The sequence below is a fragment of the Lipophrys pholis genome, assembly GCF_963383615.2.
Source record: "Lipophrys pholis genome assembly, chromosome: 7".
Lineage (NCBI taxonomy): Eukaryota > Metazoa > Chordata > Actinopteri > Blenniiformes > Blenniidae > Lipophrys > Lipophrys pholis.
Genome location: NC_137638.1, coordinates 1985081 through 2056895, shown reverse-complemented (window position 1 = coordinate 2056895; position 71815 = coordinate 1985081). Strand labels below are relative to the sequence as shown.

Below are 71815 nucleotides of genomic sequence, written 5' to 3'. Positions count from 1 at the left end.
TTTCTCAGTTTCACTGACTTGTTTTACAAAGATAATAGTCCCGTACAAACTATTTGTTCCTATTAGACACAAAAAGGTGATCCTGTTGAGGCTCACTTGGAGGATATTTTGTATTTCATGTGTTAAAGCGGTGGATAAACAACTTAAGGTTCCGGTGTCTCCAGTTGAATTACACTAAATAAATGCTGCATGAAGCTCAGCGGAGGTTTGGATTAAGAAAGTCTGTAAATTATGTTCTGCCAAAATATCAAGAGGAGGAGGAAGATATTTCCTACAACACCAGCAACTTCATCACCAGCAACTTCATCACCAGAGACATTTGGACCAACAGAGTTGGCCCGATGTCGCTCAGTAGTTAAACTGCTCACTAGTTGCTAGCATGTAGCTCAGCACATAACTCTGAGCTGTGCTACATGCTACATGCTACATGCTAAAGAGTCCTTGTGTGCCTCCGTCTGCGTGTATTTATTTGTTTGTTTGTTTGTTTATTTATCCATGGTTTGAATGTATGTATTTTAACAACTTTTCACAAAAACTCCTCCCACGAATTGCATGAAATTTTCAGGAATAATTTGTCATCATCCGAGGACCAGTCGTTTAGATTTTAGGACGTGAGCAGCTAATGATTTCTGAATGACTCCCAAAAAAACTGCGTATGTAGTGTGTATTATAGTAAATTTCACACAGTGATGACTACCTAACAGGCTAATTAGCATCGATATGAGCTAACGGCTATCATGCGAGCAATGCTAACTCGGTTCCGCAAATAAATGTGGCGTTGGCGATGTTCTGCGCTCTACCGAGTGTAGCTCTAGTTTATTTATTGAATTCAACTTTATGTCTATAGCGCCAAACACAACACAGTCCTTTCAAGGCAACTTCAGAGAAAACCCAAATTATTGCTGTAATACACACACACACACACACACACACACACACACACACACACGCACACACACGACCTTTAACACACTTCACAGTCATGGGTTTACTTCTGCTCATTTCCCAGAATTCAGTTTGTTTTGTGGAGAAGATGGTTAAACAGTGTTGGTGAATCATGAATCCACCAGAAGGAAATCAGAAATATATTCTGAAGACGTCCCAGCAGGTAGTGGTGGGCGGCCGACAGTAACCCAGTGTTTGTTTTAAAAAAGCTTCCTACAGATAAGCTGCGAGCGACTCCAGGTCGTTTGATGAATGTAAATAGAATCATTTTGGCACCGAGTTTCCACTCCTCCAGGAAAGATATGACGGCCCGGCTGAATTTATGATCTGAAACCAGGCTAAATTTAACCCAAAGCGAAGCCTTTTGTTAATGCGAGACGGGCCAAAGTGTCCACCTCCACAGTTTCATCAGACGAGACTCGAGTCGTTGGTCTTTTTTTTTTTTCTTTTACGACAGGATCTTAAAGCCAAACGCTGAGTAATCCTAAGCCCGTGTACAGCTCATGCTTAGTTCCTCAATCGCAGACCTCGGTTTGAACCGGTCTGCGCTGGAACTGAGCGGACTGCCACTCCCTGCACTGTAATCACTAATCAACCCCCTCCTCCTCCTCCCCCTCGTCCTCCTCCTCCTCCTCCTCCTCGCTCTTCTTTATCTGAGGCACACCGGCCGTGTTTATTGGAAAAAGAGAAAAAACCTGATATTCAGCCCCGAGCAGCAGGGAAATGGTTTGTTTTGGCTTCTGAGAACCAGAAGGAGCCGGTTCCTCGTGAACTGGATCCTTTTGTTGACGCTCGTCCTCGCGTGAATGTCTCCGGGAGGACGAGCAGCCGAGAGACTGAAGATTCACACAAACATTCAGCCAGGAGGAAACCAGGCTTCACTGCTGCGTATGAGCAGCTCCTCCTGTAAATTCAAAACTAACAAAGAGCTTCTTAATATTTGTGGGGAATATGTATAGTTTGTGAAGGAATTTTAAGGTATTACACTAATTGTAATGTGTTTTTCCCCTTTAACGCTATGTTAGATCAAACAAAGAATAAAACATTTCATTATAGAACCTATTAAACAACCCTCTGTGGAGATCTGGTTTGCAGTTCTTTTACAGTTAATTCTTCTTTTTTTTTGCCCTCCCTCCTTTTTTTCCCCGTCTTTTTTAAATAATTTATTTCCACACTCAAAAACATTAATATGGACTATGTATACAACTACAAAGAAGCTCACTGGTAAAATCCAACTGCAAGAAAATCCAACACATTATATTTTAGATAAAACAAATCTAGATAAAAAAGATAAAGCAGATAGATTTGGCAATCAATCAATAATTAAACATCTCTTTATATTTGAATTAAGAAAAATCAGGCTTTATAGGTTTAACTGACTCGTACAAATTTTCAGATTTTTCTATTCTATTCTATTCTAGATCTTCCTCCCTCCGCCCTGCCCGCTGTCCTCCGGGCTCCCAGTCTGTCTGCCACACTGTCTGTTGACTTCAAAGCCCTGCGAGGTCGACAAAAGGCAGGAAGAGGGGGGGGAAGACCTGGCCCGGTCCGACCCGGCCCGGGTCCAAAGCAGACGGCCAAGACAGCTGCCTCGAATATCCAGCTTCTTCTCTCCCCCCCCCAGCAATTGGATGGCTCTAAAAAGGGAAAAGGGCGGCTATTAAAGAGAATTAAAGAAAGTAAGAACACCTGCCTGCTGTTTGATACACGACCAGAACAAAAGGGCAGAAATTGGCAGGAGATCTGATGAACATTGTTAGAAGCTGTATTGTATTAAAGCCTTTCAGTCTGAAGACGTCAGTCAGCTTAGCGTTGCATGAAAACACTGCAGTGGGTGGGCCGGTCCAACAGTTTCAGTGAGGGACGCACCGATTCCACTTTTTTTTTTTAAAGTACTATTATTGACCTTTTGCTACTTGCCGATGGAGCGCGGCTCGGAGTTCCGTGTTGAGCAGCTAAACTACTGAGCGACTTTGGTCTAACTCTGCCGGTCCAAGTGTCTCTGCTGATTAATGCCACATTTACTCGTACCCAGGTTTTTACAAAGACAGATACTTACCCCTCTACGCTTTAAAAAGAAACTTAATTGAAACGGATATACACCTGGTTCAGGGCTACTATGAGCATGCCAGACCTGTAGGGGGCAGCATAGTGAGAAGCATGAAGCCACGATAATCTCTGCCTACCCCTCTTTGGACGCAAACGAGTTTCCGCTGTGGCCGGAGTTTTCAGGAATCATCGTTTGTGGCGACTCGTAGCTGCATTTTGGTGTGAACGCAAGAAACGCAGGGAAATATCACAGTTTTTAAAATACCTGGGTATGTGTAAACCTGGCCTCCGTTGCTGGTATTGTACGAACTATCTTTACATTTTAGTTCGGGGGCCACACACTAAATAGTCCAGTTTCATATTGAGCGTGCCGAATCGGTTTAAATAGTCCCACAATGACCTTTAAACTTAAACTATAACATTTTGTTTTTGTTTTTTTTCTTCGTCATGGGGCGTCGTGAAAATAACTACTGAAAATAGCAATCTCAATATAAAGTCAATTTTAATGAAACCTGGTGGAAAATAATATCAAGAACACCTCTATCCCCGTTGCATTATGGGTATTTTTACAAACTCCCTGACAGCGTGGCTTTGAGGCTAATGCTAGTCTGCTAGCGTTAATGCTAGTCAGCATCGTGTCGCGTCGCTACTTCTTGGCAGAAACTCTCCGTCCGGTCGCCTCCGACCGGATTCGCTCTGTTTACTTCTCATCACCGTCACTGCTAATTGGAGCTTTGCCACACCGGTGGCCTCCAGGACTTGTGCAGTACGGCGGAGATAAGATTCACCAGAGTCACTCGACTTCTGTCACACGGAGGCTCAACAACATCGGAGAAACGCTAAAGAGCCACTGAACGCAGGACTTTTCTCACAAAGTGTGTCAAAAGCTCCGTTACCGCTCAGTTCTGCTCGCTTGTGTTTGCCTGCCGCACAGTGAATGTTTTCACGGCGTTATCAGTGAATACAGCTGCTCCACGTGTAAACAAATGACACTCGAAGCCACGAGGGTGAGACGAGGCTAAACGTGGACGGGAGAGAAGTTCAGATTCTTCGTCTTGTTTCATGAAGCAGAAAGCCACATCAGAACGGCGGCGTCAGGCTGCTTTCAAACAGCTTGAAATGTGGGCGGCAACAACAAAACATCTGTCATCTTCTCATTGTTGTCTTGTTAAAATGCGTCCAGAATATCTTCTGTCTTCTGTTTTCTACTCAAGAGGATGACGGGACGCGTTTCAGTGACGTCTGCGTCGCCTCGTTTCACAACAAGTCCAATGATATAAGTGACGTGGGTCAGACGGAATATTATTATCATATTATATTATTATAATATTTTAAAGTCTTTTCATTTGACCACATTTTTCTGCGACCCAAGTATGAATCTTCTTTTTTTTTAGACTTGTAAAGTTGCCATCAAACACTTGTTGAAAGTTTCATGCATCTATAATGGACGCTTCAAATCAGCAGAGTCAAACACGTTTTGGTTCAGGAGCCACAGTTTCATCTGGAATACTGACATAGTTACTTTTAAATTGAAATATTACAGTTTTTCTTTGTTGTGGTGTAGAGTATGCGTGATGGAAATGTTTAGATTTACACAAAAAAAAAAACAACAACATCACAACAAAAAACACTAGAGCTACACTCGGTAGAGCGCAGTAGGGTTAGCATCGCTGGCATGATAGCCGTTAGCTCATATCGATGCTAACTAGCCTGTCAGGTAGCTACATCACTGTGAAACACTGAGCAGGGAGCGTCTCCATGGCAACAGACGCTGAGCTCCTTTGATCTCCATGAGGTGCCTCTCTCATCCACTTTGATGGGAAATTTTTTCACAGTTTCTTGGGGATTTATTCAGAAACAGTTTGTTGTTAACGTCCCAAAATCTAATCGACTGGTCCTTGGATGATTACAAATCATCCCTGAGGATTTCATGCGATTTGGGTGAGTAGTTTTTGCAAAACGTTGGTCAAATACATACATATAAACATATAAATAAATGCACGCAGACACAAACATAAACATTGGTCATCCACTGTTGGTTGGCGAAGGAAATAACCAACAACTGGCTTTGGTCTCTTTGTTGGACTTGTCTGCATCTCATACATGCTGATGACCTTCTATTTATAATGTACATGAGATCCAAGAACATTTTGTCTGTATTCTATGTTTGTTTTCTTTATTTCATATGAGTCAAGTCAAGAACTAGTATTAACATGTTTTGCGGCTCTACATAGATCTTATCTGGTGTAAAATGTTGAAAATGGCTCTTTAGGTGGTAACGGTTGCAGACCCGCGGCCTTTAAAGGTCACCTGACCGTCTGCAGTGAGGAATTTGCTCCTGGCTCGTGAGCACGCTGGCGGTCTGTCACCCAGGCGATGGTTCACCTGAGAGGCTGATCCCCGAGCTCTACGTCTTTTCCCGGCACATGCGAGAAGCGCCTGCAGTCAGATGTCGTCATGCAAAACAACAAGCCAGGGAACCGGTTTGAGCCGGCAGAGGGAGTATCAAAGCAAGCAGATTATCAGGCCAGCGCGTGTGTGTGTGCGTGTGTGTGTGCGTGTGTGTGTGTGTGTGTGTGTGTGTGTGTGTGTGTGTGTGTGTGTGTGTGTGTGTGTGTGTGTGTGTGTGTGTGTGTGTGTGTGTGTGTGTGTGTGTGTGTGTGTGTGTGTGTGTCTCAGCTCAGCCTTCACACACACACCACCAACAAGATAAAGTACTGTACACTCTCATCCAAAAGAACACGCTTTAGGACGGGGTGTGAGCGCAGCGGGTCGCAGTAATGGACGGTCACTTCTGCTTTTGGGTGAAATCAGAGAGTGAAGGAGTGAAAAGCCGCCACACGCCTAAAACCCCGTAATGCTACTTAGCCGGGCTCTTATCTGAAGAGCAGGGATGATTAAATAGACTCCCAACGCAAACACGTTGAGCAGAGAAAGCCATTCCCCCCCCTCCCCCTCCCTTCACCCTCCCTTCACCCTCCCTGTCAACTCAACCTGAGCCAAACTGGATCTGGCCGGTCTGCTGTGAGGCGCTCGGCGCTGTGTGATAGGGGAAACCCGATGATGAAGGTTAACCACATCCCTCCTCCTCCTCCTCCTCCTCCTCCTCCTCCTCACCATGAGTAACTCTATTCCCATTTCACTGAGTGAAGGAGTGACTGCGCCCACAGCAGGAGCCGCTCCTTTGTTCCCCCCTTCACCAAGAAATGGACCTAATCCCAGATTACATGACTCAACAGTTACAAACAGTCGTAGTAAAAGTAGTGATGCAGCTGGAAGATATGAAGCTGAGACTCTGTGCAGCAGCAGCAGCTTCCTCCTGCCGGGGTGATTAGGACTGAACTGGAGGGTTTCCCTGACTGTGAGCAACACTGAGCTCATCCCGCTGGATTAATGTTCTCCTACATTATTACTTTATTTCTCAAATCTTGGCATCATTTTGTTTTTTCCTAATCCCCGACTTGATTCCCATCAGCATCACTGTAACATCCGTCACGTTTCCCCTGAATTGAAATATGTAAATATTGACTTTTATTACATTTAGTGTTTCTATCGATTTCTATAATTAGAATGGTTTTATTTGTGTGGATTAAAAAAAATTAGAATGTGTCTTAACCATGAGTGTCAATCTGGCCACGGACCGGCCTGGTGTTTTGTCCTCTTTGTTCTTTTCTTTCTGTGGGTTTTGATGAAAACCTGAATTTCCCTCAGAGAGATATTTTAGTAACCCCATCCATCCACCTCTCTATAATAAAGTATAATTTGACCACATGATCCGATAACCTCAGGTCAACTGATCTTAATAAATCAAAGCCATGTGAAATGTGAGCATCAAAAAGGACAAAGAGCAGGTTCATTTTCAGTATACAATGAAATAATTTATTTAAAAAAACATTTTGAAACCAAAACAAGGAAGAAGAAGAAGAAATCTTCAATGTAAAATCATTTGTTCATGACAATAACACATTAGTGGCCACTAATGAGAGTTCGAAAAAGACAAGGCATGTGTTCAGGACAGGCATTCATGTAGTTTCTTCGGCACTGTTCGAGTCAGATGTGCAGCTGTGCGCCAGCTGTGCGCCAGCAGCGGCACGCTGATGTGCGTTTAAGGTGCTTCACGGTCACGCGTCCACACGATTCAAGTCAGAGGAGAAGAAAGGAGGAGGAAGGTTTGGGGAAGACGCGTAATTCCCTTCGTTATTCCCAGTCAGCTCCGTGCTGCCGCCTCCGTCCACGAGGCGAGCAGCTGCCGTGTGTGTGTTCGGTGTGTGTCGCGTGCTGCGCTCCGGGCGCGCCCCGGCTGGACGTGCGCTCTCCTCCCGCACCTGACGCCGCTCCTCCGGGAGACCGGGGCAGGGCATGGGCGGCCGGGCCGCGTCTGGCGGCCTCGAGCCGGTCACATCGGGAGTGTTTTCACGCGCGGCTCACGCAGGGAGCCGGTGAGAGGCGGTGAGAGGACCGGCCGCGGGCGGATCAGCGCAGCTTGAGCAGGTGCCGGAGCATCCCGGCGATCTGCAGGAACTTGTCCTTCTTGCGCTGCTTCAGAGCCATGAGCGCGCGGGACGTCTCCTCCGGGTCCTGGGTGTAGGAGAAGATGCTCCTCACCCGCTCCTCCGCCTTCATGTCGCCCGTCTTCTGGAAGAGCCTCATCAGCGCGTCCTGGTTGACGTTCTCGAAGATGTTGGCCGCGGCCTTTTTGCGGTGCGCGGTGTCGAACTTGTTGCCGTGGACGGAGGGGCTGACCCGGCGGCACTCGGAGGACACGTAGGACGACATCTCCACTCTTTCTCTGTCTTGGTCTTTGTTGTTGCTTTGCCCTCCAAAGTGCGGCGCTTTCCAGTCGGAGCGGCTGCGTCGCTCGCTGCGCACAGTTCTCACCGGAGCGGCTCTTGGAGCGATTGTGCGCAGTGCCAGAGGAGCCCGTGCGTATTTATGCAGCCGGAGTGGGCCGGTCTGTGCCGGGATTCTCTTCACGCCGTGACATCAGCAGTCGTGAAGCAGAGAGAAGCGCCGCCTCTGCGCGAGCTGATGAAACCAAACCTGCAGAAATATCACTTCTGCACACGTGAAGCAACAAAAAACACGAATTAACAACTTTCGTTGCGACATAACGTGTTTTAAAAAAAAAAAAAAAAGCAATGCATGCACTTGCAACTGTGTCCCTTTCTTACGAAGTAAACCTGCAAATGCAAAGCTCTTTTTTTAATTAATTCATTTTAGACGTGTCAAAAACATACAGATATATACAAAAATAATTTATGTTTGAATTCAAATATAAAATTTTAAGAAAAAGCATGTAAAGTTTTTGGGATTAGTTGGATTTCTGCATAAATTGGCCCCAAAAAAATGTTCTGATCTTCAGCTAAATCACAACAGACAAACAGTCTGTTTGAATTAAATACTTATATAAAAGTTCAATGTTTTTATTGAACACAACATGCAGACATTTAAAGTGCAGGGTGGGAAAAGTACACACACAAATCTATATTTTATCTAAATACTTTTACACAAATTAATGTATATGCAGGTATACACAAAATATACACATAACACGTATCTAATTCAACTAGATGGACTGATCCTATCGTCATTCAAAATACACTCGGTGGACGATATCGTAAAAACACATAATTTTTGCTTTTTTGCTTCAGAAACGTTTCATGTCGACAAAGAAATGTTTCTACTACAGGGTTGGGACCAGTAGTCAATAATAGTCGACTACGACTAGCTGGTACCTGACGACTCGACTAATTTTCTAATAGTCATGTAATTTAATCAGCATGACTTTTATACAGTTTAGGTCAAGTATTTAAGAAATATCTATTCATGTAATGTATGTTTATGGCTTCCATATTTGTTTTACAGTTTGACTATTTATATATATATATATATGCAGTGCAAACGCAAACTTTCCTGAAACAAAAATGTAAAAACAATGCATTTACGCTTGAACTGTTGTCATGGAAACGGAGCCTAAAATTGTCTTAATGTTGAGATTTCGCAAAACACTGACACTTTCCTCACTCGGACTCTGCTCCATCTCAATGTGATTGAAAAGGTTATTTTGGACATGTCGGCACAAATGAGATTATTCAAAACAATAACAACAAAATTAAATTAAAAAAAAAACACAAAACAAATAAACGTAACAAAGCAAAGTAACGCCAAATATAAGTAATTAAATAAATAATGCCAAACCATATCCAAATAGGAGTAGGACAAAGCCTAAACCTGTTTCCTGCTACCCTTACCCTCATCGAATACAAACTTTAAAGTCTAAATTTAAAGGTTATTATTGCACTATTTTACTATTTTAATCCAGATTAAACCTTCCTGATGTAGAAAATTAGAACCAAAGCAGCTCGTAAATGTACATATATTTTAATATATATTCTCCATTTAAATAACCTTGAAGCTTCGTACAGACGTGGCCTTTGTGCATCAGTGTGTGACGACGGAGGGATTTTCTCGGTAGAACCCAGTCATTCGTTTTCACCACGTTGTTATTAGAACGGACTGACTGGAAGTTTACATAAAAGTGGACAAGCTAAATAAAACTGTCGGTGTGGTCTCTAACGTTTAAAAAGCAACATTCATTCACTCTGTAATCAACTTAAACGGTGTGTTTTTTTTCTTTCTTTGCTCCCAAAATTGCTCCAGAGCAGATTAGATCTTTCCTCCTTCCAGTCAGCGGTGGCGGAGCTGAAAATGTTTGGAGGGTTATTGAGTTGTGTTTACTGGTGGTGGCGACCCCGAGCAGCTGTGGCTGACCTGCGCTGATAAGCCCGCGAGGCGTTCCCCGCCCCCCCCCCCCCCCCCTCCCCGAGCTCTTCCTGATAAACAACAGCAAGTGTCAGCCTCACGCCCCCCCAACACCACCACCACCACCACCACCACCACCAAGGGCCTTATAAGGTGAACGGCGGCTCGGGGAGCGTTTTGTCCTCCCTGCAGGGTCCAGCTCGTTGCATGGTATGCCCGGCATGTGGCAGCGACTTTGTTTTGCTGAGTCGGAACAATAAAGCAGAGCAGCGCGGCTCTGAAGTGCAACAATAGCCAGAGCCTCGCCGGCGGCTTCGTTTTCTCAACAACTGCGTCGCCACAGGATACCTGGCCTCGTCTGGAGCTGGCATGACAGTTATGACTGGAGGCAGACAATGTCGCTGCACTTTTAGCCAAGAAGAAGAAGGGCGGTGGGGGGGGGGGGGGGGGCAGCATATTTATGACCCTAAAGTCGTCCCCGAGGCTCCAGGCACAATGAGCTTAAGGAAACGTGGCCTTGAGCCGCCGACCCCGCTCTCATCATGACAAAAGACGGCACTAAATTTAACGGGGCTCAAAGGTCCGGTCAGCCGCTTCCCTGCAGGGGGCGCTGCTCTCAGGAGTTTACTCCTCTGTGGGTCGTTTGTTTATCATTTGGCTCGAGTTGCATAATCACAGATCGAATGTCGTCTGAAATGGGTCACAGATAAAAAAACTACATAAAGGCGTCGCGTCAAGACAAGAAGAGAACTGGAGCTCCGGTCGTCTTGATTGAATAACAAGGGTCAATGTTCCATCTTATCTATGTGGAGCGCTTTCTGCGGTTTCCCCTCCCTCTCACCTTTGTTGATATGCCGGGACGAGTCTATTAATCCGTCTCCACAGTCATTAGTCAGATTTCTGTGGTAAAAAGGCGTCGGCTCCTCCGTCGTACCGGAGAAATCCTCTGGCTGGAGGCATTTCGTTCCAAAGAACAGGAAGGTTGCGTAACCCGGCAGGTAGCCAGACGCGAGTCATTTAATGAGGATTTCCAACCTGACAGAGGCGATAGCAAGTCGATTATTAAGCAGAAGATCCTGCATCGTGTGGCAAAGGAGCCTTTGGATCAAATCTGATGTTTGAAGAAGGTTTTACAGATATGAGAGTGGCGGGGTTTACCCCGGCGAGGGAAACTAATCCTCTCACATGGAAACTGATCACTATGAACAAAGGGCGACTCTGCATCACTTTTTCTTTGTCTTCAAATCATGATTACATTTTTCTAAATTTCATAAAATAAGTCAACAAAAACTATATTTTTCTCACGATAATTCTTTTCCCCCACCGGTTTTGTGAGGTAAGAATCGCCAGCTCTGCTATCGAAGGTGAAAACTCTCCTCCTAAAGCTGTTGCATTATGGGTGTTTAGACCACACTCACCCTGACAACGTGCCTTTGAGCCTATCGCACCGACAGCGCAGCTGTATCTCAGGTTAGTTTGGTGGTTTGGCCGGGTCGGCGTTTTGGTTCACGGCCTCATGTTTGACGATCCTGCTTTGAATTACTTCACCCTTTTTTTAAAAGCATTAAATCAAATCATGAAACCAGAATTTATTCTGGACTTTATCCAGGTTGAAGTGTCTGTGAAGAGGCAGAATTAAAAAAATAATAACCTCAAGTTGAATTCCGCAGCAATTTGCTGCATTTTATTAAGCTACAAGTTTGTCCACACAACTGAATTTATTATATTTCTAAATCCTTCTGTAAAATGATCATCTATCCATCCCCTACAAAGGCGTGGCGGACTGAAAGCTGATTTGCTCAATGGCAGGCTGCACCTCGGATTCGTCACCAGTACAGTCAGAGTTTTATTAATAATAGTAGTCATAGTATTACTAATAATACAGCTTTCAAATAGAAATACATGGATTTGATGGTCCGACAAAAAAAATTATCTTTCAATGCAGACGAATTTGGAGCGTTTTCAAAAAGTTGCATGTTCAGTGGCTCCAAGCACCGTTGTCATGGAAACGGGGCCTGATTGTTGCTGTGACTCGGTAGCTGAGCTGTGAGCGAAGTGTTGGTCAGTCTAATGATAAAGTCGTTTACTAAACTCAGCTGAAGTCAAGTTGTGTCTGTGGTTTGTCTGTGGTGTGTCTGTGGTTTGTCTGTGGTGTGTCTGTGGTGTGTCTGTGGTTTGTCAGTGGTTTGTCTGTTGTGTGTCTGTGGTTTGTCTGTTGTGTGTCTGTGTTTTGTCTGTGGTGTGTCTGTGTTTTGTCTGTGGCGTGTCTGTGGTGTGTCTGTAGTTTGTCTGTGGTGTGTCTGTGGTGTGTCTGTAGTTTGTCAGTGGTGTGTCTGTGGTGTGTCTGTGGTGTGTCTGTGGTTTGTCTATGGTGTGTCTGTGGTGTGTCTGTGGTGTGTCTGTGGTTTGTCTATGGTGTGTCTGTGGTGTGTCTGTGGTGTGTCTGTGGTGTGTCTGTGGTTTGTCTATGGTGTGTCTGTGGTGTGTCTGTGGTTTGTCTATGGTTTGTCTGTGTTTTGTCTGTGGTGTGTCTGTGTTTTGTCTGTGGTTTGTCTGTGGTTTGTCTGTGTTTTGTCTGTGGTTTGTCAGTGGTGTGTCTGTGTGCCGCTCAGTGTTCCACTGTCACGTTGCTATCTGAGCTAACGGCTAACACACTAGCAACACTAACCCGGTTCAGCAGAGAAATGTGGCGTCGGCGAAGGAACGCTCGTGACCGAGTGCTAACTCACCTGGTAAAGTAAAGGTGGAATAAAATAAATAAAAAATCCTTCTGTCTTCGTGAGTCAACAAGTGTTTGTTGTTCTTCTCGGCTGTTGATTCCACCGTTCGGGTGTTGGAAGTTTTCAGTTCTGCTAAAGTCTGCGATCACATGCTTTTCTCAACATACAACCCAGGATCGCCGGCCTCCCGACAGATGAGACGTTCCTCAAAAACCACGACGGAGACGGTCTCATGACCGCGGCGGGGTTCCAATCCGTGACCTGCGCCGCAGCCCCCCTAAGCATCTTATGATCAGACGGCGCCTTTCACACGTAGTCAGATTACACTGATATTAGTATCACAGCATGCATGCAGCGAGGATTCATTCCACATTGTGTTTGATAGAAGAAGCAGGGATGTTTATTGAAGTGGTGAGTGTGTGACGTAAGAGGACAGCTTGACATCTGGACGCTGTAAATCCTCTGGTGGTTCAGGGACTCTGGAGGATCTCAGGTTGTTTCGTAAACGTCTCAGATCCTGTCTGTTGTTCTCCTGAGCGCGATCGGACGGATTCCTCAGAACTGAGAGCGGAGGTGGTTCCATTGCAGCCGTTGGATTGATGTAGGACTGAAGGTGGAGCTCTACTGACCATAAAAAACAGCCAATAGCGCCATCTCGTGGCCCGGCGTTCTAACTACGTCGTTTTCAGTGTTTCTGTCGTTTCTCTATGAACCAACGTCATTTTAGGACATTCGCCGAGTGAAACTTTTCTGAGACAAAAAAATGCAAAACAAAAAACGACCCGTTTCCACTCGGAACGTCGTGTAAACAGGAAATGTCTCATCCTCGGGTCAGGTACGCATAACAACAGGGAGACGTTGGTGTGGAGGATGTAAAACCAGACCAGGAAATAATCATGATCCCCTCCCGGCTTCATGGTCCCGAGTCGCAGAATGTTTATATCTGACGGCAGGATTTCACTGGAATCTGTCAGCGACAGCAAACAGCCAGGCTGCTTATGTAACGCAAACGCAGGAAGCAAAGGACATTTAAGGAGGGAAAGTGTGTGTGTGTGTGTGTGTGTGTGTGTGTGTGTGTGTGTTCCAGGGAAAGTGGACGCAGCCCCCCCCCCCCCCCCCCCCCCCCCCCTCCTCCTCTGGTGAACTTTGACTTCCTGTTAACGGCGGCATTATTGGGGAATCTGCTGTGGTCCCAGAGCACTTTTCACCAGCAGGGGGTCCCGTTAAGGCTGTAAAAAAAAAAAGAAAAAAGAAAAAAAAGAAGCCAATTATGGTAAATAGAAGCTCGGAATAACAAAAGGCTAATTAGTGTCGGATTTCCCAGAAAAGGGCAAAATGGTAAAACACATTTAATTGAACGTAAAGGCTGAGTTACACAGCTGCCTCGTAAAGAGCTCAACCTTTTGCTTTTGTTTGGTTTTTTTTTTAATGTCTCTTTCATTCCGTCCAAAACGAGCTCCATCTCCTGAAACCTGCACAGAGCCTCCGGAGCCGTCGGCAGCTTTTCTTTTAATCTTCAACTCGAGTTTCACAACCTGCCGGGGCGAGCAGCGTCGCCGCCACAATAGAGCCGGCGGTAACAGTCGCACGCGAAGCCCAGTTCATGTTTCCTCTTTCCTCCCGCGCTCCTCCCGCCCTCCAGGGTGCCGGCCGGCGCTGCAGATTAAATGACTTGAGCCTGCATCCAGGCCCGGCCAATGCAAGGCACTGCCAGCGCGCTGAAACCGGCTCAATCCGGTCGAGGCCGGCTTCACGGCTGGCTGCACCGCGGGGCCCCGAGGCCCGAGCCGCACCGTGCATCTGTATGGCAGTCCTCCCCGGTCAGGGTGGAGGAACTGTACATCCAGCCAGGCCCCACCGGATCAGGTGGATCATATTAAGTTCAGCGGTCCAGCGGGTGGCCAAGGAGAGCGAGCGACTGGAGTCACTCCTCCACTGGGTGACTCCAGTTCACACCTTGGATCGGCCTCACGGGGGCGGTTCTCTATGGATCATCTCATGATTGATGCCCTAAAAGTCCCATATTATACAGTTTTTCACGTCGGTGTCAGACGTCCAACAACATTCTGTTCAAAGTGTTTTTCCCCCAAATCTGACTTCAGTGTAAAAGTCCCTCTAGTGGGTCTACTGAGAACAGGCTGTTTCTGACTCCAGGTCTGTCTCGGGGAGAATAGCTTCCCGGTGTTTCACATGAAGTGGTTTCCCTGTTAACTGGTGACCCTTCAGTGTCTCTTGTTGCTGCTGATAACAGACGTTAAAAAACCGACAGAAATCCGTATTTGTCCTGACGAACGCCGTTTAACAACCTTTACAGTGAAGGTTCCAAGTGTCGTTACCTTTTTGTGAGTCTCATTTTGACATCTGCTGTTCGTAGCAGCAACGATGGACGCCAAAGGAAGACGGTCACCATTTAACAGGGGAACCAGTTAATCCGAAACACCGAAACAACGCGCTGATGTTTAAGGTGGAATTATTGTTATGACTCGTATAAACGCCGTCGCTCAACCAGAATGTGACCCAGAAGGAGAAGCTCCTGAAGATGGAGAGTTAAAATATTGTGTCTGAATATTTTACTTTACACGTACGTTTGGTCGTACGTGTTACAGACTAATGCTCTCTCCTGCTAACTGTTAGGTTTTGTCATAATAAACTGAATTTATTCAGTATTTCAACGAGGCAGAGCTCCACTACTAGAGGGAGGGGTTAGTTCCCCTCGTGATGTCATGAAGGGGAAATCTTTGAATCGCCTGTTTGAAGCCCATTTTCACAAAATATTAGAGCAAGTAAAGGAGGTGACAGACTTTCTTCACTTCTCGAAACCATTACAAAGTGAATTTTACAAAATATGGGACCTTTGAAAACTGAAGACCTTTTGAATATTTTCAAGCACGATCAATGTTTAACGTCCATCCAATTTTTGATCACAAAAATTGGATTTACAAAACCCTGACGGGACGTACTACACGTGTGTTCCCGGGTCTAAAAGTAATTATGCACCTCGTTCCGTCTGGTTTGCATTCACACACAATATTTCACCTCCTCAAACCGTCAGAGTAAAACGCTTTCAGATGGTCTGTTATGTGACAATACCGCCACAACTGTACTGTGTGCCGTGTTTTACCAGCTGACAGCTCATAAAAATGCATGAGACATTAAAAAGAAAAACTGGCACCAGATACCCACAAATTTATTTGCCTTGCTTGTAATATCCTCTCATTTAGTCCGTGTCTTTGGTTTGTGCACCAACCACACTTTGAGGTTGGACGGAGACCAGCTCCCCGGGACGTCTCGTGTGCTTGTCTGGAATTTAAATGGCAGCGTTCACCTTTCAACAAACGGCGAGGAATCCCAATCAAACCACATCTGCAGAGATCCAACACGTAAATCGATGAACCGAAACATAGAAAAGACATAGACATAAAACACAGACCGAGTCTGATCACTTACATGCAACTTAGAGCGGTTAGGGTAGAGCGCAGACCTTCATCAACGCCACATTTGTCACCATGGAAACCGATTACAAGGTTGTTTGATCCACCACAACACTCGCTTCATGTTGTCACTGTTTGACACTGATGTACACATCTTACAATTTCTGTGTGACCCCCTCCCTGACCTTTGACCCCCAACCGGTAACCAGGGTAATGAAGTCACTGTATCATGTGACATATCAGAGGATATGGAATTAAAACGGAACATTTCCGCCTTGATCTGACATCAGTCGGATTACAACTGACCGCTGCATGACCTCGACCTTGACCTTTGACCCAAACGCTCTCAATATTTAATGGAACCATCCTGGGATAAAGATGAATCATCTCTGAAAATTTCATGTCATTCGGGTGGGTAGTTTTTGTGAAAAGTTGGTAAAATACATACAGACAAACCAATTAATTAAATAAATACACAAACTAACACATTACCTTCTCTTTGTTGGTCTTCTTCTTCTTCTTCTTCTTCTTCTTCTTCTTCTTCTTCTTCTTCTGGGCTTAACGGCAGTTTGCAGCTGTGAACGTTGCATTACCGCCATCTGCTGGTTTTATTGCTATTGTTCCTCATATCAATGCTTTGTTGGTCGCCCAACTTTCATTGGCGAAAGAAAGAGAGAGAGAGAGAGAGAGAGCGAGAGAGAGAGAGAGAGAGAGATCCTTCATTGGTGAATGTAATAAATAAATCAATACATCAATGCAGCCAAATACATGACAAGTTCAGGCTGCCCAATATGAAGTCTTTTAATTTGAAAAGTTCTTGTGTAAACGGAGCCTGGGTGATTATGTGTCGGGGTGACGGGTCAGGCAACTCGTCCAGGACGTGACCGGCCGTTCACCCTGTGCCGACTGACTCCCCCTCGCTAAAATCCTAACTCGTTGAAGCTGGATGGATTAGAACAAACAAACAAACAAACAAACAAAGAAAGAAAGATAAATCCGTCCGGTGCAGCAGGGGTTTTATGGAGGTGCAGCACTAAGTGGACGGCATTCCACTGGAAGTGCCTGGTGTGCTCTGGTCTAATGATACCGCTCCATAATAATACAGCTCCTCTCAACACATGAGAACAATTGTGGTTGTGGAGCGGGGGGGACCCTCATGTGAGCTCAGTTCAAAGCTCAAATACCCCCCCGGAGGGCAGAACGGCTACAACACACACACACACACACACACACACACACACACACACACACACACACACACTTATGTTCATCATTACTCAGCCGGGGCAGGGCAGCACCGTTCACCATTCACCTCCTCAGCGAAGGAACTCTGGACGCCACTGACGGCTCAACTCCTCGACCGTCTCCATGACCACACGGTGCAGGACAACAAAGCAAACGGGTGGGGGTGGGGGTGGGGGTGGGGGTGGGGGTGGGGGCGCTGTTCAGTTAACCAGGCGGTGACTCAGCGTGTTTGATATACAGTAACTTCCTGTTTCAGCACAGCCAGGAAGCGTCTCTACGGGCGAGTCGGAGTAAACTGGGAAAGGTCAGAGTGTGTAGCCGGTTATAAATACCACCGTCAGCCTTTACATTACGACCACTGTCATGATATTATGTAGGTGCAGGGAAATCGAACCGAGAATGATCTGAGGCATTAACCTGAGAAATCCTTTTTTATCAAATACACACAAGTATCTACGACCCTCAGTGGAGGTGGAGCGTCTTGCGTCACTAAATCTCATTCTAATGTAGCAGCGGGCCACAGTTTGGCGACCACTTCCTGAGTTTGACGCCACTGCATCTGGCATCTGTGGCCAAGACGTGAGCAGCGAGTCCTGGAGGTTAGAAGGAAGGCTTATTATCTCTAGGTTCTTCTTTTCTTTCAGCACATCCCACAGACGGGGGGGGGGGGGGGGGGGGAGCTTTGGACGCCAGCGACTGTAGATCAGGCAGATCAGCAGCAATACCCAGGGAGGGGTTCAGTGATTTGACAGCCGTCCGCACGGAAAGAAAACGTGATTCTACAAGAACCTGCATGAACGTCTGCAGTAGTTTGAGCTACGGTGAAAAGTGATATCAGACTGAACGGAACCACGCAGCTGTGGAGCTGCTCTGACTCAGATCCTCCTATCATGACGTCTCACACGTTGTTTTTGCCTTTGTTGTTTCAGAAAATGTTCCCGTTTACAAAACAACGTTGAAACAGCAGAAAGCCAGAAAACGTTGGATCACTATCGGTGCTGTTGTTAGTTTTTGTAATAAAACCACACGCACATGCGACCGAGAACAATAAACGTGAACGATGGGAGAACACCGACATCCCCATTGTTATTACGGTGACTGTCAAAATAAAAGCACCAAGTCCCAGGAGGATATGTACTGGGAGTCATGACACCACGGAGGGAGCACTGTTCTGATTGGCTCTACTTAGAATGGTTCCTGCTGTTTCCACGGAAACGGAGTCAGAGCGTTTTCAAAAAGTTCTACCTCGAGAAGTTCTTTTTTCAGTGACTCTAAGCTTCTGATTGGCCAGCCACTGAGCATGTGCAGAAGAACTTACAGCTGTCCTCTACACAGAGCCCGTTTTCAAAAGTTGCAGTTTCCACTGTTACCATGGAGACACAGTTGAAACGTTTTCAAAAAGTTGTTTTTTCCACCATTTGCACAGCGACGAAGCCCGAGCGTTCTCAAAAAAGTTGTGTTTCCCTCCGTTTACCTGCAGCAGGAGTCAAAGCTTTTTCAAAAACAAAATTGCATTTTACCCCCGTTACCATAACAACAGAGGCGGATCGTTTTCAAAAACTTCCGTTTTCCACCAATTACACAGAGTCAGAGCGTAGTTTTCTGTTTCCGCTTGAAAATGTTGTGTAAACGGGGCCTCGGTCGTCTCTTTTTGGGGTTTTTTACAGTTTCTGTAGCTGATCCATAAAGTTACCCAGAACACCAGTGATACACGGGAAAAAAAAAACACAAATAATAATATATAACAGAAGTAATGCAAAAGAAGAGACATAACTAAAATAAAAAAGATTCTATTACATTTCAATGTTTTTTTGAAGCAAAACAGAAATTCACACAATTTAAAATGTCGCTAAGTCCATTCTATAATATGACTCACAAAATGGAAGCTTATCTTTCAAAGATCCCCAATCCAATCATAATCTCTAAATACTTGTGTCCTGACATATTCTATCCTTTTTAAAAGAAAAAAGAAAAGCTTTCTCTTAATTGTGTTTCTTTCAGACTTTAACTGTTTTTCTTTCCTTGAACTTCTTTTGAATTTTTCTCTCCTCTGTAGCACTTTGAGATTGTTTAAAAGTAAAGTGCGCTATAAATAAAATGTATTATTATTATTATTATTAGTTTGTGAGCGAACAGACAAGTCGGTCCAAATCTACCTTTATAGCTCTACTTTCTCCAACTTTTAGGACTAATTCAGTTGGAATCTGCTGACTCGTCACGTCAGTCCACCCTCGTCCGCTGCAGCGCGTTGACAGCCGGACGGGAGACGCGCCGATGTGCTGACCGTATGAATTTATAGCTGTTGGTTCGGCGCCAGGTGAAGGAAAGTGCTGGAGCCGGTCGGCGGCAGGTCCATTGTTCCCGCCGGCGGGGGGGCAAGGTCACTTCAGAGAGACCAACACTCAGAGTCTGAAGCCACCAGCGAGTCGCCATGAGCCGCAGAGGAAGCGTCCTTTGATAGCGAGCGTCCCGCCGACTGTACGCCTGTCCTGTCCGATTGTCTCTCTCTGGTTGAAGGAAAGTCCAAACTCATCACTGCTCCTTCTTTAACTCGTGGGGGGGGATGTGGGAGGGGGGGGGACAGAGGCTCTGACGGAGAAACATCTGTCCTGAGTAAACTGTTATATTAGATGCTTTATGAATGTATTACGGTTAATTTGCCAATGAAAGTTGGCCAAGAACTTTATGTTTTTGGCTTCTTGTATTTATTGATTTATTTATTGATTAATTGATTTTTGGTTTGTTTGTGTGCATTTTACCAACTTTTCACAAAAACTACTCACTCATCATCCGAGGACGACTCCATTAGATTTTAGAATGTTAACGGTAAATCGTTTCGGAAAAGAATCCCCAAAAACTGAGAAACGAAATGTTCCCAAACAAAGCGGATGAGAGAGGCACCTCATAGAGATCAAAGGAGATCAGCATCGGTTGCCACGGAGACGCTCCCTGCTCAGTGTTTCACAGTGATGTAAGGAGCGTCTCCGTGGCAACAGATGCTGATCTCCTTTGATCTCTATGAGGCAGCTCACATATATCAAAGGAGATCAGCATCTGTTGCCACGGAGACGCTCCCTGCTCAGTGTTTCACAGTGATGTAGCGACCTGACAGGCTAGTTAGCATCGATATGAGCTAACATGCTATCATGCCAGTGATGCTAACGCGGTTCCTCAAACAAATGTGGCGTTGGCGAAGGTCTGCGCTCTACCGAGTGTAGCTCTAGTTACCGTAGTTTACAGGCTTTAAGTTCCATCTAGTTGTTGCTGTTATTTGTTCGTGCGCCTCACATATAAACATATATGAAGAATGAAAACCCGAATCAGCTTCTGATGCTGCAGCGTTAATCTAATTTAAAATAAATTACAAACCTGAACAAAGAAAACTTTTTCAAATGAAAACGCGTTGTTTCAGAAAAGTTTCACGTTTAGGCAGCAGCGTTTTGACAGCGATGTCTATGAGTTACATGGAAGCGGCAGAAACACGGAAAACGATGTCGACGACAACACGACGCTAAACACGTTAACAATGGGGGCACACTGACATTTGTTTGGACGGACGACGGCCGCTGTGTTCATGCACAGTGGCAATGTTTCGAAAAAGCCCCCCCCCCCCCCCCGTTTCCAAGGAAACAGAGCCCGAGTATTTTTTGAAAAGTTCCACCTCGGGGGCCGTTTTCCTAAAGTCGCGATTTCAGTGGCTCCGAGTCACAGGGGAGACCGAGCGGCGCTGCAGAGGTAACAGACCTGGAACTCCAGCAGAATTTCCCACAATGCATCTGTCAGGCCGAGCCGCCGCCACGACTCTAATCCCGAAGCAGACACATGGAAACCATGAACATGACTCATCTCTTCACACGATGAGACGTCTGGCGAGACAGAAGGGAAAACACCACTTATGCGAAGTCGAGCGCCTCTGGTTTACCGTCATTAGACGTTTTATTGGACGGGAGCGAAACCGGGGAAGTAAAAGTACAAACTAAAGCAGCTGCTCAGAGGATCGACTCCACCGCGACCGTCTGACTTTACTGGCCGCCGCTTCACACGCCTCAACTCTTTACTGCGTTTGGAATTATTGTTTCCCTCATTTGAAGTATTAGACGTTTTTAATTGAAGCTTGAATTGAAACAAATGATACAAAGTGTTTATTGGATATTAGTGTTTTTATCGCGCCTTTAAAATAAATACATAAAATACATCACTAATATTATTCATTAGTAGTCGTAATAGTAGTGGTAGTAACGCTCATAGTAACGGTAGTAGTAGTAGTAGCAGTAGTAGTTATGGTAATAGGAGTAGTAATAACACTAGCAGTAGTGATAGTTGTAGTAACAGAAGTAACAGTAGTCGTAATAGTAGTAACAGTAGTAATAATCGTAGTAACAGTAGTAGCGGTCGTAGTAATGGTAATAGGAGTAGGAATAAATGTACTACTAGTAATAGTTGTAGTAGTAGTAGTAGTAATAAATGTACTACTAGTAATAGTTGTAGTAGTAGTAGTAATAACAGCAGTAGCAGTAGTAGTAACAGAAGTAACAGTAGTAGAAACAGTAACAGTCATAGTCATAGTAGTACCAGTACTAATAAAAGTCGTAGTAGTAATAGAAGTAGAAGCAGTAGTAGTAACAGTAGTACTAATAGTAGTACCAGTAGTAGTAGTAAAGCTAATACTGCTAAAGGTCTGAATGCAGTATTGCTGAGGAGAATCAGGAGAACAAGAGGAACCGAGAAGCTGAGCTGCTGCAGAGGAACCAGCCTGAACCGGTTCCTTCTACTGTGAGGGAGGGGGGGGGGGGGGGGGGGGAGAGAGGAGAGAGAGAGAGAGAGAGAGAGAGAGAGAGGGAGAGAGAGAGAGAGGAAGAGAGAGAGAGAGAGAGAGAGGAAGAGAGAGAGACAGAGAGAGACAGAGAGAGAGAGAGAGAGAGAGAGGAAGAGAGAGAGAGGAAGAGAGAGAGAGAGGAAGAGAGGGAGAGAGAGGAGGGGAGAGAGAGAGAGAGAGAGAGAGAGAGAGAGGAGAGAGAGAGAGACAGAGAGAGAGAGAGGGAGAGAGAGAGAGATGAAGAGGAAGAGGAGAGTTATCGCGAGAGGAAGAGAGAGAAGAGAGAGAGGAAGAGAGAGAGAAGGGACCGAGCGAGAGGAGAGAGAGAGGACGAGAGAGAGAGAGAGAGAGCCGATCAAGAGAGCAGTCTAAAGCTCTCATCTCACCCTCGAGCCTCATCGACCTCACGTGAAACGCCTCGTGTGTGTGTGTGTGTGTGTGTGTGTGTGTGTGTGTGTGTGTGTGAGTGTGTGTGTGTGTGTGTGTGGTGTGTGTGTGGTGTGTGTGTGTGTGTGTGTGTGGTGTGTGTGTGAGTGTGTGTGTGTGTGACTGTGAATTAGGTCAGCAGTCACTCCTCTCTCTGTGGCTTTTAGCTTGACAGCCTCGGTTCGGCCAGAATCAGCTGTAGAAAGCACAGCATCATCTTCATCATCATCTTCATCATCATCCTCATCATCCCCATCCTCATCATCATCTTCTTCGTCGGCACGCGGCACCGATAAATACCCGACCATGTGTGGAGCGTCGCTCTGACATCGGCGAGCCGAGGAGTTTACAGCGCCGGCCGACAGGACGAGCAACACTAAGAGATGGATGCTCGCCGCTCTTCGTCTAGTACTCGCTCTTGTTGTTTACCCCTGTACAGAGTACTCCAGTACAGAGTACTCCAGTGCAGAGTACACAAAGTCCTCACTGTTGTTGTTGTTGGTCGCTCAGCCATCCAGAGCAGCTTTACTTTCTCTGATGACATGAACATAAATGACTTACAACTACAGCCGCCGTCAGATTCCCTCTACGATAAAGAACAAACAAACAAACAAAACAATACATATACAGATTATTTTACTTCGTAACTGTTGGATTTTACTTGTTGCTCCGTCACAGATCGTTTTTCAAGAGAAGATAGAAAATGTAAACCAGCAGTGGCAGATTAAAGGCCCCGACCACTCTGGATGATTGGACGACTCGCAGCTGGTCGAGGAGGAAAAGCTGCGATGAGATGAGAAAACTACCAGGAAGATGCTCTATAATCTGATGTTAGAGGAGGAAGATGCTCTATAATCTGATGTTAGAGGAGGGGGGAGCTCTATAATCTGATGTTAGAGGAGGAGGATGCTCTATTACCTGGATGTTAGAGGGGGAAGATGCTCTATAATCTGATGTTAGAGGGGGAGGGTGCTCTATAATCTGATGTTAGAGGAGGAAGATGTTCTATAATCTGATGTTAGAGGAGGAAGATGCTCTATAATCTGGATGTTAAAATGAGGAAGATGCTCTATAATCTGATGTTAGAGGAGGAAGGTGTTCTATAATCCGATGTTAGAGGATGAAGATGCTCTATAATCTGGATGTTAGGGGAGGAGGGTGCTCTATAATCTGATGTTAGGGGAGGAAGAAGCTCTATAATTTGGATGTTAGAGGAGGAAGATGCTTTATAATCTGATGTTAGAGGAGGAAGATGCTCTATTGTCTGGATGTTAGAGGAGGAAGATGCTCTATTGTCTGGATGTTAGAGGAATGAGATGTTCTATAATCTGATGTTAGAGGAGGAAGATGCTCTATTGTCTGGATGTTAGAGGAGGAAGATGCTCTATAACCTGATGTTAGAGGAGGAAGATGCTCTATTGTCTGGATGTTAGAGGAATGAGATGTTCTATAATCTGATGTTAGAGGAGGAAGATGCTCTATAATCTGGATGTTAGAGGAGGAAGATCCTCTATTGTCTGGATGTTAGAGGAGGAAGATGCTCTATAATCTGATGTTAGAGGAGGAAGATGCTCTATAATCTGGATGTTAGAGGAGGAAGATGCTCTATTGTCTGGATGTTAGAGGAGGAAGATGCTCTATAATCTGATGTTAGAGGAGGAAGATGCTCTATTGTCTGGATGTTAGAGGAGGAAGATGCTCTATAATCTGATGTTAGAGGTGGATGATGGTATTGCAGTCAGTGTTTAAAAGCCTTGGACGACTTGGTCCCCCCGTTACCATGACAACCTTTTCAGGTGAAAACAGGGATGTTTTGTTGCATTTTGGGAGTTTGTTTACACTGAAAACACAACTTTTTCATTCCCAAAGTGGAACTTTACGAAAACACTCCGTCTCCGTCTCCATGGAAACTGTGCCCCCCCCCCCCCCCCCCCCCCCCCCCCCAGCTGTGTGGTGACCTCTGCTTCGCACGCTCGGCGTTCCCGCTCCTCCCCGCTGCTCTCATGTGATATGGATCCTGGCTGCAGGCAGGTCGGAAAGTTCTGCAGCCCGGATCCATCGAGGTCGGAGGAGACCGCCAACCCGTCACCGTGGCGTTCCAATCAATACAGTCACATTTTTCCACAGGAGGCGGGGTCACAGGAGGCGGGGTCACAGGAGGCGGGGTCACACGAGGCGGCGACACTTTTCCACTCATTGCAGCTCAGACGAGGAAAAGTCTAATCTGATCTCTGAACACGTTATTTCGTATTGGTGACATTTCAGAACCAGGCTTGTTCTCCTGTGTGGAAGGCCTCTGCTCTTGTGACTTCTTGGTGCTGTGGCGCCCTCTGCCGGCACTTTACAGCCACTGCAGGTGAAAGTTAAAGAGCGAGGAGGCCGCCCTCTGCTGGTGATGACAGGAAATGCAAACCAGCGACTTCTTCAGTTCCTCTGGACATTATATGTACAACAATATTCATACTATTTGATTGTGGCTAATGTCTTTTTTTTATATATTTTTTACTTATTTGTCCTTTGTCATCATTTGTTTATTCTTTTTTCTCCTTTTTTCTTTTTCTCCAATTTTTTCCAGTTTTTCTTCCTTATATTTTTTCTTCTTTTTCCGCGTTCTTCTTAATTTTTTCTTTTCTTTTTCCTTCAACTATTTTACTTTTTCTTCTCCGGAAATAAAACAAAAAAAACAAAAAAAAATTTACTTAATTTTTGTTTCCTCGTCCGTCTGTCTATTATCAGTTTTGGTCATTTTCCTAATTGTCTTCTTCTATAAGTGTTTTGAGGGGAATGTTGTTTAAGATGTTCTCATGTTAGAAAAACAAAACTGTGTTTACATGTACAGTACCTCGATGAGACTGTAATGCTGAAAACGCAATAAAAACACATTTGGAAAAAGTGCCATTCATTTAAAAAGTATATTTTCTTTAAAACACAATACTGTGTGAAGTCAAAACCACCTCATTGTTTAATTAGATCACTGATTGCAAACTAGTGCTGGAGGACAGAGAGACCCAGCAGCTGATCATGTGGCCAATCAATCAATCAATCAATCAATCCATCAATCGGTGCTTCACCCAAGCCAGCAGCTTCTCAGTGATGTTTGATGAATATTGATTTTTACTTCATTTAGTTGAATTTAAAAGCTTGATTCTGATTATATATATATATATATATATATATATATATATATATATATATATTTAGTTATTCATTTGAGCGTAAAACAGCTTGAATGTACTATGACTTAAGAGTAATAATGTAGTACGTTATATATGTAGAATGTGTTGATTTAAAATAACATTTAGGAACATAATGAGCAAACATTGAGTTGGAATAAAATACTATAAAATGGTTACTTGAGTTCAACCTATTACTTAATTGAAATATCCTTGTGTTGGATGTACTATATTTACATATGGGTTTGTACTGCTGAAGAATAAAATACTTTTGATTGTGGAAAATAAGTTGCATGAGTGTCAAAACAGAATCTGTCAAAAGGAAAAAGTGAGATTAATTAAAAGTGGATGAGGAGAAACCTCGAGCCCGGCTTCATGGAATGTTGTGATGGAGTCCAATTCAACTTTATTACTGTTTGTTCATGTGAAACTTTGTGAAAATCAACAGGAGTCTGGCGCCATCATGAGGCAGACACTGTGCTGCCCCCTGGTGGCAGTAAACACAAACAACCACACGCTGCACTGGTAAATATTTATTTCAAGTTAAGATCATTAAAACCCTTAAATACCAAAAGTCACCGGGAGGCAGAACATTCAGCCCACGAGAGCGAGGAGTTCAGAAACTACGGAAAAAACGTGAAACTACTGCATCCCAGAGGCGAGTCAATAAAAACAGAACAACAAACAACAATGAGGAATTTGTTCCGGCGCTGCTCATCATTTCATACCTTCATCTAGAAAAGAGATTAACAATCAGTCTGGATTAAACTTTTACACACAAACTCCTCGTGACCCGACGTTAACAAAAGACATAAATTACGTGCATCTAGAGAACAAGACACTTTTATTCACGGGGAAACCAGAACGTTTTTAGACTATTTACACCAGAAGCATTTTGGCTCTTTGAAGCTGAACCGACTGTAACAGCAGGAAGAAGACGACACACCAGTATTACTATTATTACCATTAGTACTATTAATATTAATATTCCAGCAGCAGGAGAGAGGAGAAGTGTGTGAACAGGTTTATTGGCCAAAGTTCAATTTAACATTCGATTGTTTTCCAGTAACAGATGTTTCTCTGTGCGTAAAATAATTTAATACGTAGATTCATATAGAGACACTAGAGGCGCTTTAAAGGACACAAACGTAAACATACAAAATCGACAGACACATTTCAACCTCTCAACAATCATTAAAACTTTCTTTGTTTTTTTTCTCACAAAGTAGTCGAAGTGTGAAGCCCGATTCCTTTTAGACGTCGTTTCTTTAGATCGTTTGGTGTCAAAATAGGAAGGAAAAGAAAAAAAATAATAGAAAGGAAGAAGAAAAAAGGATAAAAGGAAAAAAAAAATTTAAGAAAAAAATGGAAACAAAAAAGGGAAAAGAGGAAAAAAGAAAAGAAAAAGAAAAAAGGAAAAAAAGGGATGAGGAAAAAAAAAAAAAAAAAAGGAAAACTATAAAAAACAGGGAAAAAGAAAAAAAGGAAAAAAAGAGGGAAACAAAAAAGGAAGAAAGAATAAAAAGGGAAAGAAGTGCAGTTTTAAACTCCACAAAAAAAAAACCAACTTGACCTTGAAATAAAGAAACTGATTATTTCTTTACATCGACAATCGTTAGACTCACTTCCTGTTTGCTGCTGAGAAGAACCGTGACGTGGAAAAGAAGAAGAAGAAGAAGAGGAGGAGGAGGCAGAAGAAGAAGAAGAAGAAGAAGAGCTGCAGGAGTCTGTAGATAAAGTGCCTGAAACCAAAAACAATCCTGGGAGTCGTGGACGACGGCGTCTCGGCGTCACTGCAGGTTGTTTGTGGCGAGTTGCGACTGTTCGGTGGGGTCGTTTTCAGGGTTTGGAGGTGGGGTTGACCACCGGGGGCAGCGGTGAGCTGGTGGGGATGACTCCGGTGGCCAGCAGGACGATGATGAGGATGATGACCACCACCACCACCACGATCACCACCACCAGCTTCACGTTCTTCCACCAGTAGGCGCGCGCCACCTTCTGGGACGTCTGCTTGAAGTGCTGCGCCTGCGTAACCATGGAAACCAGCTCAGGACACGGCAACAAGTCAAAAACACGACGCTCTGTCTGTTTATAGACGACGGTGCTCAGAGACAGTAAAGACAACTTTTTGAAAGTGCACTGGTGCGTGTGTGTGTGTGTGTGTGTGTGTGTGTGTGTGTGTGTGTGTGTGTGTGTGTGTGTGTGTGTGTGTGTGTCGCTTCTTACTTTTGCCTCGACTGAATTGAGTTTGAGCGTTTTCAAAAAGTTGTGTTTTCAGTGGCTCTGAGCGCCGTCGTCACCAAACGCAACTGAAGTTTTCACAGAGAAACAAAAACTAAAAAGTTCACAGCTTTAAAATGTATTTATAAAATAAAATGTATCTATAAAATAAAATGTATCTATAAAATAAAATGTATCTATAAAATAAAATGTATTCATTAAATAAAATGTATTTATAAAATAAAATGTATCTATAAAATAAAATGTATCTATAAAATAAAATGTATTCATTAAATAAAATGTATCTATAAAATAAAATGTATCCATTAAATAAAATGTATCCATTAAATAAAATGTATTCATAAAATAAAATGTATCTATAAAATAAATCTATAAAATAAAATGTATTTATAAAATAAAATGTATTCATAAAATAAAATGTATCTATAAAATAAAATGTATCTATAAAATAAAATGTATTCATAAAATAAAATGTATCTATAAAATAAAATGTATTTATAAAATAAAATGTATTTATAAAATAAAATTTAGGACTTTTGATTGAGGACCGAAGAAAAAGTTTCTAGAATCAGGAAAAGTTTTCAGAAATTCCTTCCTCAGCTTGTTTTAATGGTTCGTTTAAGTTTTTCTAACCAAACTAAAAAAAAAAGTAAAATACAGTCGAGCTGTTTAATGTTGATGACAAAATAAAAGCGTGAGGACATGCGTCACGACTCATTTACACTTCGTCACGTCCAGTCGCTGATCCGGTTTACCTGAAGTCACCCAGTCCCTCAATCTGATCAATCCTCAATCTCATCAATCCTCAATCTGTTCAATCTCATCAATCCTCACTCACCCCGGCCTGCAGATCCTCAGACTTCCCCATCAGGTCGTCCAGTCGTTCCCCCCGGGCCAGGATCCGGTCCACGTTCTCCGTCATGATGTTCTTGACTCCGTCCACCTGATCCTTCAGAGCCTGGACCTTGTCCTGAGACTCCGGGGCCACGCCCACTTCTCCGTGCTCCTGGGGGGGGGGGGGGGGGGGGGGGGAACACTGTTCATAATAGCTCTTCTGCTTTGTATTAAAAACAAACTAAAATAAAAGTGTTGAATAAAACCAGTAAAATCAAAAGTAAAGAGAGTAAAGAGGAACGAATGATAAAGTAGGAAAAACTTTAACATCATCAAATATATAAATATATAACCCAGAACCCTATGAATAAGAAAACAAGGAAACGCAATAAAATTTCGGATAAAATAAAAAAAATTACCCCCAAAAAAAATAAGTAATTGTAAAAAATAGCGGAAGAAAATTTACTTCGGAAAGCAAGTTTAAAAAATAAAAATTAAATCGGGGGGGGGGGGGGGGGGGGCAACATTTAAAATTAAAAAGTAAAATTAAAGAAGGATGTCAAAAAAGCAAGAAAATTTCTATTAATAAAAATACTGCCTGGAGTAAAAAGAAAAATGTGAAAAGAAGAAATACATTAAAAATTTTAAAATGGAAAAATGTTCTAGTAAAATAAGTAACAGGTTTTATCTGCTGTGTGTGTGTGTGTGTGTGTGTGTGTGTGTGTGTGTGTGTGTGTGTGTGTGTGTGTGTGTGTGTGTGTGTGTGTGTGTGTGTGTGTGTGTGTGTGTGTGTGTGTGTGTGTGTGTGTGTGTGTGTGTTATATAAACCTCCAACAGACTGAGTTAGTTTAGTTTTAATCGACCAGAGATTCACTAAACTAAACTACAGACAATCTTTCTAGTTTCCCTTTAAAATCTGAACTCAGTCTTCAGGTTTTACTTCGTGGAGCCGGATCCTCGGAAAAATACTTTCCCCTGGACGTTTGTCTCCACAGCCACCAGAGACAAAGACCTGCAGCGTCCTCTCCGTCCCCGGGTGTGATTGCGGGTCTCCGCCTGCAGGGGGCGTGACTCTGCAGCCCGGCGGGAGACAGTAAACAACACGGCCGTCTCCAGGCAACCACCTGCTCTCCTGCGTCACTCAGTACTCCTCCTCAACTTCTACTGTACTCCAGTAATCCAGAGGAAACGCCGGACATTAGTCCAAAGTTCACGGCCACACCGTCGGTACATTAATAGAGTAGAATAACGTAACGGGGAAGTAAAAACAACAAGTACTGGGTTGTTCCTTCATCCTGATACTTCATTAGAAACGAGACACGTTCTGACTGCTTGTTTTCTCTTTATCTCAGATATTCTGTGGTAAAACACAAAGATTACTATCCTCGGCAGACGTTTAATTACATTTTTTATCAATATCATATTAATACTATGATGCTGTTCATTCGGTATATTTAAATAAATATCCGATACAAAGTGGAGGAGAGGGACAGAGACACAAACTTTCCTCTGGAATTCTTTAGTTTCTAATAGTTATTTCCATAATCTTAACTAAAGATGCACCGATATCAATACCAGTATCGGCCCCTGTATCGATACCAATATCGGCCCCTGTATTGATACCAATATCGGCCCCAGTATCGGCCCCTGTATCGATACCAATATCGGCCCCTGTATCGATACCAGTATCGGCCCCTGTATCGATACCAGTATCGGCCCCTGTATTGATACCAATATCGGCCCCAGTATCGGCCCCTGTATCGATACCAATATCGGCCCCTGTATCGATACCAATATCGGCCCCTGTATCGATACCAGTATCGGCCCCTGTATCGATACCAGCATCGGCCCCTGTATCGATACCAGTATCGGGTCCGATACCGATATTAGTATCGGGTCCAATACACCACGGAGTACTCAGGAAAAGCTCCTCATACAACTGGGAGAGTACTGGCCTACTGGTACGCAAGAGAGGACGAGCGACGGCGGCAGTTTGGAGAATTTTTAATATTAATGAGAATAACGAACATAAGACAGGTTGTAAATAATAATAATAATAATGTTCTGGCAAAATAATAAATAATATAATAAGAGGTGGAAGCTAAAGCGGCACAGCAAGCTCGGTCCTTCAAGTTCTCGTATCGGTACTCGCTATAGGCAAGTAGCTACAGGTTAATACTGTGTTTTTTGTGTTTACAGTGTTTTGTAAGTTTATAGTGTAGTGTGTGTTTATAGTGTAGTACTTTGTGGAAACACTTGGATTCTGGCAAAGTCTCGTTTTCCTTCGTTTACTCGACGATGTGACAGAATATTTGTTTCCTCTCGTTTCTGTGGAGTCGGAGCGTTTTTCAAAAAGTTCCACCTTGGGAGCCATTTTCAAAAAGTTGTGTTTTGAGTGTCTCTGGGCACCGCTGTCGAGTAACCGGACTCCCAATACACAAACAAAATTTTGTTTTCACACGAAAAATCTAATTTTAAACCTTTCTTACAAAACAATTCAATTACCGTAATTTCCGGACTATTGGGTGCAACTGAATATTAAAGAAGTTTCATAGTTACGTGATGCACCTGAACGCATCACCCTGAAAAATACATAAATTATCCACGTCAGTGTTTCAGGTTTCAAAGTTTGTGAAAAAACATAGCGGCTTATAGTCCGGCAATTACGGTAACCGCGGTGTGACTTTTAAAAACTGGGTTTTGTTTAAATATTGTAATTAATGCGGCTCGAGCTTAAAAGGTACTCGTAAATTCAATCAAATGACTATAAAACTGTTGAACGCCGTGTTCTTTTAAAGCAGACGACAGGACGTGAGCGGGACAGCCGGAGGACAGCCAGAGGACAACCGGAGGACAGCCGGAGGACAGCCGGGGGACAGCCAGAGGACAGCCAGAGGACAGCCAGAGGACAGCCAGAGGACAACCGGAGGACAGCCGGAGGACAGCCGGAGGACATCATGTTGTATCTTCATGTGGTCGTTCTGAGTCTTTCTGCTGCTTTTACTACATTTTTGTTTCGGTTTTCATGGTTGTGGTTGTTTTACTACACATTTCTGTCTTATTTTGTGTATTTCTAGTGGTTTAAAAATATTTTTGTATCGTGTCTTCGTGGTGGTATTACTACACATTTCTGTCTTATTTTGTGTCTTTGACTGTTTTAAAATATTTTTGTATTGTTTTGTGTCTTCGTGGTGGTTTTACTACACATTTCTGTCTTATTTTGTGTATTTCTAGTGGTTTTAAAATATTTCTGTATTGTTTTGTGTCTTCGTGGTGGTTTTACTACACATTTCTGTCTTATTTTGTGTCTTTCCGGTGGTTTTACCACATTTCCAGGACGTTCCGTGTCTTTCTGGTCGTCTTGCAGCCTCTTGTATAATACCGTTTCGTGTTTTCAGTAATAGACGTGTGTTTGTTTTAATTGTATTTGTCTCAGTGTTGCGCAGTTACTAAATGTGGTTATTTCATTTCATAATGGCCTTGTTGCAGATGTCCGTCATCATCATGAATCTCAGTTTCTTTTTTTTTCTTTTCATATCTTTGAGTGGTTTTGTTCTCCTAAAACTGAAACACAAAGACGAAGAGTTTGGAGATGAACAATATTTGTTAAAATAATTTGTACATTTGTTTTCCATTTCTATTTATTTCCTGCATTAGAAATGTGCAACAAAGCATCTGGTGGTTAAAAACTAATGAATACTTTACTTTTCCATCAGTATTACTGCTCACCAGTAGTTTATCTGTAAAGTAACAGTAAAGCCCCGGACATGTTTTAGTGAAAACAGAAAACTTTCATTGTGTTTTGGGCATCTGGGTACTTGGAGTCACTGAAAACAACTTTTTGAAAATGGCTAACAAGGTGGAACTTTTTGGAAACACTGTCTCCATGTAAGGGGGGGGGAGAAGAACTTTTTGAAAACACTGTCTCCGTGTAAAGGGGGAGAAGAACTTTTTGAAAACACTGTCTCCATGTAAAGGGGGAGAAGAACTTTTTGAAAACACTGTCTCCATGTAAAGCGGGAGGCAGAACTTTTTGAAAACGCTGACGACTTTATACTTACTTTTTTGGAAACACGGGAAATTGCAACTTTTTGAAAAACGCCGACTCAGTTTCCACGGAACCGGAGGACAATGCAACTTTTCAAAAAAGCTGGACTCCGTGTTGACGTTGACGTGTTTCGTTCTCTGCCTGCATGTTGTTGTGTGGTTTCATTACAAAAACAACCAACAGCACCCCCTAGTGGCCTGTCATGCGAACTACATCGATTTCAGTGTTTCTGCCATTTAAAAATCGCTAAACTTTTCAGAAAATAAAACACAAAATCAATGCGTTTTCACTTGAAGCGTTGTGTAGCCGGGGCCTACATGTACTCGAATACAAACCTTACTGCGTTAAGTTACTAACAATCACATAAAAGTAGAATTAGTATGTTAACAGAGGAGGAAAAGGATTGAATTGCCTCATGAGGAGCCATGTCCACAGGCCTAAAGACGAACATCACACAGCTTCACACATCTTAGATGAAACATTTCAGATTAAAACAATATTTAAAATGAGCTCAATTAAAATCTCATTTTAAACGAAGAAAAACCAGCATTTCCTGACACTGGCTGTAACTGGGCCATTGTGTAACTCTGGAACTTCCACCTTCAGGGGTTAAAAGTTACTGTTGTGACTTTCAAACCTCAGTCCAGACGTTGTTGTTCCCAGTAAACTATATTTCCCAGTTGTTGTTGCACCTGTTGGATGTGTTGAACAATGGAGGCGAAGCCCCGAGTGGCGGAGTCTCTTACCGGATCCGTGTCCATGTTGATGTATTAAGCCGAGTCCTCCGGCGGGTCAAACTCCCCCACGACTCCTTCAAATAAGTTTAAAACCCTGGTAAAATCCCGATTCTTCAACTGAGACTTGAGAGTTCGAAGCTCCTCCGCGAGGTTTCCTCCTTTCTTGAACTTCCTGGTTGGATGTTTCTTCTCTCAAAGTGAATTCCTCCAACAGTCAAGCGCGCCAACGAATACAGCCATCACTTCCGGTGGGGTTTTATTTAAACAATAAAAGACAGCAAGAAATTTCATGTGCCTGCCTCTCACTTCCGACATGATTTGATCTCAGCGTCGCAGTAGCAGCAGACGCCGATCTCCTTTGATCTTCTTTGATCTCCTCCAAGAGGTACCTCTCCCGTCTGCTTTGTATGGGACTTTTTTTTTTTGCATTTGTTTGCAGTTTATTAGGAAGCGGTTAGCCGAATCATTAATGAAAGTCATAGCAACGTATTCCCGAATGTTCCGCATGTTTTGATGTGCTTTTTGTGTCCGTGCTCCCAACGGTGTGGAAGTAGTTACTCAACGAAAAAAAAAATATATAATGAAGTTCAATAATAGAATTAAACAGCTGCCGAGGATAGTAATCCCTGTGCATTGCCACTCGGGCAAGAACAAGAATTAAACAGGAAGTAAACTGAAATTTTGACAAAAAACATTTTTATTTTCTTCTATGACAAAAACAAAATCTGGAAGAAAATTCTGAAAGATTTATTTTTTTTCCCCAATACAGTTTTGTTCATATATCACCAATCAGAGTATTTTGGTTTCGTGGCCCTTTTATCAGGGAAAACCAAACAATTCCCGTCAAATAACTTAAAATGTATGAACGTGGAAGAACACACAAGAAAACATGCAAACTTTGCACTGAAGGGACATTTTTTTTATTGTATTGGACAGTAAAAATTATTTTCAAGAAAAAACAGAAAACTTTTGTTGCATTTTGGGTCTGTTTACACAACAACGGCGCTCAGAGTCACTGAAAACACAACTTTTTGAAAATGGCTCCCAAGGAGGAACAAGATAAAAACAGAAAAAGATTGTTTCCCACCGTTGCTAGAAATGGGGGTAAACAATCTTTCTTTTCCTTTATAAACCCCCCACCCAAATAAAACCACAGCTCTCTTGCAGCTCTTGTGGCATTGTTGCTTTTGTTGTTGCTGTGACTTCTGCAGTTGTTGTAGTGACTTCTGCAGTTGCATTGACCCTTCTGGGCCACCGTAGAAATCCCTCCATTCACTGTTTATCCAACAAGCATCACAACATCCACAGAACTTTCAGGTTTGTCTCGTTTGATCTCTGGAATTTATAAGATGATGACAAAGCTTTACACACCCGCTTTACATTTCTCATTAAAGTCTCCTTAAAAATGTTGTTTACTGTCAGATTAATGGGAAAATATGGAGAGAGAAAAGAAATCGGGTTGAATTCTTTCTGAATAACAGATTTTATAACGCAGGACTCAGGAATTTGGCGAAAATATTGGAAAACCTGCAAAAATTCAGAGACATTTATGAAGCTTAAACAATTATTAATTGTTGAAATGGTTGGATTTCCTTATATGATTTCCTCCAACAACAATGTGTTTTCACACGAAGGGTTAAACAGAAGCATGAAGTTCCCCGCTCTCAGTGTGAAATCGAGTTCTCATCAGTTTATCTCTCATCTGAAAGCCGCGTCTTACGTCATCGGTCACGTCACCAGGTAACGACGATCTTCAGCCTGGTGAGGGCAGAACTACATTCCTGGGATTCGGCGACCAGCGGTGCTCAACCTGCGGCTCCTTCAGAATGTGAAAGGGACGTTAACGTTTTGTTTACATTCTCGGTTTATTTGCATTTTGAAAATGGTCAAATTTCCTCTGTGGAAACGGATGATTGGTGTAAAACTGCTCAGTCAGCCAAAACTTTGAGGAGAAGTTAAAAAAAGGAACATTTTTCAATTGTTTTTAAAAAATAAAAAATAAAATTATGAAAAGTGAAAAATAAAAACAGAACAAAAGAAATAGAGGGAAAAAATGCTAGTATAGCCGAAGAAAGAAAAAAGATAAAAATAGAAATGAAAGAAAATTAATAAATTAGAAAAAAGGGGAAGCAAAAAATAAAAATAGAAAAAAGGAAAGCAAATATAAGAAAAAAGAAAGAAGCTATTTTTTTTTAGCTAATCCAGCTAAAACGGCTTCAATCATTGGGAAACGCACGGCGCCTATAAAGTTTATGAAGCTGAAATAGCCGAAGTGTTTAAAATGACTAAAGGAAAATCTGTGGACAAAAACCTTAAAAACAGCCACAACAGCTGAAAATGTAATAAAATATATGTAAATTGTCCCTGTGGCACTTCATTAATCTAACATTTATTTATCAATTTCTTTCTTCAGACGTTTTTTATTTGGTGTAAAATGTTCATGAAGTTTTGAAAACGGCTCTTTGGGTCAGAAAGGTTGCAGACCCTTCCTAGATAAATAAGTAGGACGTTGGCGGAGCCGAGCGGCACGGTGGGGAAGTGGTTAGTACTCCCGCCTCACACCGAGGTCGTCTAAACGCTCCAGGCCTTTCAGTGCAGATTGCATGTTCTCCCTATGAACATGTAGGATCTGAGTGTGTATCGATGTCCGTCTCCCTGTTTGCTTTGGCTCCCTAATATACATATATGTATTTATACATCTGTAAAAGCAATAACTAGAATACTGACGCACAGTGCATCATCTATTCATCTACCGCAGTATCATCCGCCGTCTCTCACTGGGTACATTTCTGTGCGTAACACCCGACACCCGGTGACTCCGCCCACTGTCCTGGAGCCGCTTGTTGATCCGAGGCCAAGCGTCCCACCCAGACCGGTTCCACCTCCATCCAGAGGGACGATGACGAGGCTTAAGAGCTTAAAATAACCTGAACTGGTCCGTCCACTAAAGACTTCCTACCCTGCAGGAAAAGACAAGAAAAAAAAAAAAAAACTGCAGTCTGCCTTTGTGAAAAACACGGAGTTTGTTAAAAAGAACCAAAATCAGCAAATCAAAAATAAAAACAACATTTTATTTCTTTTCACAGGAAACAAACAAACAAAACAAACAGTAACAGAATGAATAAGAAAAGTTAAAAGCTGCACTTTAATTCTGAAGAGAAGCAGGACCAGCTTTCAAAAAGATCATTATTACATGTTTTGGGACAAAAGAAGAAAACAAAGAGCGACAAGAGGAATGATAGAATCGGAGGGAGACGAGATAAAGGAGAGGTGAGAGGAGGAAGCAGAGTGATGAAGATTAAACCCCGTCTCAGTGGCCTTGTCTGATGATGATGTCCGACATGTCGTCCACCTTCACCAGCTCCAGGTTCTGATCCGGAAACAAGAGGAGATTGACGGGTGGATCTTTACACACACGTCATGTCAGCAGAATATCACAGCAGTTCCAACACGGAAAGACGATTCTCATAATAAATGAGAAAATGTGGAGGTGAAATTTTCTCCTTTATGCTCGGTTAGTTGCATTTTAATCATCAATGTGTGTTTCCAGGTACAAATCTGAGATGAAATCGTTTTCTACTCATTTTGAAAATCGTGTGAACGTCTTCGTCCCCAAACCTCAGATTTATCAGTTTTCTGTCTGTTTTGTTTGACGTCGATGGGCTCACCTTCTCATTGGCCAGATGCAGCAGCGCCACGAAGGCCAGAGGCACCGACAGGTTCTGAGACATGCTGCTGGGCAACCTGGGAGCGGGAACAGGGTTCTACAAGTTCAGTATCTTCTGAACCACCGTCACAGTTCTAGTGTCGTTACCGTCGCCAACGAGCGATGAGGGGAAGGATATGTTTTTTTCGTCTGTGTACTTATTTATTGGTTTTGTGTGTATTTATTTCTCCAAGTTTCAAAAAAACTATAAACTCAAATTGCACGACATCTCCAGGGACGCTCACTCGGTTCCTCAAACAAATGTGGCGTTGGTGAGTTTCGGCGCTCTACCGAGTGTAGCTCTAGTTTATTTATTGGTTTTACCAACTTTTCACAAAAACTATTGATCCGAATTGCATGAAATGTTCAGGGATGATTTGTCGTAATCTGAGGACCAGTCCGTTAAATTTTAGGACGTTAACGACTATCCGTTTCTGAATAAATCCTAAAAAACTGCAAAAATGTCACATCAGGGGCACCTCATGGAGATCATCTGTTGCCATGGAGACGCCCTGGAGGGCTGCAGTAGTTGTAGCACACTACTAACTCCGCCCCCCTTCTCCACTCTCAGCCAATCACATGCCAACTCACTCTAACGGTTCAAGTAACACAAAAGAATAGGAACCAACAGAACCCGGTCATTAAACCTTCACACTGCAAGGGGGTGAAGGTATGCGCTCTATTTGTTCTACTTCTATTATGAAATGAGCTACGACGAAGCTGGATTTCCTCTCATGGAGGACGGGAGGTCTGCTGGTACCTTTGATGCAGCGTCTTTGTGGTCTCGCTGAAGGCTTTGTCCCCGCTCACTTCCGCCTTGTCTCCAGACTCCGTCACCTGCGTGAGGGTGAAGCCAAGACACACACATCTGAAAGGGAAACTCTCACCTCCGCTCAACAGAAAACGGTTAATTCTCCGCCTGAGTCGACGACATTACAGCGGCTAACTTGGTTTGGTGATTTACCTCGGCAGGTTTCTCTGGGCTCTCGGTCAGAAGGGTCCACATGGAGTTTTTCAGCCTCTTCATGTCCATTTTCTTTGCCGTCTTTGCGTAATTTATCTCGATCTTGTTGACCTGCACAGACGTGGAACAACTAAAGTACAAAACGCTGCGTGCCATCACTGGAAGTTCTGTTCACAGCTCAGCTGACAGATGTCAAACACTCAAACACTACCGTTTGAGATGTGAAGCTCATATCAAAGGCTGGAAATCAATGGAAAAGGTTTTTCCTCCGTCGGAGAGAAATAACTGCAGTACCACCACAGACCACCAGGAGGTCCACACTTTGGGAAGCAGTGCAGTGACCGTGTGCGTGCGTCTCACCCTGTGAGGCTCCGGTACCAGATCATCCTCGCCGTACGTGGACACGTCCTCCAGGCCTTGCGACGGCCCCGCTATGCTCTCGCCTGACGGCAGCATGTCGTCTGAACCGGCGAACCCTTCCACGTCGTCGTCGCTGTCGCCTCCCTGGAACGGAACAAATAACCCGGAGATGCCTTGAACCACGGAACCAGAATCAGCTTGGTCCTTGAATTACTTAAAGCTTTGACATTTCAGCTGCTTCTGCAGCATCGATTTGTGTGTTTCCAGTTAAAAAAAGGTCCAATATTCTACCATCGTCTTCAAAACGTCTCTGTGTAAACGTGAGACTCTAAACAAACCAACAGGACCCGTTCCCAGTTGAGACGTTGCCGTATAAACGGAGCCATAGCGTTGAAAACGACTGAGCTGGATCCAACCTCATTCGTCAGACGGTTAAAACAAGTTCATTTTCAGGCTGTTGGCTCGAATGTAAGCAACTTAATTTCACCACAGCGACAGAGAGACGCAGAGCGATCCCATCTCAGGAATAATTCATTAAATCACAACAGTTTCCCGTCAAAACAAATCCCCTGCGTTAACGGAAGAAAATGATGAGCTGAATATTAAAACTAAGTAAAGATCCGCCGTTATATTCAAAGTGAAGTTTGTCTCAACAAACCAGCATCAGGAGGAGGAAATTCTTTCTCTCGGGTTTGTGCTTTTATACGAGCCGGGAAATTCTCCCAAAGTGGAACTAAAACAACAGAAATGTACTGAAATATAATAATAATAATAATAATAATAGTGTGAATTGGAGGCAGAATTACAGTTTACTAGTCAAAGGAACCTAATAGAATATATCAAAAGAATAAATATTTAAATATATTCAATTAAAATACAATACAATACATAAATACCCAAACTTAACTTAAAACTAAAATAAGAGTCTTTCAGACCTGAAGACCTGGGCAGAAGTTGGCCGTGTCGTTGGCGTTGTTGTAGTCATAATCTCCGATTCCATCTCCGAGTTCTCCGGACAGCCTCTTCGGGACTTCTTCACTCAGCTGCAAACAAACCACACATGTACGTCTTTTTAAAACTGTGCATGTTCGGTGAGCTGGACACCAAACTCACTCACTCCCCCCCCCCCCCCCCCCCCCCCCCCCCCGACATGTCTGCTTAGACACTCTGCACTGAGCTGGTGCACTGGATCACATGGACACGGAAGCGTGGATGTTTGAAGGCCTCACCGAGTAGGAGGGCTTGAGGCTGAGCTGGGACAGCGCCTCGGGGGAATACTGGAAGTCTGCGGGGAGAGTCGTTCTCTTGCTGGTGGTGAGAGCCGACTTGGCGATGGTGGTGGCAGCCTGCGGAGGGAAGAGACACACAGTCACATTCAGCTCCCGCGTCAGCAAGACTGCTGTTAATTATTCAGTTTTAATGATGAAATTCCTTGAGACTTTGATGCACTGGTAGAAGAGGGTGATCAACACTCTTCCCACCAATAAATATCAATATTAACGCCGTAATGCCTTTTTTTATGTTTACGTTTGATACGTCTGGATCTGGAGCTGACCCAGCTCTTCTGTCACATTTATAAAGTCAGTGTGGCCCTTGAGCCAAACACTTTGCCCACAGAATTATCACCCACAGTGAGCAACCACGAGCGTTGTGCTGCACGATGTCACACTGCTGCGATCACAGCCACTTTCTATGAACTAGGAGACACAACGGGTTCGTATTTAAGGAATTTCTGAGACTATTTTGCCTCTGGAATTAATAATAATTGAAATTAAAATAAAAAACAAACAGGAACACATCTTTCTTTCTGTTGTTTTTTTTACCCTCGTGGTTCTGAAGTAGGTGTCCAGGTTCACGTCGGCACTGAAGTCGATTTCGAAGGCCTTTTTGGACTTCCTCTTCCGCGGCTCTTTGTCTTGCTTGTGATCCACTGGAAACCACATTTAAAATAGAGAAGGGGGGTGAGATGACTGTTACTTAGAAGATTAAGTAGGAGGAAAAAAAGCATTCTAGAGTCTTTCAAAAAAACACACACACACAAATATAACCTTGACGTAGACACACAGTGCTTTCAGTGAAACAGCTGCTGAATGCACTTCTATTATATTTCATAGTTTCAGTCTGGTTGAAACACCTGACGTCAGGGAGAAATCTACAGAAACACTTTCTTGGGTCTGGAATTAGAAATCATTTATATTGAAGTCGGGCTGGACCAAAAAAAAAAAAAAAAAAAAAAAAATCGATTTACCAGATTTGCAGCTAAAAACGATTTTTATTTTGGGATTTTTTACGTGAATTTTAACTCTTGAGGTCAATCACAGCAATAAAGTTGCACTTTTGACACTATATCTGATGTGTGCAGTCATTTTTAAGTGCATTGAAAAAAATAATAATAGAAAATCGAATTAAAGCCTGAATTTTTCTTAAAATAATAAAATAAAATCATAGATTTTTGTTTGGGCCAAATCAAGCTCAATATTGAAGTTCTGCTTTGTTAGTTTGTCAGAGGAGGTTTGTCTCTCAGCATTGACCTTCACTCAGGATGGACCGATAGCGATAGATTCTGTTGAGACGTTTCTCTGACTCTGGACTGTGAAAGTTTCACTCACACTTGTGTTTGGGTTTGAACTGCCAGTACCCGGGTCCCGCCCACGTGGCCATGGTCTTGGGGCTGAAGTAGGAGTATTCTCTGGGCTGAGACGACAGCTGCAGACACATGGTGGCGATGTCGCCCTCTCCGATGGGAATCACGTCCCTGCAACCAGCAGCACGAGGCAGACACTGAAGCATTTATACTGTTCCTGTGGACTAAATGGGCTCTTTACTGGAGGAAACAGGCTGTGTGGTTCATTCACCCTGTGACTAAGTGAGAAATACGTTATAAACTTGAAATTAAGGAGCCATTACGAAAAAGAGGCTGTTTTGTTGGACAGAGTTTAACGGCAGTTCCTCTCCGCCTCCATTAAAGTGTAATAAAACTGCACAATAGCAGAAATAAAACAAGACCGAAGTCTAGAAACTTTTAATGAAAAAAAAAAGAAGAAATAAATAAAGGGGAACACGGGGCGATTAATCCCAACAGGAAGTGGTAAACATCGTCCGAGGAGTGTGAAACGCAGCACGCTCCCAATCTCACCTCCCGGCGCCGGAGCCGGACGCCTGGCAGCCGTCCCGCTGCTCCTTCACCCCCTCCTCACAGTCGGCCGCTCCTTCGTCGTAGTCCGCGTCAAAGTCCAGGCCGTCGTCCTCCTCCGGCTCAGGCTCGGCGTTCACGTCAAAGACGTGCTCGCCCTGCTTCATCTTCTCCAGGAGCTGGTTGGTGGTCTGGAGGGAGAGACGCAGGCTTAACAGGCAACCTGCGGCTCCGGGGCCGAGTCTGTGGAGGGTCCATGGAGCTCCCGCTGAATTATACCCAAACATTTTATCTTAGTTTTATTTTGTTTTCACACCAGTCACTTTCAAAATGACTTGGATAAAAATTACTTAACTAATTAACTTTTTTTTTTTTAAAAAAAGGGCCCAAAAAGTATAATGGGGGGGAACACACTACTGGAATGACGAGAGTTTCTAGAAGGAAGAAAAAAGCTTGAAAACAAAAACTGCTTAGAAAAGACGTCAAATGGTTCAAATGTCTGTCTTTCCTGTGTGTTTTTGTTAAATTAATCTTTTACATGATTATATTAGTCACCGTTAAGACTTGCACATATCGATATTTAAAATGACTTATTTAATTTCTAATTCTTGTTATTTTTGATAATCAACTTTCTATATATTCTGAGTGGAGCAAAGCTTAAAAGGATTTCCCCTTTGGGATTAATAAAGTATTTCTATTCTAAAATGTCAAAATTGTAAGAAAAATAAGGATGAAAAAGCTCAAATCAGGTGTGAAATCCCTAACCCTGAAAATGTAATGAAATGTTCACCATCTCAGTTGAAACTTCATAAATGCAACATAAGACAGTTTATAAACGTTTCAAAACTACTGTACGTATGAAACTTTAGAAGCTTTCATTTTATAGGTTAAACGTGTTCTTTGGCTCCAAGTAAATTTGATTTTTCAGGAAAATAGACAATCAAAATGTCATTTTTGGTCATAAAGGTCACAGACTTCTGCATTAGATGGATTTTAAGAAGCTTGCAAATGTGTAGCACGATGAGTAGTTCCACTCATGACCTGTGGGGGGCAGTGTTACACAGCATAGCTCAGGGCTTTTCTCTCACTGTGGCTGAAGTAGAAGGTTTTTCTTTCTGAGAATGCGGTGGAGGAGGGGAGTCAGGGGGTCATGGATGAACGGTGGGTGATGAGATGATTTCTCTGACCTGCTCGGGGTTCCAGCTGGTGAAGGAGAAGTCCTGCAGCGAGGGGCAGACGGAGCTTTTCTCCTGGGAGCGCTGCAGTCCGGCTGGAAACAACAACATAACACTCAAACAGGTTCCACCACAAAACCGCGCAACGCTAGAGTCCAGAACAGCAGTCAAACGATGGGTGAGAGGTCCACCGGCGCCATGTTCTCACCCATGAAGGGGGATGCGGGGGTCGTCTGGGGGGGCGGGGGGGAGTAGGAGGGCATGGACTGCAGCAGAGTCATGTGGGAGGGGAAGAGCAGCTCGCAGCGACTGTTTTCACTGAAGAGGACCGACAGGAAGACGCCGGCCGTGCTGTTCTCGTCGAAGGACGAGGCCATGTGCTGAAACATGGGGTCCACCTGAGAGGACCACACACACACGAAGAATTATCCTCAGCAAAGTTCCTTCTCGGTAATTAACCGCCTCTTATTTCCATGTTGGTTTCTCTGGCTGTCACTGAGGGATGTATATAATTATGTATTTTGAGCAGGGAACTTTTCAAAGACGGAACCTTTGCATGGGAATAAAGCCGGAATGTATTTAATTTATTATATATAGTTGGAGGGAATATTAGATTCTACCAGAATCCCGACGTGTGGTCTTACCTCACATCTCCTCTCGGACTCGGCACTGTTGATGTTGCTCAGGTTTTGCTCGACAGTCTTCTTCGGAGGCCTCTTCTTCTTCGGCTGCTTAACCGTCGCCTCACTTTCCTCTTCGCCTTCATCTTTCGAACCGTGGTCTAAAGATTCAGTGGAAAACTAAAATGATTACATTTGTTCGCTCAGAGTTGTTTTATCAGGAATGGGGGGGGGGGGGGGGGGGATAAGGGAAAAAGGATGAATAGATGAAAAAGGAGTGTAGTTAAAACTGCTCTCTCCACGAGGAAACATAAAACATTATAAGTAGTTAAATAACTAAAGCAGCTAAAATAGCTCAGATGTATAAAACAGCTAAAGTGGGAAAAGTTCTGAAAAGATATGTACAGGAGCTCCAACTATAATACCAAATCTCTATATCATAACTCTTTATGAATGAGACATAAATAATTATACATCATTTTTTCTTATTTCTTAGATTCTCCATGTTTTGCGGCTCCAGATAAATTTCATTTTAAAGGTTGCAGACCTCTGCTCTAAATCATTCCCCTTCAGCACACAGGTTGGACTTCCTCACCCTCCCCTGGTTTAGTCTCCGCCCCCAGGCCGCCCAACACCCTGTAGGCGTCAGCGTGAACAGCATCCACCCTCACTGCGTAGATCTTCGTGCTGGCATCCAGAGTGCCGGCTGCCACCTTCAGGACGGAGGAAAGAAAACACACATCAGACATGTTGCACAGCAGCAACGTGATCAGAGACGCTACAGAGCTGAGAGTAAAGGAGATTATTCAAGTGAGCATGTAACTATTGAGATATTCTTCATCATATTAAAGAAAGAATCACGTTATAATAAATGACGTCTCATTAATGATCTGATTTCTTCATGCATCTAAACGTGATTTGTCTTTTCCTTACAGCTCAAACTAAGATGAAACCCGTCAACGCTGCGGGGGCTGAGACTATAGGTGCTGCCATGTCCAATACGTTCAGTAACACATCACTATGTACGCAACTGACTAAAACCAAGTTTTCTATATCGTCACATTTCTGAAATGGATTTTTAAATTAGTCCGATGTGAATATCGCAATTGTCTGCTTAGTCCGTCCCGGTTAGTGAATCTTTATGGTCGTGTAAACGGGTTTAATGATCCACGACTCTTCGGCAGCGGTGCAGTTACAGCTTTTAAACGGGGTCAGCGAGGAAAATGCAGACTCAGCAGATTTGATTGCCAGTATTATATTAATGTTAAGCATCGCACTATTAGAAAGAACTACGTGTTCTTGTAGTTTCACGGTTGCCATTTAAATACACGGTCTTTGAAATAAATCGGTCTGCAGCTCGTCGCGGCGTCGACTCAGGCTTCGGTGTGATTCCTTGAATTTCTGTATTTCTACTCCGACTTACATCAGCAGGCAAAGAAAAATTGATATTGACGTTTGTGAGAGAATGAATCAATTGTTCTAAGGCTTGCGGGGGGAAACCAGGAGAGCGGTGGAGTCATTTAGTAATAAAAGAAACATACCTTGAAGTTAGTGAGCTCTGAATCCTTCTGCTTGAGAATGTCGGCCATGTAATCAATCAGATGCAGGCCGAAGGCATTTTTTGTGGTGATTTTCTGAATAAACAGGAGAGTGTCAATCTTTTAATTTCTCATTACACTTTGTTTAAAAAAAACAAATTAAAATTAAAAATTAAATAAGCAAAACAAATCAGGATTAAAGACCGAAAAACACAGAACTAATAATAATAAATAAATGAGAGTACATAAAAACACACAGAGACACTTTGAAACTGGGTGATTCCTGCCAGCAACAAGTCAGTCTTCTATTGTTTGATAAGAAAATAAAAAATACTGAAAAGTGTTTTTAAGAGGTCCTTGTTTAAAACTAGTTTTCCATCAATTTTACGACGCTTCACAAAATTGTCATCAACATTTAATTGGCTCGTCTGGAAACCCGCAGCTCACATAGACTCACATTCTCAGTGGAGAGTTTTATACAGGTGGAGTAATGCTCCGAGATCTGAGCACTTGACAGCTTGGGCACGGCAGCAGGAGTCCCCAGAGCACTGCGGGTAAAAAAAAAAAGAAAAAGAAAAAAGAAGCCATTACTCCTCTGAGACGGACGACCGCGGGGCAGGACGATATCGGGTTTTAATGCTCGACCTCAAAAGGTTCTGCACATCAGTTTCTGTCTGGAAATGTCGCTCGACAGCGGAGACCGTCACTACTGATGTGATGAAGCTGCATTCGAAAAGCGTTCTGAACATTCTCCAGAGTACCTGTGAGATGCAGAGTCGTTGAAGGAGGAATCGGAGGCGGCCTGAAGGTCGAGGACCCTCGACCTCCTGCGGTGACGACGCTCCTGCTCGTCATCGTTGCCGGGGAAGGCGGTCAGCAGCGGGGTGCTGCAGGCAGCGGGGGACTGAGCCTTGCCCTTCAGCGACGGCGACGTCCAGCCCGGACGTATCCGGGAGATGGGGGTCAAGGCTGAACTCATCTGAGCTGGACAGGAAGGGGAAAACAAAGATCCATCGGCGTTTTGGTCGACAGACACGTTTGGAAACTCGATCCTCTTGTAGGTTCATCAGAAAAGAAGGATTGAATAGAAACACGGCTTGTTTCATAGACTTCAAACGGAAAACGCTTCCGAATTTCTCCAGTGATTCTGCTTTGCAAGTTTAACTAGAGGTGTGAATGCTGAAGGATGATTAAAGCTGATGTTGGCGTCTCAATGGCAACAGACGCTCAGACGCTGGCCTGCTTGATCCACAGTTTTTTTGAAATACTGGGGATATTTAGCTAATTTGATATTTTAATGGTTCAAATCAGCTAAATACTGCAGGAGAAAAAGAGCGGCTTGGAAGAAGTCAGAATAATAATAATAATAATCATAATGATAATAGTAGTAATAACAATAATAATAATAAAGATTTGGATCACTCGTGTGTCCATGCCTCCAGCATTCACACAATAACAACAAGAGGAGACCTGATTATTTGTTGCTTCCAGCGCAGGAGTATAAATTCTACTTGCTCTCTGCAATTAGGTGGAAAATCATAGTGTGCTTCTAATTAAAAATCAGCACAGGCCAAAGGATTTGGAAAATATCTGCTGCAAAAGGCATTTTTATTTGTACTGCACAGCTCATCCCATGACTGATTCTGAATGCAACCTCCCGATTTAATAGAGTTAATAGTCACAACAAAAGGGACATTTATATGCACGTCAAGCTTTGAAAAAGATTGACCAACACTTTCAATCAGTGTCTGAGTTTGACTGACAGGTTGATGATAAAATACAGCCTCAGCCTCGTTTTACTGACATTATAGTTTACCTTAAACCCATCTCTTGATTTGTTTGAACGTGTGAATCATTCTTGGTTGTGTTGTTAGTAAAGATAAAACGTGCAGGACAAAATACTAAATTGAGCTTCACCTTGGAATTGCAGAATTTAAACTACCTCCAGGCCTTAGCTCTGAGAAGTTCTACGTAAACAAAAGGATTACCCATTATACTTCACAACCACGAACATCGAGTCAATGAAAATATGTGTGTTTTCGGCTGAGTAATTGTAAAATGAGCAGGATTTACTGGGTACAGTAAGTTTTGTCCAGCGACCAGAGGCTGAATCAGAACAAAAACAAAACACATGGAGGTCCAAGGCTCGATGACTGCGAGCACTTAGCTTCAGTTAGCATTAGCTCCGGTACGCGCGTCCTACTACAGTTAGTTCACGGCGGAACAACACATTTATACATGGTTTTGTCAAAATACCTGGAAATGCCACCGATGTAGCCCCGGTGAGCGTAGTTATAAAGTAAAATACGACGGAACAAAACCAGAGCGAGAACCAGTACGCCTGCCTTTCTTCCGGTGCAGCGTTTTGAATTTTTGCGCCAGACGGTTTACGCAAACCCCCTACGTCATTACGCCAAGCCACGCCCACTCATAGTTCTCCGATTGAGACGGAGGGGAAAGAGGCAGGCGCAGGAGTTTGCCGTTTCTTTCTTTCTTTCTTTCTTTCTTTCTTTCTTTCTTTCTTTCTTTCTTTCTTTCTTTGAGCGGTGGGAATGGTATGGACGAGCGGGAACCAGCAGATGGCGGTAGTGCAACTTCACAGATGCCAACTGCCCATGAATCCAAGTGAAGAAGAAGGGAAACAGTCATCAGGGACGACGAGAGCAGTGGGGAAACAATGTAGATTGAAAAAACCTGCAGATGGCGGTAATACAACTTTATGGATGCAAACTCCCATTAAACCTAAAATATGTAGAGGAAGAAGAAGAAGAAGAAGAAGAAGAAGAAGAAGACCCTTGGCCCGAATGTGTACTTTTAGATTCTGCCACTATGACTACTACTACCATGTCTATGACTACTACTACTGCATTTAATAACACATTCATATATTTAATTCAAATTTTGATTAATCAATGACACATTTAATACATTGGATTTGATTTGATTTGATTTGAAAAGTTTATTTCAGACATGTGGGAACAACAGCAAACAATTTTTTTTATGAAAACACAAACAAACATAACAGAGCAAAGCTTGCAAAAAAAAGGAACAGATAAGTAAATAATGGCCCGACATATCCGAAAAGGAGTAGGAAGAAGGAAAGCTTATTTACTCCTACCCCTTCTTCACCTCAACTATCACTAATTCATATCACTGCAGTTCTTTTTACATACATATTTACAAACAAAATCTATATATTCATATTAGAAAAAATAGTAAATGTTACTTTTTGTTTTTTTATCAGCTACTGTTTCCTGTTTCCGTTTAACATTTCCTTTTATGTCTGTACATGTGCTTTAAGTATGTTTTAAATATGTGTTAATATAGAAATATAGAATAATGAAAATATAGAAAGACAAAATCACTTCAGTATTGTGGGAAACCTAACATGATTTAACTTTAAATCCCCTCTCCAGTTATAACCCCACCACTAGTAAAAAATAGGTTTTAAGTAGAAAGTTGGCTGTTTATTGCTGCATCATTTGTGTTGTTCAAAAATTTACCAATTTACTAATTTGATTTTAAGAAGAGTGGATTTGTTTGATCTCTATACCCAGTTTTATGAATTATCCTTATTGCTCTTTTCTGTGGAATTGATAGTGGATGTAGTGAAGATTTATATGTTTTGCCCCAAACTTCTACACAGTAATTTAGATATGGTAACACCAGTGAACAGTATAAAATGTGGAGTGTTTTGTGGCCCAGAATGTGTTTTACGTTGTTGAGCATTGAAACGTTGCTGGTGTATTTATTTATATAATTTTTTGGCACATTTAGTCCCCCATAGTACTGCTGATACTGAAGCTATACTTCTTCTTCTCCTACTAAAAAGAAAATAGTTTCCTCTCATGCAGATGCAGTGTTTGTTTTTCCTGCTGCAGTTTGAGGCTCTGCAGGCCGGCGATGGAGGCAAGTTGTCAAGCCCCAATTATAGAGACACAAACACAAACAAAAATGGCAGCCGCACAACGTCACATCCACTATTCCCATTTGCACCAAATTGCTGACAGAGTATAATTTGCTCATATAGACCCAAGTCTTGAATGGACGATGTCAGTGTCATTTTGAAAGACATGAAAGGTGTTTTTTTTTTGTTTTTTTTCAGGTTTCAGTCGGAATAGAATTACATTTCTTCAATTAGTCTGTGTGTTTGAAGGAGCTCGTGTTGTGACACGGACATAAATTTACATTTACGATTTAAAGAACAGCGAAGAACTGATAAAGAGTGTCAGATCACATATCTCCTCAGCTTTTGACGGAATATTAATGAATATTATGCAAAGTAGGAGCAAATTTGAATTTACCTGCAAGGGTTTAATAGTCACAACATTTCTCGGTTTGAAGCGAGTGAACGGTGGAACAAGTGCTCACTAGATGGCAGTAAGAAACAAGGCTGAATACCCTCTAGCGACTGTTCATGCTCAGTATTGAAAATACTGACTGATGTCCTTTTACAGCATTTGCTTCTTTGTTCTTATATCTATGTGGATAATATGTACAATCATTAGGGTTTTTTATTATAATTATTATTATTATTATTATTATTAGTTTGCAATTCCTTTGACTTTTTATTAGCTTTCACAAACTTTTCTGTTTCCTCATCATCGTGCCACAAATTTAGTTTGGTAAAAGATCGAAAGTCAAATAATTGAGGAGTTGTATGGACGTTCAAACAGTCTTCATGAAATTTGAAACACAAACATCTATGATGTAATAATATAGTATTATAATGATTTAGTGAATTAATTGGAATGACAATTATCGTAGCAACGATACATCTCAATCAGAATGTCCATTTAGTGCAGGAGGCGCTTATTTCTGTTATTGATGAAGGCGCACACACACACACACACACACACACACACACACACACACACACACACACACACACACTCGCCAATTCACTCATACTAATGTTTTTAGACTCTGCTGTGATGACGAATCACCTGCGAGGTACGACCACAGATCTTAAATCAAAGGGCTCCTCAGTGGAGAGCAGAAGTTTAAACAAAGCAGTCAGACAGAGCGAACACCCGGAGCCGCAGACTGAGGCCACGTCTGCGGTCCAGACCAGGTCAGAAAACCTGGCAGGCAACTAAACAAGGAGCACACTGCGGGGGGAAAGAAACAAGACCGTTAAAAAAATAAAATGGGATGATGATGATCAGACAGGGGAGCTGGAAGTTTAAATATGGAGAGTTCGACTGGCTGAGTGGGAACCTGGGAGAGGAGAGGTCGGGTCAAGTGATGCAGTCGGAGAGGAAAGCAGGGCCAAGTGGGAAGAGGTGATAAAAAATGGAAAAGACTAAAAGAAAATGTTCAGAAGAAGGACAGAAAGTCCCAACTTTAACACATTGTGATGCAGAAGAGACGGAAAGGGAGTCCTTCCAGGCTTGCAAGTGAAACTTCCACTAATGAGATGATTAGAAGTCGAGTTTTCCTCGTCAGTAAAGCCCAAACTGATTGACTTGGCGTAGATAGAACGATGCAAATTAATTAATAACTAAGCCCTGTTTATACCACAAGTTAAAATGCATCGTTTTTGCATTTTAATTTCAAGAAAGTTTCACGGCAACATTCTGAAAACGATGAATAAATACAGATATAATTATCAAGTTTAGCACTCTCAAGATTTATATTTTTTTTTAACATCATTTAGAAATAAACAGATTCCACTTGTTCATGACTCTTCAGCTCAGACTTAAAGTTAACCATGGAGTTCCACAGGGTTCCGTCATAGGACCCATACTTTACACATATTACATCCTTCCTGGAGGGAAAAGTATTAAGAAATACTCCATTAAACTTCCATTGTTATACAGATGATAAACAAATGTATTCATCTATGAAATGTCTGGATGTGCCGTAAGATTCTGCTTGTTCCCTCAGATAAAGCAGAAGTTAGTATATTTGGCCCAAAACATCTTGGAGAGGAATTATTTAAACACTGGATGGTATTACTTTGACCTCCTGTAACACTGTGAGGAACCCGGGACTTAATTTGGATCAATAACTAAAATGGGGGGGGGGTTGAACTTAAAAATGGAAAAAAAAGCTAAACAAAAACAAGCAAAACTACTTAGAAAAGAGATAAAATGGTTAAAATGTCCTTCATTCCTGTGGCCATGACTCTATAACTCCTCCCTGTAAATAATGTTTGCTGTGTTTTACTTCATTTTTTACTTTCTTATAATAGTCACAGTTAAACCTTGTACACATTTGTATTTAAAATGACGTTTTAATGAATTTTTTTCATATATTCTGTGTTGGACAAAGCTTAAAGGAATTTCACGCTGGGATTAATTAAATATTTCTATTCTATTCTATTCTATTCTATTCTAAAATATCAGAATTTGCTGGAAAAGAAGGATGAAACCACTAAAATCAGGGACAAAAACAGCTGAAACTCTAAAGAAATGTTCACCATCCTAAACTGTGATTGAAACTTCATAAATGCAACACAAGACGTTTTTTTTCTACGCATTCTAAATCCGTTTGAAACTCCAGAAGCTGCGTTCGCCTCATTTTAAAGGTCCAACGTGTTTTGCGGCTCCAGTCGAATTTGATGGTTCTTTTGGTCCGAAAGGCTGCAGACCTCTGGTTCTGCTAATGGGCGCGTCTGTGAACTACATCCGGCCAGAAGCAGAAACTAATGGCGTTGTGTTGTGCAAGTAAATGACCCACGTTCTAAATACTCGCGCTTGTGAGCTGAGACCGTAAGACTGTCGGAGTCATCGGTCCTGGCAGCAGCCAACCCAGGTAAAGCCCCCCCACCCCCACCCCACCGCACCCCTATCCACCCCACCCCCACCGCCCACCGGAGGGTGAATCTGTGTGTTGTGAAAAAGGCTTCCTCCTCTAAAGAGCAGCACTTCAGAATGATATATGGTTATGGCATTAAAAGTGAAACGAGCGCGAATGTATTACACGCACGCACTGCATTCCAGCTTACGTAAATATGAAAATCACTCACTCAGGCCAACGCAGGCATGTCAACACGCAGCCAATGAGAAGCGTTTATCTCTCCGGCATGAAGCCTCGGCTTGTTTTATTCTGCCAAAGCCGTCTGATTGATTCTCTCTATCTGGCCATTGATGGCAGATGATGACGGCGATTAAATGACTCAGTCTTTCCTGGCTCCTCGGTAATTGTATTCTTTTTATGCAGGAGACATCAGGACGGAACATTTTAGGGCACCATGGTGTTTTTTTGTTTTTTTTAACAATGGCGCTTGTGCGGCTCTTGTTTGGGAGTTAATTTAACCCGTTTAAACGCACGAAGGCTCTGGACAGGATGTACCTCGTCATTAGCTCGGGGTCATATGGCCACGCTCACCGTTCCGCTCTCTCCAAGAACACCAAGTCCACCGGGGGCACGGGCCATGATGGTGCCGTGGGTTCGAAATTCACCCCGGCAGAGACGAGGAGCGCCGAAGTCCAAGTCAATGATACATGTGTTGTGCTGCTCCAATGCTTTTAATGAAATTACACTGCAGAAGGGGCAGTTAAAAGTGGGGACAAACTGAAGCTACTGGTCGTTTGTCTCGACATGCTGGGGATGTCAGCAGGCCCAGAGTCGACAGGGATAATACAAGTCCTAAAGAAATGTTGTTTCCTGCCAAAAGTAACCGCCTGCCAACTGTGCAGGTTTATGGAAATGAAATATGAGGACCAAGAACTCATGAAAATTATATGACACTTGAAAAATAAACCTCCCTAAATTTGACAACATTTTCCAGGGGTGGAGCCGTGGTTATGTTCATATGGACGTGCTCCTCCCGCAGAAAGGAGGTTGGGGGGGGGGGGGGGGGGGGGGGGGGGGGGGGGGGGGCACTGCTCGCCCTGTCAAAAACGATTTTTCTTTTTTTTTTATAATTAAAAAGTGATTCTGAAATCTGTGTCTGGAATCAATTCGGCTGCTTGTCCAGTCTGCAACTTTATCCAGAAAACGAATGGTTATGTTCTGTGGAGCTCAAATCTCCTACGTCCTCTAAACGCATCACAGCAGTGACTGCGTTGCTAACCCCTGATGGAAGCTGGACGCTGCTATTGGGTTAAAATGTTGAGTGACAGTATCATCAGCCAATCAAATTTTGATGTGTTATTGACGGGCCGCCCTCGGGCATGCAGCGTTTCTGGTCAGGGGTTCGTCATTGAAATGAGCTTCACTGATTGGCCCATGGGCAGGCGCGTGATGACAGATTTGTTCTATTCTGGAGGTGATGGCGGCTAATTTAACAGCAAGATCGGATGATACGATAGCGGACCTGCTTCGGGGGCCTTTTTCAAGGCGCACGTTTGCAGAAAAAATGGAAATTGTGAGTAGAAGAAGACCGACACCAAAACTGGAAGGGCTAACTCAGACCAACAAAGGCTTTGTGCAGCATTTTACAGCGGGAAACTACCAACGCTATAAATGGATGTCAGCTAGCTGGAGCACAGCAAGCTGTTCTGCTGGCCATGGTATGGTACGGGATGGGATGGGACGGTTTTTATTTGGAAAAGGACAGCGTTCAATTTACCATTGACCAGAAGGAAAGATGCATTGTACCAGGTTATGGCAAGAATGCTAATTTCCACATGTTTACTCTTCTCTAAAGCTCCTGAAGATGGAGTAGCAGTGGCTTTAACAGCCTGAACAGCTTCACCAGGGCAGCTATCAAACATCTCCAAGTGACGGTGAGTTACTAGTTTATTTATTTTTTTACTTTCTATGGATTCGATTAGCCCTGCTGTCCGCATTTGGTGCTGTTTTTGATTGTAAAGTGGTTTTTCCCATACAATCGTGGCGCCGATTAAATTATGTCAGGTTTTGTCACTGGAAGATGATCTGGTGGCCGTGCTGCCCAGTGGTGTCTTGATGTGTTGTGGTTGTTGATCAGCTGTCATGTTGGTATTGATAAAGTACTGATGCATAATAGTGGCCTTACATGGATTGGGATTGGGTTTTTACTGTAGGACATAATGTGCGGCTGCTGCATTGGCTGTATCGGCATAGGAAACAATACTTTTTTCGGAGGGGGGGGTTGTATTTTGTTACTGCTGGCCCTGACTGAAACACCACCGCACGCCACTGAAGCTGAAGTTAGACTTATTTTTCCGAACACTGTACATAATACAAGTAAAACTTCTACAATTAAACAACTAAACAGAAACAATTAATTGACAAGATGGGGTACAGTATAATTGATTGCTTTTCTTTGACATTCCTGAAAAACAAACAAAAACAAATTTAGACAAACCGTTCCCTCAAGTTAATAAATTGAGGGAACGATCTTGTTCCCACTCTTTATTAATTTTCTTCTCTATGGGCACTGCAGGGCTCAGTAAACTTACAGTAACAGCACGGGTATTTATTTGGACCGTGAGATGGAGAGGATGAGCTCAGACTCAAATATATAAAAATGTCGGAATTGAAAGATAACCTACCAAGTGAGCCACGGAAACATAATCAAACCGGAGAAACGCTACCAGCTGCACCACCACGCCGTTAAAATACGCAAATATACACAAAGCCGCCTCCTCCACAGTCAGAATATTCTTCAGAATATTTCACTGAAGAGAAATGAGCCGAGCCTCCTCTGGAATTCATTCACTCATTCCATCACGTACAGGTGGAGTAACACCGGAATGATTCTATGAATACTGATTACTTTTATCAAGGAGAGCAGGTGGCGGCGGCAGAAATATTGATTTGATCGCTCGGTCAACCGATGAGAGGTAAAAATCAGTGATTGACGTGAGCTTATCTGTCGTCAGTTCTGGCTTCACAAACGCTCCAGGTGGAAAGTTGAGGTCAATCTTTATGAATCAATAACGCGTCCGTGTGTCGTGAAACCCTTTAGATGGACGGCGTCGAGTTACCGATGATGCTATTCATCCTTTCCGTGGGAAGTTCACGACAGACAGTAAACACCTCCATCCCGGTTTTTCTTTCCTTTGAACCTGGACGAAGAATAAAACGAGGATGTGGAACGTAAAGTTAACTTACATCCCCGACGCAGGGTTTCCCCCGGGGAAGCAGTGAGCGACTGGGACGTTTTTTGTTCTTTTTTTAGTTCCCAGGCAACGGAGCAAGATAGATAGAAGCCTTTCATTCATAAATGTGTGGGACAGGCGGCTGATGGCACGATTTCACATGAGGGAGAAGCAGGGACATAAAAAGGAGGCTTGCATGATGACTCAGAGGTTCGTATTCAGCTGCTTCTCACTCCACTGATAAAAATAATTTAAAAAAACAACCTTCGAGCGGCTCGTTTGTCACTATGGGGTTTGTTCTTGAGGTATGAGGTGGCGTTGTAGTCCTGCCGATATATAGAAGACGAGCACATCGACGAGCTCTGAGACCAGCCAGCATGGAGTCGTTCAGGTGTGACTGCGTCTCCCAGCGCGCGCTTCCCATTCACAATGTGGCGCGCTAATCTCCCGCGCGCCGCGGGGAACCGGCATTGGCATTTTAAGGCTGATGGGAGGGCGGGAGAAGGAGGCAGACGGAGGGGGAGGACGGGACCGGAGGGCGACGGAGGGATCGCAACCGTGGCGGCGAAATAGAAATGGATTAAACGACGGTAACGAGAGGAGCCGGAGCCGGTCAGAAGCTCTCAGTCACGCAGTTAATCGTCGCTATGGCAGGACAATAAACTTTAGAACGGAAATGCCAGTTGAGAGCTGACATTGTGATGACACGGAGGTTTCAGTGACAACTACATCCATCCATCCATCCATCCATCCATCCATCCATCCATCCATCCATCCATCCATACCGTCTAGTTGGGCAATGGGATGAACTAAATCCTGTTGTTTGTCCTTTCGGGACACCATACCTCGTATCACTTTTGCATTTCCCACAAGGCACGTTTGGACCATTTCTGTGTCTCACGTGACTCAAATAGCCTGTAAGTCAAACAAAAGTGTCTCCAGCTCTTAACGCGTCTCTCTGGAGTTTCAATGTTGAGAATTTCCGAGTCGGCCTTTCCTGGGAGTTGGTAGTTGAATGCTATTTGCTTTTGAAGGCGGGGCTTATCCAAAGGTCAATTGTTCTTGTTCGGACTATTGCCAGTTTTTTGCGTCTGATTACGCTTCAGCCAGTTGGACTGTGGACGGAGTCCTGCTTAAACCTGCCTCAGCCCCTTCAGCGAGCAGACAATAATAGGCTGGAGTTGAAATATATGAATGGAAAAATCCTTTAATATGCCTCCCTTTGGCTTTTTATCTCAGCTTTACCCTTTTTTTTTCCTTGTTCGCCTGACGTGTCAATTTTGTTCTGCTTGCTGAGTATTGACATTGCGTCGACACATGCAGACCTGTAACCACGACGACCTGCAGAGATTGAACTATCGGGTTAAATGTGATCTGTCTCCAGTTGCGCCGTGAAGATTTTGAGCTGCGATATTCTTCAATCCTCTGTTTCACACCGCAGGTCGAGCCAGTCCTCCGGGAGTTATCACAGTGAGGGCAGACACACGCCAGATGTGTGTTTTTTAACCACAGCGAACGTGTCGGCTGTGTTATAACGCTGTTGGACAGAAACAGGATTAGTGCATGAGCTGATAGAGGACGCACTGCCAAAATGAGTATTGATCAGTTCAGGGCTCCAGTGTGAAGATAGCAGTATGTTTTCCGTGGGGATCGATGTGCAGCCAAACAGCGTCGGAAGAAATGACTCCACTAAAGGCTCCCTAACTCTCAACATACATTATCGCACTTCCAGTTTTCAATGTCGATACAAGTTTGCATGGCAAACAAAAAACACATTTATTTCTTTTTAATAGTTTTTGATGAAAAATATAAATTACATTCATTTAAACAATGCTTGCAAGTGAAATTGCAAAATATTCGTAGCTTTTTGGGCGTCGGTTTAGACGACAGTGGCGCTTTGAGTCACGGACGATACAACAATTTGAAGACGGCTCCCACGGGGGAATTTTTAGAAAATGCTCCTCGGTCTTTGTCGGTCGGTCTGCCTTGTTTTCCAGCTGTGTTTGCGTTTATCGTTGCTTTTTCGATCTCTGAAGTTTTTGAGTTTTGTAAGAAATAAATGTCGCTTTAATTTGAACCTGGTTGTGCATTTCCCCGACTCTCCTCCGTCCCCTGGTAAACAGGAGTCTAGCAAAATGGAAACACGGTTGTTCTTCACCGGCGATGCAGGCGTCTCTGAACCACCTGCCGTCATGGGAAACTGACAATTTCACAGTTTAAAAACAGACACTGGGGTCAGGGGTTAGGGTTCTGTATGTTTCACGCGTCGCCTCCTTACTCGGTTTAATTATTCCCGCTGCTCCATTGTCGCGGTGAATTATTTGTTTTGCAGCCGACGTGATGAACGGCTCTCTTATCCGCCCTCCGAGAACACACAAAGCTCATGTCACACTTTGAACAGCGCTGAAGTTGTGGAGACGCCACTAATGAACTGATGCAGCGTGCGGTTTTAATTGAGGCGTTTGTGGGGGGTGGAGCGGCAGGAGGGGGGGAAAAGAATATTATGCATCTCTCGTTCGCGCTGCTTGAATCGCGGCGCAATTTGTGTCAATCACTCATTCCCCATTGATTGCGAGGTACGTGAAGACGGTTGTAGAATTATTCAGTCCTTTTTCCTTCTTCTTCTGCAGCTGCTGCTCTTGCCACGCATCACAGTTCCTACCCTTACAGGGAAAATGATCCGTGTGATGTCACTGCACCTCTCGTTTGATCAAATTAAATATCTGCCACTCTGAGCGGTGGGGGAATCGTTTTCGACTGGTAATGCCGTGAGCTAAGAATCTGAACGCAATCGCCTGTCAAACTGGCCGTCACTCCGGCAGAACAATCAGTCTCCACAGGGCAGTGGAAGGAGCATTAAAAAAAGAGGAACTAGAGCTACACTCGGTAGAGCGCAGACCTTCACCAACGCGTTAGAACCGAGTTAGCATCATTAGCATGTTAGCTGTTAGCTGATATCAATGCTAACTGACCTGTCAGGTAGCTACATCACTGTGAAACACTGAGCAGGGAGCGTCTCCATGGCAACAGACGCTGATCTCCTCCATGAGGTGCCTCTCTCATCCATTTTGCATGGGAAATATTTTTCACAGTTTTTTGGGGATTTACTCAGAAACATTTAGCCGTTAACTTCCCAAAATCTAATCGATTGGTCCTTGGATGATGACAAATCATCCCTGAAGATTTCATGCAATCCGGGTTGATAGTTTTTGTGAAAAGGTTGTAAAATACATACATACATAAATACAAACCAATAAATAAGTACATGCAACCAAAAACATAACCTTCTCGCCCAACTTTTGCTGGTGAAGGTAATGAAGATAGGTGCAGGTGTTGAGAAAAGTGATTGCTGACTGAATGGAGTGAGCGTACAGGAACTCTTTGGAATCTATCGGTGTGTGACTCTGCTCAGTGGACAGCCAGGAAAATAAAAGAGTTTTAGACTCAATTTATTTTAGGGGCCACATACAGTCCAATTTAATCTGGAGAGGGCCAGACCGGTAAAATTGTGCAAAAATAACCTTTAAGATTTAAACTTGAGGGTCCTTCTCTGTTGTGAGGTCAAGTATGAGTTTTGAAAATGTTTTTACAATTAGTATTGAAAATTATTGCAATCTCGACATAAAGCCAATTCGATTGACACCCTGGTGGAGAATTCAGTGAAATGTTGTAATGAAAGCACACTGAGAGAACACGGACATTCTAGTGGACAGATCACCAAGTTGGATTGTTATTAGTGACTGTCAAAATAAAAGTACCAAGTCCAGAAGGTTGACTCTACTGAGCATGTGCAGAAGAACTCGTTACTACTTCTGTGGCGCAGTAAAGCAGCGTTTCCGCCGTCAACAGGAGGATGTAGCCCGAGCGTTTTCAGAAAGTCGTTGTGTAAATGGACAAAAGAAAATGCAAGAAAAGTTTTAGGTTTTCACTTGAAGTTGTTGCCGTGTAAACGTTCTCTCTGTGACATGACAGTGAACCATCGGGCCTCACCCCTCGTAAAACCGTGACATATGTTGATAATCGCCCTCCTGCGACACTAACAAGCCGCCGCAAATGAAAACATTTCTGACAACTGTGAAATTAGAACCGTTGATGCGCTGCTGAGTTCCTCTTGCCTCCCTCTTCATCTCACCCGTCTCATTATCAGCTGCTCCGCTGCTCCTCTGTAATTAGTGACGATTTTTTTCTCCTCCTTTCTGACATTCAAGCGTCGTGAAAGCAAAGCCACGTCCCGTGAAGTCCCCCTGCCCTCAGTTCTTCTCATCAAGCCTTTTCTTCAACACTCGTTTCAAGCTTTACTCGCCTTCAGTGCTGGTCGCGCTGTCGTATCACCGCCTGTGATGGAGGTGAGAGGGGGAGGGGATATTTTAGTCCCACTCGGAGAGGAAGTGAACTATTGGCACTTTATTTTAAAAAAGAAACCCATTGAGAGAGAAACAGACATTTGGTGGTGCTCAGCTTTAACAAAGACAATTTGTTGGGTTCAAACTTCAAATCGTTGCCCTCAGTCCTCCTAAAGTACAGATGCATCCAATCAGGCCAAACATTGCTCATTTCCCCTCCGTGAATCCCCGGCAGTTATAAACGGTGAGCTGCTGTTATTGGTTCCACCTGCTCCCCACGTTTCCCGTGGAACCTCCTTCCGGTGAAAAGGCTGCGACGCGACTCCTAATTGAACTGTATTGACTGCTACCCAGTCCCCCGGCTAGCTCAGTTGGTAGAGCATGAGACTCACAATCTCAGGGTAGTGGGTTCGTGTCCCACGCCGGGCGCTACCTTCCTGTGGGCTCACCACCTGCAGGAAGGTTCTTAAATGGTGCAATGTGATCTGGGTGACGGAGCTCAGACTGTCTCCCCCGCGACCCGGAAACGGATAAGCGGAAGAAAATGAATGAATGACTGCTGCCCTGACAGCAGCCTTGAGCCTTGAGCCGCTCACATCTGAGGCAGGACATGTTCAATCATGCAGTGAATCTATCTGGCTCACTGACCCCCCCCCCCCCCCCCCCCCCCCATAAAGAAGAAAGCAGTGACAGGTTAAAGCTGCGGTAGAAAAGCATTTTGTCTTTGTTCTCAGCTTTATGCTGATCTGAAGATTCCTTTTGGTAAAAAAAAAAAGGTAATTAATTTACAACAAAATGTAAAAAGATTAGTTAAATCACATTTATATGTTAAAAAAACAACCTGTCAGTTGTTTTTGTTTACAAAGATGTTTAGCGTAGTGTGTCCGCCCACAGACTCCACATCTGAGGCCTCGTTTCACACTGCAGGGGAACGAGACCGATGTTTTGCTCTCAGTGACTCACATCCAACCTGTTTTGTGGCCGTGTGAAAGCTCCAATCATTTATTGAATTTTTTCCACACCAGATCCAAGCCTCGTTCATATGAAGCACCAATTCATATATCGTTCTACATGCGGCACTTTCAGGTAAAAAGGGAAAAAATAAAAGAAGACTTTCCCACCATGTTTACGTTGATATTAAAGTCAATCCTAGAGCAACTCCAAATTGAGTTCTTGTCAATCTTTTTCTCTCTTTTAATAATCAGAGTTTATTTACTGTGAGTAGAAAATCACCAGCCTGCTCCCCGGAGGAGGAGGTTATAACTCCACGAAGACAGAAAAACTGCAAAATGCAAACAGACGTGCTTGAAGTCTTAATGCAGCAGTGGGGCGTGTCACGTGCTCTCCCTCTCAGGTTCACCTCTAAATTAAAGGTTTAGATAATTCACTGGGAATCTGTTTACACCGCCGGGTAACTAACCCTGTGATTACCTCTGTGGATGAAGTGACTACAGGATCAGAAGCGATGCCTCCAGTTCTACAAACATTGATTATTCCTTCCACTCTACACAGGCATGGGTTCCCCAGGCAGACGACTGTCTCGCTCTTTGCTGAATGATCTTGCTCATTCACACATGTAATGCAGCCTTTTTGGAAATACAGAAAATGTATGAACTTCCACCCCGTAACAGGCTTCGGTCGGCTGACCCAGCGCTCCATGTGGCCCTGCGGAGCCTCCTCTCATTAGGCAGGAGCCTGCCGAGTCGTGGCAAATGGGCGCAGCACGCCGTCTGATAATGACTTGCAATGCTTTGGTGGCATCTCGAGCTGGGGCGGGGGGGTGGGGGGGTGTTCACCACCGGATGTGCTAATGTAATGCGTCGACCAGCAGCGGCTCGCCGGGACAATCACCGGTGCAGCCGACGCCGCGGAGAGTAAATCTCACCACCAGAACATTGCTGAGGTGATGGTTATGAGTAGTGGCGCAGCGTGGCGCGGCGTGGTGCGGCGCAGCGCTTGCATGGAGGATTCCAGGAGGGAAACAAACAGGCGCCTGGTTTTAGGCTGAGTCTTAAAAGCCCCCTGTTATACTATTTTCACACAATTTCACATCGGTGTCAGAGATCCAACAACATGCAACTCAAAGTGTTTTTCCGCCACATTCAGACTTGATCCTGAATTTCAGTGTAAAAGTCCCTCTAGTGATTCTACTGAGAACTGGCGGACTGTGTGTCTGTGTCTGTCCACACCTAATCCACGAGGAGAAGAAGACATGGCTTTCTGCTATCCAGAGGTAGCAAGTAACGAATTACATTTACTCATGTTACCGTCATTGAGTAGTCTTTTTTTTTTTTTGGTGTACTTGTACTTATTTAAGTAGTTTTGAAACTCTTACTTGAGTATGTATTTATAAAAGTAGTGTACACACAACTACAATTTTAATCGTGTCCGTTTCAGATTACAAATTTAATCAATGGATTAAGAGAATTGCTGTCTGGATATACTTATTTGTCAAGCTACATTCTCGCCTGAGAATAAGCACTTCCTGTTATGCCAACAGTTAATGGTAGAGGCTTTTATTTTGGCAGGACGCCATTAAACTGCCCCAACAGTTCAGTCCTTGTAGTCGGCTCCTGGAGTTTCATATCAAAGAAATCCAGAGTTTAGTCTTAAAAACCCGGTGATGGTAGATTGACACTAGTAGTCGGTCTTCTTCGGGTCTGTCAGGGAAAGTCACAGCTTGTCAACCATTTTGAGTTCTAGATTTACAGTTTCACTGGCGTTATGATTTAATTTGTAAAGTTGTTCCTGTCATTAAGGACCACTACATCCAGATTTATATCCGGTTGTCTTTTTTGAGCTCCTCAGGAGAGATCGTTCCCTCACTGTCAAAACAGTAACTGAGTACATTTTATATGAGCTACTTTTTACTTTTAATATTTCAGTACTCTTTCCACCTCTGCCGGTACCATGCACTGAGGTTTACGGTGGATTTATCGCTATGGCTCGTTGAAACGCTGTTTTTCAACCATACCAGTTTGAACCACAATCTGACCCAGAAGGAGAAGCGCCAAAAACAATACTTTTTCTCCCCGTCGTTCCTAAAAAGTTTCCCGTCCACACAGGAAACATCTGCGTCACCTTGAAAACAACTTAAAACGGTGTACGTCGTAAATATGCCAGGCCGAACGCAGAAATTGACAAATCTCTGGCCTTTTTATAGCGATGAGCATCAGTAGCTTTGGAGCAGGTAGCCCGCCATTGTTGTTGTTGTTGTTGTTGTTAAGTAACGTCACGCAGAGGGTTATCGGGTCGAGAAGTCGATGACATCATAATTTTTAGCGTCTTGACCATCCGCACGTCAAATTTCTCCACTCTGGAAAACGTTTTTTTAAAAAATTGAAGCTCCTAAAGCGCTGCGTTTTTAATCTACCTGTGGGAGGGGTTATTTCCCCGCGTGATGTCATGAAGGGGAGATCTCTGATTGGCCTGTATGAGCACACCTTCTTTAAACGGTGGACCAAACAAGTGAAGGACATGACTGACTTTCTTCACTTCTGTATGATAATATGAGGACACATATTACTAAAAATAAAACCATTAGAAAGTGAATTTTGCATAACATAAGACTTTTAAGCAAATATGAACTGAAAGGGAAATATTGTTAAAGTCGCAGTGACGTGGCTGCGCAGAGTAGAATCTGAGGTCATTATATACCAGTTAAATATGTTCCAGACTTTGATTTTGGTTAGTTTGTTTTCATAATATACTGTAAGAAACAACACAACGAATTGTCACGCAGACTTCTTTCCATATAACATTCCAAATAACCGAGAGTGAATAATTCAGGAGGAGGTGGGTACTAAAAATACCCCATGGTCCTCCGTAATCAAAGTCATGCTTCAGTGCTGCGGCTGTATCACAAGAGGGAATTCATCATCATTAGGAGACCCGTGCGGCTGGACATCAAGATGGCGTAGATCATCAAGCAACTGATTGTAAAAACGTTTCTTTGCTTCGATTCCGTCCAAAGACTTTATGCCAACATGGACCAAACATGGGGACTGTTTGGAAACAAGCAGGCTGATTGGGGGGAGTGGGTACTTCAGTACAACCAAAAGCTATATTCTGGAGAATATACAACATGCAAGAGTTTAATCATACAGAGCATATGTGAATATGCTCTGTATGATTAAACTCTTCGAACTCTTCACACACAGAGACTCAAATATGTTGCTCAATTCTCCCCAAACGAGTCACTTAAGCCCAAGCTGTAATTATTTTTGTCACAAATTAATTTCCCTTGCTTGGTTATGAAGCTGCTTAAACCAGCAGACCTGAAAAAACAACAACACAACAAATAAATTAGATTTGAATCTCACATGATTTAATTATAAACTCACGTTAACATTGTTTATCTTACACTTTAGTTTTGAAATAAACAATATCACTGTCAACAGCAGATCCATATGCAATAATTTACATTGAAAATGAGGCCCAGTTTGTTCATTTTGAAGTGAAAATGTATTTATTTGTTTGTTTTATTTTGGCATTTTGAGCATCCATTTACAAGCAAACAGTGCTCGGAGCCAACGTTTTTAAAAATGGCCCCCCAAGGTGGAACTTTTTGAAAACTGCTACTGCACATAGGTACCACAGTTGTGGCAGCTAGTAGTCCTGCACATGCTCAGTAGAGCCAATCAGAACAAAGTTTCCTTCAGAGTATCATGACTCCCAGTCCATATCCTCCTGGACTTGGTACTTTTATTTTGACAGTCACCGTAATAACAATCCAACGTGGTACTTTTATTTTGACAGTCACCATGATACCAATCCAACTTGGTACTTTTATTTTGACAGTCACCATAATAACAATCCAACTTGGTACTTTTGTTTTGACAGTCACCGTGATAACAATCCAACTTGGTGGTTTTATTTTGACAGTCACCGTAGCAACAATTCAACTTGGTGGTTTTATTTTGACAGTCACCATAATAACAATCCAACTTGGTGGTTTTATTTTGACAGTCACCGTAATAACAATCCACTTGTCCACTAGAATGTTGTGTTCCCCTGTTGTTAATGTTGATATAGTATAGTTCTCTGCTGTGTGTGTGTGTGTGTGTGTGTGTGTGTGTGTGTGTGTGTGTGTGTGTGTGTGTGTGTGTGTGTGTGTGTGTGTGTGTGTGTGTGTGTGTGTGTGTGTGTGTGTGTGTGTGTGTGTGTGTGTGTGTGTGTGTGTGTGTGTGTGTGTGTGTGTGTGGTCTCATTACAAAAACATTCAGCAGCTCCAACTAGTGGCCCGACATGCAAACTGCACCAGCATTCCTGCTGTTTCCGTGTAAAATGGACATGGTTTTCAGAATGTTTTCTGTGTAAATGAAAAGTTTTTCTGAAACAAAAAACACAAAATTGATGCATTTTCATATGAAACGAAACAAGAGCGAAACAGTGACAAAATCTACGTGTGGATAAGGAATTCCGTCCAACGTGGACAAAGTGGTAGGATCTCTCACATTGGCTGTGGAATTCAAGGCCCTGTTGTAAACAGGCTTAGTGAGAATCTGATCGGATCATTCTACGAACTGGGACTGATATAATACAGGTTGAACACAAAGCGTTTGTCACTTAATTGGAAAAAAAAATTACCCAACAGTGTTATGCTGGGTTTGAAGGACATCAGTGTGACCCGGACCTGGACTAACACAATGCTGCGCCCTGCGGCAACCTCGCTCCAACAGCTCCACCCACTTCAGAGAGAAAAGACTGAAGGACTTCACACACTGCGGATGAAACAAAAGACATGAACACTGTCATCATCCGGCTTTCAGAGCAGCTCAGACTATATAGCTTTAATATGCTCAAATCACCCTGAAAAATGTTCCATCTGAACTCCGTGCTGAGAAAATGATGTGCGGCAGCTACTCTCCAGCTGGAACTAGAAAATCCTTTTGGATGAAGAAAAAAATAGAGGAGCATGAGTTTTGACGCTGTTTCATGCAACAACAACAACAACAACAACATGGCGGACGACCTGCACAAGCTACTGATGCTCGTCACTTTACTAAGGCCACATGTTGGATTTGTCAATTTCTCCACGTTTACAATATCTTCTTCTGTGTTTTTGGTGTATTTCTGTTGCAGTGTGACAGTGCCATCTATAGGCCTGGCATGTGTACTACACCATTCTGAGTGGTTTTCATGGTGTCGCGTCCACGTAGATACTTTTTAAGAACGACTGGAAGAAAACAAATCATCTCGGCTCTTGTGGATGGGGCTTGGCCAAAGGTCAGTTAGGTTATGATGGGCTTTCAAGGTCTAAATAATAAACACTGTGTATGTGTGTGTTACTGTGAGACTATATGACCATACAGCAGGGATCTTTTCAGGCAGCCCCTGACATTTTGTAAACCCCGTCTCACAATCTGCTGTGTCTGTGTGAGCTGGACTGGCTCCGCCCAATCATGCCCATCTTGGGAAGAGGAGGAAGTACTTCCTCTCGTGGTGCCATGTGTCAGAGCAGAGCTGTGGGAGGAGCCAAAGGGAGGGCCTGCCTTGATTGGGATTGGCTAAACCCCCGATGACACTATATAGGGTTTGATCTCTGATTGGCTGGTTGGAGCAACACACTTTTTAAAACCTGAAACAAGCCAGGGACAGAGAGGACAGACTGTCTTCACTTCTGGGACGTCAGTCCAGGTATGGGGACGAGTAGTACTGCTGGAGAACATGTAGGAAGTGGATTTTGTATATTATGACCCCTTTAGATATTTTCCAACATGTTATCAAAGTTCTCAATTGACTGAATCTTCTGAATGACGCAGCACAAACAGAGCAAAACAACCAACTTCACCGCGGTGCCATGTTTCCTGGAGGCCTGCAGTACTGAGATAAAACTCCTGGGGACGACTGGATTGGACCCCGTGGCTGAAAGAAGCAGACGACACACAGAGACACACATCTGATGCTATCTGCTTCCTCCCACAATTTGTCAACATGCCGTTTCTCAACCGGTTTGTTGACTCGTAACTGAAGCGGCACTGAGGCGGGAGTTGTCGGGGAGTCTGACGAAGCTGCTTGTCCCCGAGCTTTTTCATTTATCATGAGAATGAGTCACACCGAGGAAAGAATCTGGAGAAAACACTTGATATACTACAGCACAGCGCCAAGTCCCCCACAAATAAGCCCGGGACGCCATGTTCAACGTAAACAAAAACAGAATTCAAATGATCAAAAAGTCTCATATTTCATTGTAAGTAGAACACAAACAGTGTGTCGGATGATTTAACTGAGGCCTTTTACTGTTCCAGGGACATTTTTATATTCATTTCAAGTTAAGACAGGGCCTTGTTTTTCTTCCTTTAGCATTTCTCTGGGATGTCAGTACATCACTTTCTGGAGGTTCTGGGTCTTCGGTGCAAAATACTAGTTTTATTGATGATTTTGTTCTTCTACTGTGAAGTCATGAAGGATGCAGTGTCTAGTTTTACTGTCTGAATGACTCTTAAATCTCAGTGCACAGATCTGTTACCTGCTCCTGCTGCAGGGACTGAAGTACGGTGGCCCAGAAGGGCCAGCAGCACAACGCAACAACAAGAAGCCACAACGCAACAAGAAGAAGCCACAACACAACAACAAGAAGCCACAACACAACAACACAACAACACAACAACAAAAAGCCACAACACAACAATAAAAAGCCACAAGACAACAAAAAGCTACAACACAACAACAAAAAGCCACAACACAACAACACAACAACAAGAAGCCACAACGCAACAAGAAGAAGCCACAACACAACAAAAAGCCACAACACAACAATGAAAAGCCACAACAAAACAACACAACAAAAAGCCAAAATGCAACAATAAAAAGCCACAACACAACACAACAATGAAAAGCCACAACAAAACAATAAAAAGCCACAACACAACAACACAATAAAAAGCCACAACACAACAACGCAACAATAAAAAGCCACAAAGCAACAATACAACAATGAAAAGCCACAACAAAACAATAAAAAGCCACAACACAACACAATAAAAAGCCACAACAAAACAATAAAAAGCCACAACACAACACAATAAAAAGCCACAACACAACAACACAACAATAAAAAGCCACAACACAACAACACAACAATGAAAAGCCACAACAAAACAATAAAAAGCCACAACACAACAACACAATAAAAAGCCACAACACAACAATAAAAAGCCACAACACAACAACAAAAAGCCACAACACAACACAACAATGAAAAGCCAAAACAAAACAACACAACAATAAAAAGCCACAACGCAACAACAAAAAGCTACAAGTTGTGACTTTTGAATCCTTCATAATCTCAGAGATTAACTGCTCCTTCAGTAATCTGCAAACTGCTCTGCAGAGTTTCTCCGTGTGTGTGATTGGTCAGACGCAGCAAGCCCCGCCCCTTTCATGTGAATGTGCACACGCAGGTCTGGGTTGAACCAGCGAGTTGATAACCTGCTTCGTAGGGATGGTGATCAGGATGCAGGTTTCTGGATCAGTCGATCCAGGAAACAGAAAGAGATCCTGGCTATACAGTATTTATCACTCAGGCCACAGACGTCCACCTCCACTGCCAGAGCTCCTTTAACAACAGAACGTCAGATAAATACGAGACTGACTGGAGGTGTTAATTCATTCAGATTGCAGGTTTCACCACTCATTCATCTGAGGGACACGCAGCCCTCTGGCAGCCGCTAACAGGTTCCAATGTGAGATGATTGTCAGGTGTCGGTGTGATCGACCTGAATGCAAAGTGGATTTTAGAAGCAGAGGAAAAGGAAGCGAGTGGATGCAGAGTTCCCTTCAAGCAAAAGTAACAGGATTATTTCAGACAGAATGCTTAGAAACTGAAGAGTAGAGAAACAGCCTCCAGTGGTGATTCCAAGCTGAGCTTCTGTGTGTGACAAATACCAGAAAATCTCATAGTCATAGACTTATTTCTCTTTTAAAGAGTATTTTATTATGTTGATGCTCTTTGACACATCTGACAGTCTAATTTTTAGTTATGTTGGATGTCAAAAAAGTGTAAATGAATTTTCAACTAGTTGAGATGAAATGAGCCAAAAGTACTTATAAACCAAACCACATCATGATCTCTGTGAAAGTGTGAGTTATGTTTTTGGCTTGGCTTTGGTTTATACGTAGGCCTGTGGCGATAGTCGATAAATCAATTAATTGCACGATAATTAAAAATGAGCTTGATCAGTTTTCCAGGCTGGATAATGTTTCCTTTACTAAAGACGTCACTGTGAGCGGCGCTCATTCTGGTGTTAGTGAGCGGCGCTCACAGTTTAATGTTGTTTTAGAGAGTTGCCAGATTTCTGAGCCTTCCAGTGAAAACCCAGTAAGGCTCACTGTAAACGGGCCTTAACATGTAGGAGGGAAAACAGCCAATCTGGCAACAGCAGCCACCGGAGTGGCTCCGCCGCATACGTCATCAAAAGACAAAGCATCAGGACAAAAACAAATAGAAGACAGCAGCTCTACCTCAGACTCTGTCTCCACCATTAATACTTCATCTTCGTATGGTTACTGTACTGTACTGAACCCTGCGGAGGGCGACTCGGCTTTTTAAGGGTGAACAAGCTTCACGCTGCTGATACACGGTGATGCGTTCAGGTGCATCACGTTACTCCAAAGCTCACAGCAACATATTGAAAAAAAATTATGAACTAGTTCATTTTTGGAACTATGAATTTAGAACTATGAACTGAACTAGTTCATATTAAAATTTGTGAACTAAACTTTGAATTAGTTCATGTAGAAGCTGAACTTTCCCAACACTGCCTGTCAATCACTCTTGTGTGTGTGTGTGTGTGTGGGGGGGGGGGGGGGGGCACCTGGCACACCTGGCACATCTGGCACACCTGAGAGCAGCATGAGACCCCGTGAGGAGGAGAGGGGGAGATGAGGTTGTTTTGATTCTTTATTTTGGATATTTACAATCTCTTTTTTCATTTATCTTTAAAAGGGTATACTTGCATTATTATACCATTCTTAATATACTAGTGGAAAAATAGTATAAAAACGGCAATATTATCATTTATCGCAATAATTTCTGGGACAATTTATCGTCCAGCAAAATTTGTTATCGTGACAGGGCTTTTTATACGTAATAATGCATTTAGCATGAGTGTTTAATTAGGTGTGCATGTATTATAGAATGTATGTGTGCTTGTGTGTGGGTATTGGCGATTATGTCTGTCTGTAGATATGTGTGAATGGACGTGTATGTATATATATATATATTCTATGTACTGCACAGGACATGCATGTGGCTGTGTGTGTGTGTGTGTGTGTGTGTGTGTGTGTGTGTGTGTGTGTGTGTGTGTGTGTTTCCTTCCAAGAGATGGGAGGAAGTTGATTATGCTATTTACTTTAGGACAAGGGGTGAGAGTAAATAAGTTTTACTTCGTCTCACTCCTTTTCAAATATTCATCCGATTATGTTTTTCTTTATTTATTTTTATATTATTATTACCGTTATTCATTTATTTATTTAGATGAGAGGAAAACTTTGTTGTTGTTTTTCTTTCTTTCTTCCTTTATTTATTTTCTTTGTTTTGTACCTTGATATTCGACATCAACATTTCAAACCAAACCAAGCTGGAAGCTTCCGAGGCGCCGGGGGTCAAACGCAGCCTTGCTGCAGCTCCTGCAGGCGCTGAGCTCACACGCTCCGGATGCCGGAGGAGGATATGCGACGCATGAAAGCTGAATTAGAGTCCGTTTGAATTCAAATCTCCCCCTTCCTGTTTACGGCATCACTCACCCCGGCGTCCCTGCTGGTATGTTTCCTTGTTGATTTGTGAGGCCGATGGTGCGTTTGCTCGGTTCCAGCGACACGTTCCTGAAAGCTGCTTTGATAGCGCCTCTGTTTACCCCTCCAGTGGAGGATTCCTTTCTCTTTTTTCCTTTCCCCTGCACTGAGCACGACGCTGCGTTTTCTCGACAGAGCCACTCTAAAATGAAACTTGAGCAGGCATTCTGAACGATAGCGTGTCCTGATGAGCTGAAGACGAAACGTTAAACATGCAGATCTTTGTAAAAGACAAGATTTAAGTTCCGATTTTGCTGATTCGGTTTATTCAGCCACGAACCAAATGAACCTGATTAGAAAAACAGTTGAGTTCAGTTCAACTTTATTTATCCCACAAGGGGCAATTCATGTGAAGATTCAATAGTGTTCATTAATGTGATCAGTCAGTCAACAACATGAATCACAATAATCAACTAGAGCTACACTCGGTAGAGCGCACACCTTCGCCGACGCCTCATTTGTCTGCGGAACTGAGTTAGCATCGCGAGCATGCTAACCGTTAAAACAAACAAAAAAAACAACAATAAAAAAACAACAACAATGCGAAGGTGATAAACGATAAACCATATAAGGTCAAAACAAGACAACAAGAAATCTATAATGTCCTCTTGATAGAATCTTGAAATATAATATGTTAATAATTAACATGTTGATTATAAACAAACGGAAAATGATCGTAATTAAATGAAATAACGAGACAAACAAGCACTGAATATTTATATCTTTGTAAGTAAAAGGATAATTATGACTCTTCCTACCGATTTTCAGACGTGCTGAATTAGATATATCAGACCTATAACATTAAAAATATTGCATACATGGTATTTATCCGTCCTTTATATGCTACCATTCCTCAAGTCGTCATCCTCCTCCTCCTCCTCCTCCTCCTCCTCCTCCTCTTCCTCCTCCATGTCTCTCTGCTCCAACACACCTGATTCCAGTGACGAAGTCATCCTGCGGCTCTGCAGACTCCCGATAACGGCTCCTTCACTTGAATCAAGAGTTGCCGGAGTGGACAGATGTCTGAAACATGAGGAGCCGCCCCCCCCCCCCCCCCCGCCAAGAGGAGTTTGAAATGCGGGATTAAAAAAACCAAGAGGGGTTAGTTCAGCATGAGCAACGCCACTAAAGAGCCGTACACCTCGATCACTCCCACAGCAGTACTAAAGAGTACTGATACTTTTCTAAATCGCCTCTCAATGACGGCAGCAGATTTTATTGCATTTCTTCTGGAGGTCGACGATGGCAGCCATAAAAGAAGCAGAGCAGGATGAGCTGATGAACCGTATCTCCCTCTGGTGCAGAGCCGGCTGGCCTATTAGGCCATTAGACCAAATGTTACTGGCGTCCTGGCCTCCAGGGGGCGCCACCAAATCGGGGAGAAAATTCAGCTTCGTCATAAATAAATTAAACCTCGTTATTATTTATACTTAAAATGGGAAAGTTCACTTTAATTTGAATGTAAAACAATGCCTGCCCTCTTATTATTATTATTATTGTTAATATAGGAAGGATTGCTATCTTAGAATTCTGTTTTTAAAGAAAATCGTCACAAGTCCCGCACCATTAGAGCAAACAGACACACACACACACACACACACACACACACACACACACACACACACACACACACACACACACACACACACACACACACACACACACACCAAAAAAACCCATGAAAATTCCTGGAAAATTTGGAAATACACTTTTGTTAGCAAGTCGTTGAACCGTTTCCGCAAAAAGGCCAAAAAAAACCCCAGAAGTTCTTGTGA

General features: G+C 43.2%; 3 protein-coding genes and 1 long non-coding RNA gene across 4 annotated transcripts; 1 reads left to right on the top strand and 3 right to left on the bottom strand.

The window, feature by feature from the left end:
- Positions 1–6855: 6855 nt before the first annotated feature.
- On the bottom strand, positions 6856–7894 carry tcima (transcriptional and immune response regulator a). Its single transcript, XM_080467189.1, has one exon. It carries the CDS (start codon positions 7768–7770, stop codon positions 7468–7470), a length of 303 nt encoding a protein of 100 aa, XP_080323315.1. The 5' UTR covers positions 7771–7894; the 3' UTR covers positions 6856–7467.
- An 18191-nt stretch (positions 7895–26085) lies between these two features.
- On the bottom strand, positions 26086–33677 carry vamp8 (vesicle-associated membrane protein 8 (endobrevin)). Its single transcript, XM_080466792.1, has 3 exons — positions 33437–33677; positions 28647–28814; positions 26086–27592 (listed from the first exon to the last, which is right to left on the bottom strand). Exons 1-3 carry the CDS (start codon positions 33449–33451, stop codon positions 27407–27409), a joined length of 369 nt encoding a protein of 122 aa, XP_080322918.1. The 5' UTR covers positions 33452–33677; the 3' UTR covers positions 26086–27406.
- Positions 33678–36478: 2801 nt separating this feature from the next.
- Positions 36479–47274, bottom strand: ncaph (non-SMC condensin I complex, subunit H). Its single transcript, XM_080466477.1, has 18 exons — positions 47180–47274; positions 45685–45907; positions 45381–45471; positions 44927–45019; positions 43981–44098; positions 43410–43546; positions 42974–43163; positions 42778–42860; positions 41594–41781; positions 41067–41212; positions 40281–40387; positions 39687–39803; positions 39393–39500; positions 38458–38601; positions 38098–38208; positions 37894–37970; positions 37096–37171; positions 36479–36797 (listed from the first exon to the last, which is right to left on the bottom strand). Exons 2-18 carry the CDS (start codon positions 45900–45902, stop codon positions 36738–36740), a joined length of 2064 nt encoding a protein of 687 aa, XP_080322603.1. The 5' UTR covers positions 45903–45907; positions 47180–47274; the 3' UTR covers positions 36479–36737.
- On the top strand, positions 42906–45047 carry LOC308111528. Its single transcript, XR_013935448.1, has 3 exons — positions 42906–43215; positions 43959–44195; positions 44321–45047. It is a non-coding gene; the product is annotated as an uncharacterized lncRNA (long non-coding RNA).
- Positions 47275–71815: the final 24541 nt, after the last annotated feature.

Coding starts and splice junctions, on each gene's coding strand:
- tcima (XM_080467189.1), bottom strand. CDS start 7,770: ATGTCGTCCTACGTGTCCTCCGAGTGCCGCCGGGTCAGCCCCTCCGTC.
- vamp8 (XM_080466792.1), bottom strand. Junction 27,593..28,646: donor CTGAGGATCTGCAGGCCGGG/GTGAGTGAGGAT, acceptor ATGGTTACGCAG/GCGCAGCACTTCAAGCAGAC.
- ncaph (XM_080466477.1), bottom strand. CDS start 45,902: ATGAGTTCAGCCTTGACCCCCATCTCCCGGATACGTCCGGGCTGGACG. Junction 39,804..40,280: donor CCTACTTCAGAACCACGAGG/GTAAAAAAAACA, acceptor TTCCCTCCGCAG/GCTGCCACCACCATCGCCAA. Junction 38,209..38,457: donor TGGTACCGGAGCCTCACAGG/GTGAGACGCACG, acceptor ACGTCTGTGCAG/GTCAACAAGATCGAGATAAA.